The 69,926-nt window shown below is 39.9% G+C and overlaps 6 protein-coding genes across 13 annotated transcripts in view; 1 reads left to right on the forward strand and 5 right to left on the reverse strand.

The window, feature by feature from the left end:
• Nucleotides 1–5,874: 5,874 nt before the first annotated feature.
• Nucleotides 5,875–26,268, forward strand: tmtopsb (teleost multiple tissue opsin b). Of its 2 annotated transcripts, none has more exons than XM_026361107.1 (4): nt 5,875–6,454; nt 12,071–12,399; nt 21,021–21,254; nt 21,735–21,860. In XM_026361107.1, exons 1-4 carry the CDS (start codon nt 6,067–6,069, stop codon nt 21,756–21,758), a joined length of 975 nt encoding a protein of 324 aa, XP_026216892.1. In that variant the 5' UTR covers nt 5,875–6,066; the 3' UTR covers nt 21,759–21,860. The 2 variants fall into 2 exon arrangements, with proteins under 2 accessions (XP_026216892.1, XP_026216891.1); XM_026361106.1 differs by lacking the exon at nt 21,735–21,860 and adding an exon at nt 25,265–26,268 and having other exon boundaries at nt 5,878–6,454.
• A 15,078-nt stretch (nt 26,269–41,346) lies between these two features.
• On the reverse strand, nt 41,347–47,472 carry and1 (actinodin1). The gene is made up of 6 exons (XM_026363858.1): nt 47,400–47,472; nt 45,010–45,054; nt 44,704–44,849; nt 43,056–43,463; nt 42,486–42,737; nt 41,347–42,354 (listed from the first exon to the last, which is right to left on the reverse strand). Exons 1-6 carry the CDS (start codon nt 47,470–47,472, stop codon nt 41,347–41,349), a joined length of 1,932 nt encoding a protein of 643 aa, XP_026219643.1.
• Nucleotides 47,473–50,147: 2,675 nt separating this feature from the next.
• Nucleotides 50,148–53,339, reverse strand: cops9 (COP9 signalosome subunit 9). Its single transcript, XM_026361400.1, has 3 exons — nt 53,163–53,339; nt 52,381–52,453; nt 50,148–50,678 (listed from the first exon to the last, which is right to left on the reverse strand). Exons 1-3 carry the CDS (start codon nt 53,223–53,225, stop codon nt 50,641–50,643), a joined length of 174 nt encoding a protein of 57 aa, XP_026217185.1. The 5' UTR covers nt 53,226–53,339; the 3' UTR covers nt 50,148–50,640.
• A 502-nt stretch (nt 53,340–53,841) lies between these two features.
• otos (otospiralin) lies at nt 53,842–55,557 on the reverse strand. 2 transcript variants are annotated; one of them, XM_026363630.1, is made up of 4 exons: nt 55,486–55,557; nt 55,250–55,316; nt 54,768–54,791; nt 53,842–54,339 (listed from the first exon to the last, which is right to left on the reverse strand). In XM_026363630.1, exons 2-4 carry the CDS (start codon nt 55,305–55,307, stop codon nt 54,152–54,154), a joined length of 270 nt encoding a protein of 89 aa, XP_026219415.1. In that variant the 5' UTR covers nt 55,308–55,316; nt 55,486–55,557; the 3' UTR covers nt 53,842–54,151. The 2 variants fall into 2 exon arrangements, with proteins under 2 accessions (XP_026219415.1, XP_026219416.1); XM_026363631.1 differs by having other exon boundaries at nt 55,250–55,313; nt 55,486–55,551.
• Nucleotides 55,558–56,003: 446 nt separating this feature from the next.
• On the reverse strand, nt 56,004–58,761 carry apodb (apolipoprotein Db). The gene is made up of 5 exons (XM_026363562.1): nt 58,682–58,761; nt 57,858–57,972; nt 57,644–57,765; nt 57,053–57,138; nt 56,004–56,657 (listed from the first exon to the last, which is right to left on the reverse strand). The coding sequence occupies exons 2-5, from the start codon at nt 57,966–57,968 to the stop codon at nt 56,425–56,427; spliced, it is 552 nt and encodes a 183-aa protein (XP_026219347.1). The 5' UTR covers nt 57,969–57,972; nt 58,682–58,761; the 3' UTR covers nt 56,004–56,424.
• A 773-nt stretch (nt 58,762–59,534) lies between these two features.
• The window catches only part of LOC113163140 (rho GTPase-activating protein 21), an 89,448-nt gene continuing 79,056 nt past the window's right edge, over nt 59,535–69,926 (reverse strand). For all 6 annotated transcript variants that reach the window (XM_026361501.2, XM_026361500.2, XM_026361499.2 and 3 more), the window contains 14 exons: nt 69,919–69,926; nt 69,482–69,781; nt 69,082–69,146; nt 68,540–68,682; nt 68,089–68,231; nt 67,844–68,002; nt 67,501–67,579; nt 67,311–67,384; nt 67,038–67,127; nt 66,831–66,956; nt 66,696–66,737; nt 66,369–66,474; nt 63,757–63,788; nt 59,535–62,345 (listed from right to left, as the gene is read on the reverse strand). The exon at nt 69,919–69,926 is cut by the window's right edge and continues 112 nt beyond it. In XM_026361501.2, the coding sequence (XP_026217286.1) occupies nt 60,678–62,345; nt 63,757–63,788; nt 66,369–66,474; nt 66,696–66,737; nt 66,831–66,956; nt 67,038–67,127; nt 67,311–67,384; nt 67,501–67,579; nt 67,844–68,002; nt 68,089–68,231; nt 68,540–68,682; nt 69,082–69,146; nt 69,482–69,781; nt 69,919–69,926 (3,035 nt within the window). In that variant the 3' untranslated portion in view covers nt 59,535–60,677. The remainder of the gene's footprint in view (nt 62,346–63,756; nt 63,789–66,368; nt 66,475–66,695; nt 66,738–66,830; nt 66,957–67,037; nt 67,128–67,310; nt 67,385–67,500; nt 67,580–67,843; nt 68,003–68,088; nt 68,232–68,539; nt 68,683–69,081; nt 69,147–69,481; nt 69,782–69,918) is intronic.

Below are 69,926 nucleotides of genomic sequence, written 5' to 3' on the forward strand. Positions count from 1 at the left end.
CAATTATACCGACCCAATAATAAATCAACATTCACAAAACACAGGACAGCAACAGGATTTGAGTTTGATTGGTCAAAGTTACTACTCTGATACTTTTGATTAATTGAAGTAATCTTCCTCTCAGAAAAATACTGAATATAGACATGACACAGAATTAAATGTAATCTGTTCTTTTTAGCTTAATGCAAGTTTAGCAGCTTTAACTCTGTAACAATGATTTATGTGGGTGAAGATCAGGATCCAGGACGTACAGTACAGGTCTTCACATACCACTTAAACAGTTCCTCAAGGAAGACAAAATTTTAGAAAAAACCCATCCAGACTGACCAGTATTCGGGTGTTTGGTTCTCACCACTCCTTTCAAGAAAAAACAGAAGTCATCAGGACTCTAATTAATAGGAAACAAACATCCCTACCTTCATGGAAGCCAAGAATAAGGACAGATGTGTCACTCTGAAGGCCTAGTACAGTACAGTCGTCATTATATTATTATATTTTGTGTTTTTGAAGTTCTAAAAATATTGGCAGTTTGTTGAAAATCTCTTTCAATATCAGAAATAATTCAAATCTGTGATAGAAAACTGAAATCTGTAAGACCCACTTTAAAGATTATGTTTTTCTGTGATAATTAATAGTTAGGACTTTCTCTCTTTGCTAAACATTGCACCACATTTCACCCGACACTGGACACTGGACAGCGGCTCTGTTTATTTCCTCCTCTGCCCTTTTGTAATCACATGCCAACACTTGCCTGAGGTCAAAGTGTCACCTTGTGGATCGCAGATTGGAGATTGGACCATGTGTGTCTCTGTGGTAGGAGATGTGGTTAATGGTGCGGATAAATGGATACTGATGCTTTTCCCAACTCAGCCACTCACTCGCGGCCAAACAAGTCCCCTGGTGGAGCAAAAGAAAGAACCCGAGAAAGACAGAAAGAAAGTCCAAATAAACAGAGGTCCCTTTCATCTCCTCCTGCTCTCTTCAATGGAAATTAATCAAAAACGCTTTGATTGAAGGATATTTTGTTCCCCTTTCGCTCTTTCCCTCACTACCCCTTCTGTTCTTTAGTGTTCAAACTTCAATTTGTTGGCCTGACAGAAAGAAAATCACCCAAACAGAAAACCTAAAGTGCGTCTTTTTGATCTCCTTGATGAAAATGTATTTGGTTTGATGCTGGGCTTGTTTGATGAAAGGGTGTGTGAGACGGCAGGATCCATACCCTACAGACGTGCTTTGTATACGTTTTGATTGCTGAATTTCCCATTAATGAGCAAGTGGTGAAATGTTTGTCATATGGGAATAAACATGGCATCATGAGGTCGGAGAACAACCTTTTAAAAATCATGGTTTAATGTTGTTTTCATGATGGCTCACACGTGTTAAAGATGGAACAAATATTCAGAAAAGCTCATTAAGTCATATCTCACTGCAGAATATTTTGTTTACTGTGCTTGAGACCACAAATATGCATTAAAAATATACCATAAAGATTATAGTACATGCAGACAGATGATAGTACATGGTTCTATCTGACCTACCGTAACTGAAAACTTACTTTATTCCTTCCCAGCAGTTCGTTCACATAGAAATTTAATATTTAGGAGACTGGGTTGATTCAGGAAGCCTTAAGGTGTGGTCAACCCAAAAGTCATCTGGCAAAATTGACCGGCATAGTTGTAGTTCAATGCAGGAAGTTACTGGAAATACCATGTAGGGTTGTAACAAAACCTGCAGGACCGAGCATGGGTAGCAGACTGATGACAGCAGTTAACACAGTGAATTAAACAACATTTTATTGAACATTTACCTAATCATTAACCACAGAATGATTTTCTGGGTCTAAGTTCAATCAGACTGAACTCTAGCGTGAAGTGACAGAGGCGGGTTAATTTGTGATGATAAATGAACCTGATTTCCTTATTTTCAAAACATCTCCCAATAACAGGAAGCAAATGTCGGTGGGATGTCGGTCATTTCTGCAATGAATTCAATCCAATGCATGCAAGTCAGTGAACAGCAGCTCCTCTGCCATTTTCACCTGTCCACCTATGCAGCAAATGCACATACACTATCTTTACAGCTGTAGAAACAGACACATTAATAGCTAAATAAAAACAATACTCATTGAACTGGAATCAGATCAAATGAAATTGCATATTAGTCAGAACGTAGCAGCTATTTCAATCCATCTCTCAACCTTCAGCCTACAGAAGTATTTTGCCGTGTTGAGGTATTAGTTTGTAAGTGATTCAGGAGATCAAAGTTAATGAATTCACATCACTTGATGTCACAACTTGACCTAGAAATGGCAGTGATGTGTCTCACGCAGCTGAAACCAGATTTCATCCCCCACTTCCATCGGTATGGAGCGCCCGTGTTTGCTTGTATTGCCACTCTGTGGCAATTTTATAAATTATGACTGTAAAACAGTTATTTTCACAGTCGATAGTGTAGAATAAAAACAATTAGTAGTGGGGTTACAGTCATGACAAATCCAATCTGTGGTGATAGAAAAAACAGCATGGTTAGGATTTATAAAAGAAAAATAAACAAAATGCTCAAAAAGGAATCAAGTATACAAGATAGACTGTGTCTCCTGACAAATGAGGTTCCTAGGCAACTAATTTTCAACTGTGATTATGTTTTTGGAGTGAACAGAATCATATGATAATCATGCAAAAGAAACAAGAAGGGATTTAGTCTTCATGTTCATGATGTCCATGCGGAAACTTAAAATCGAGTGTCTTCACACTTTATGTCATTTTGCTTTTATGCTTTTACAGGTTTTACACACGGCCTCCCATGATGCCGATGTCATCATGATGCCAGTATAGCTCTGTCTGATGTCTGGTTATTGGTCAAAAATGATTAAAAAAGTCAAACAGACATCCAAGCGGTCATTCTGTAATTCAGTCAACTCCATAAATTACTAAACCACCTTAAACAACCATTCAGTTAATTGGTCAGTGAGTCGGCCAACCACACAGCCGACCAGTCCACCAGTCAATGAATTATTCAGCCAGTCAATAAATGTCAATGAACCATTTATTTAGTCAGTTTACTTGTCAACCAGTCGTTTATGTAAACAGTTATTAACTCAGTCAGCATATCAACCTGTCAATCAAGCACTTAAACACAAAATCAGTGAATCAGCTACTTTGTGCACCAGCTGGTCATTAAAGGGAATCGAACTTCAAGCATACTAAAAAGACATAAAGGCCTGGATGTTCTCTGATGTTCTACTCTTAAAATCCGACAAGACAGAGGTTATTTTGTTTGGTCCTAAAAAACCTCAGAGACATGATGTCTAATCATATTCTTACCCTAGATGACATAACTTTGGCCTCAAGTAACACTGTGCGGAATCAGAGTTATCGTTCCACCCTAGCCCGGTTCTGCTAAAGAGAGTTGTTGGGTTTTCTATTTCATTCTGTATACAAGGTTTTAAATCTTAAACACTGTAAAGTGCCTGGAGATGGTTTCTTTTGGGATTTGGTGCTATACAAATACAATTGAATTGAAATTGGTTTGGTTCCTGCGTCCTCCTGGCGTGGCTAAGGCGAAACCTGTAGTGCCATCATCTATGTGCAGATGATGGCACTACAGAGGATCAATAAAATATGTCATGATTATCAGACAGAAACCCTGTTTTGACACAATCAAGCCTCCTGTTAATTTTATATTCACTATGAGTGAGTAACCATTTACCCTTCTGTTACCTCGACCCATAACCACTTTGAAAATTGAATCAAAACTTGTTTACCTGACTGTGTGCATGTCTATAAATCCATATTTCAGTTTTCAAAAGGAGAGGAGTGTGAGGCTCAACTTATTCGTGTACTCTCAGGTTAAGAAGCAGCTGAGAATTCAGGCTGGGAGGTGAAATGAGGTTGGGTGTCTACACTATGATTCTTCTGATTTCAACTTGCAACTTCAAGCTTTGATTATTTTCTTTGAATGTCAACAAAAACCTAACTAAATGCTTAATGCCTTTCTTGATTTAAATGCATTACAATAAATGAAATCAATGAACAGCTCTCATTCTCTTGAATTAATTTTTATTGGTGTGATGCTTTAAATAATGTGAACTATGTCCATCGGTAATAATTGATAGGTCACATAATGGCAGCTATTTAATTTGTGCCCGTAGCAGTAAAAACGTCATAAAAGTTCCGAAACTTTCATTTATCCATGAAGATCATCAGAACAAGAAACCCAGTTGTTGTCTCATTATGTCACAGGCTGTGCACAAAAGTGTGAAATGTTGTGAAGCCAGGACTTTGTGTTCATTTACTTATTCTGTGTCAGAGTAAGACGACTCAATGTGATGAAGGAAACACCGAATATTAGTACAAACTTGTGAGAGAATGACATTTTCAATGACAGAATATTTCCCCTGAGAGAAAAGTGCAGTAAGTGTCTTATTCGTACGTTTTTGATCAAGACTGCTGCATTTTTCATAAAGCAAATTTCATCGAATTACCACATTTTGTTTGATTAGTTATTCATTGCTCACTGGAAGTTCAAGAGAGCATCTGTTGGCAAGGTTACACTTGAAATCAAAGAAGGAGGAAGTGTGAAAGAGCAACGTGTGTGTGTGTGTGTGCATGTTTCAGCACATTACTTGCATAGCAAATATTAAAGCCAATACTTTTATCTCTCTGCCATCGCTCGGAAAATTATATCACCACTTTTTATTATGCTTAATTAATAATAAATAATGCATTGTGGTTATGCCAATAATGCAGTTCTCTCCTTAAATTATGTCCAGTACTAATTCAGGATGTCATGTGTACTGTACAATATGTATGGAGGTGCAAAGTTACACATCAGTCAGCCATGATATACACAATTTAATGGCGGTTTTAATGTTTTGATGAACAGGGACCATCACAGAAAAGTAATTAATATGAATCTTTTTATTAACTGTAACTGCAGCCAACCCTTAGCTACTGTACACACAGTACCTGTGTGCAGACATGGTTGAAAGAACTTATTTTAAAGTTATTTATTATTTAGTTTAATGTTGAGCATTTACACTTTCTAGACCAGCAATAGTTATTAGTTGCAGCAACCTGTGCTATGTCATGTAAAGAAAGCAAGTGCAGATGTAAACAATAATGTTTAAAGGAAAATGCCACAGCTAGGCTTACAAGTTCAGGAAAGACTCACACCTAAGTGTCAATCAAACAAGACAGCTCTGATTGGTCCATCAGATGAATTGATCCTTGAGGTTCACATACTTTTGCCAAACAAATACTTTTTGCCAACTTCTGCGATATTTTAGGTTTGACTTGGGTTAAAATAATAGGGGCTTCAGATTTAGAAAATAGTCTAAAGATAGTTTTTAGGGGAAAACGAAACTTTTCAGGCAGCTCGACAGTACAAATTAGTCTTTTATTTTAGTTACACCACTGCTGTATGACTAAAACTACATTAGTGTTTTTTTGATCCCTCACGATCGATCAAAACAAATGATGTTCACTGGTCGATGTTAAGAAGTCACGTCTCGCACCTGTCACGCAGCCTCTGAATTGCTTTAATTTGCTGCGTGTTTTATCCAACAAAGGATGGTGGTACAATGCTTCATTGACTGTGCGGGTCTCTCGGTGGTTTGTGCTATTACACACGTGCATGCTCTCAAACACGCACCACACACTGCGCTGAGGGTTTGTGTCTCCAGTGCGTAAAACGTGGGTGATAAAAACCCGAGCGCGCTTTGCGCTCGACCTGTGGCCGCGCTGGAAAAGAAGCGCACCTCCCCAGATCCGGAGCGCACATCGGGGTGTGTGTGTGTGTGTGTGGGGGGGGGGGGGGGCGGCTCTAACGTCTGATAACTCATTCGCCAATGAGCTCTGTTGGGACTGGACAAGCTTAGCGTTGACAAATTTCTCTTCTCTTCCCCGAAACGCGTCCACATGTGCGCTCTCAGCGGAGCAGCAGAGGGTTCCCTTTGCGCCTTCGCGTCTCCACATGGGTTGACTGCGTGAGAAAGCACCGAGACCGGATGGTTCCGTTCCACGGTGCAAACTTCTGCTTGGTCCGAACCCGGCGGCTCTGCTCGGTATGATCGTTTCAAACGTGAACCTCAGCTGTGCGCGCTGTCCCGGAGAGGGAGTCGTCGCCACGGCAGCGGCGTCGACGGACGCGTATGACGAGCTGTCCGGCTCTCTGCCTCCTCCGTCCCTGAGCCCGACGGGGCACCTGGTGGTGGCGGTGTGCCTGGGTTTCATCGGCACCTCCGGGTTCTTCAGTAACTTCCTCGTGCTCGCGTTGTTCTGCCGGTACCGAGCTCTGCGCACGCCCATGAACCTCCTGCTGGTGAGCATCTCGGCGAGCGACCTGATGGTGAGCGTGCTGGGCACCCCGTTCAGCTTCGCGGCCAGCACCCAGGGGCGGTGGCTGATCGGACGCACCGGGTGCGTTTGGTACGGGTTCGTTAACGCGTGTTTAGGTAAGCGAATGTTTTCATTTCATTTGTCGTAAGACACAGGACGCGGGGTGTCCAAGACCACGAAATACACGTCTTATCTTATCAACGAGCGGTTCACATTGTACCCTGTGTGTTTATCCGTCCTCTTGGGACTTCTTCTGTTTTGTTTCACCTCTGACAGCTACAACAAAGAGGACGATGAACACTGTCAGGCTGTGCATCTTGCACGCCGCCTTCTTCTTGTTTGTTTGAAACATATTCACATTTGAAAGCAGCATGTTTTATTTGCTTTGCGTGAAGGACATAAGTCCCTCATCTTCTTTCAGTCTAAATATGAAATGTGCTTTCATCGCCTGCAGCAAAGATCGAAATAAGACTCCAAACTCACTCAAAACAACAACTCCTGCTTACGCATCCCACTTTATTTCAATTTAAATCTCATTTTGTTCCGGAGGTGTAATGTGTTTGGGTTTATCCGCGCTAAAGATTGTAAACTGAAATTCTTCTAGGGACACAAACAATATGATCATAATTTAGATTTAGCCCCGGGATGTGGCTGCACTTTTAATGGAAGAATGCAAAAAAGATGAAGACTAAAAAAAAAAATAATGATAGAACAAGGAAAAAGCATTTTTCGATCGTATTACATAATAAATCAGCTCTCGTTAGGCTCTTATCTTGATCCTTAGAGGTTGTGTCTGATGCTCAGATGTGTGCACACAGTACTGTTGACAGAACTTTTCACCAGTGTTGGAATAAAAACCTGTGACCTTTCAGTTCAATCAGGCTGATCTTTGTCCAGGCTTGATAAATATCACTCCTCTGCTCAGCAACCATATGCAAATGTTGAAGAAAAGCAGAAGAGAGAGATGATCCCACTGCTAGTCAGCATTTTCATGCTTTCCCCTAATGAAGGCAGGTGTGATTGGGAGCAATTGAAGGTGATCAATCAGTCTGTTAATAGACTTCTTTCTTCTTTCTATTCATCATGTCATCATCTATCTCTCTGCTCTCTGGAGTGGTGCTCTTAAATCCGTTGTTTTCTATTTGGAGTCTGGGCTCGATGTAGGTGTTGCTCTTCAACTGTTTTTTTTTTCTCTATGGAGTCTCGACTACAGGAGTAGTAAAGTGCAGTAAGCTGTCCTTGCTCTTAAATCACTTGTTTTCTCTGTGGAGTCTGGACTACAGGAGTGGTAAAGTGCAGGAAGGTGTTCTTGCTTTTAAATCAGTTGTTTTCGCTTTGCAATCTGCACTTGCAGCAAAGCGCAATAAGGTGCAGCGATCTTAAGTAACTTTTCCCTTGTGGAGTCTAGACTTGCAATACGCTGCCGCTTTTAAATGTGTTGTTGTCTCTTGGGAGACTGGACCTGCAGTTGCAGGGGAATGTATGTCAGATTTATAGATAAATCTCCTCTTTTCTCAATGAAGTCTGGAGCCTATTGCCTGCTCCATTCAGAGCTTTTTTCCGTGTGGGGCCTGTCGTCTCTTCTTCATCTTTCTTTCATTAAACTGAATAATTCTGACAAAACTCCTCTATAACTCCATTAGCTGCTGACAGAGTCGACAGATTTCCAATACAGCCTGAAAGCCACAAGCAAGTCTTCCAACAAACTCACAAGTGCTCTGTAATGACATATAAACAATTTTTATCTAATGTGAATTTTTTTTTTTGTGGCCCATGTGTTCAGAAGTGGCTGCAGAATAAACAAGAAATAACTAATACTATCAAAACTGTAAGTGAAAGGATTAAAACGTCACTGCGGAAAAAGACCTAGATGATGAAGAATCATCTGCTTTAGAGATGGGATTCTGGACTCAGCTGGCCAGTGGCTCTGCACTGGAGTGGAGACACTTTAGCATAAAGGATTTATGTGAGCAGTGGGTGATAGATGGTGGTTCGGTGCAAATTGATCAGATAGTAGAAAAACAAAGATTAGCCCAGTTTGAAAATGGCTATAAATAACCTCTTCCGCCATATTCTGGTGGAAAAGGTAGAAATAGCAGAAATGATACACAGGTTAGTGAAGTATCACCCTTTGTGCAATGGGGTTACTATTTAGAAGAGAGAGCATTGTTGGATTAGATGAATTTGAACTTTGCAGAGTTCAAACTAGATTGTGTTTTAGGTGAAGAGAAATGTAGCCTGAGGATGAGATTTAACTTCAACTACACTGCACATTTAGCTTCAGCATCTTTGTGTTGAGAGCATTTCATTTGTGCAGTAACTGAGCCATTTCCGCATGCAAGTGGCTCTCCAATGTTCTTTTGTTGATACTGAAGTGCAAGAATTACAAAAGCTGTTACGCCAGGTTTCTTTTGGTTGGTGACTAGTCAAATTATTCAAATTGAAGTGATGACAACTACACAAAGCCAAAGACTCTTACAACCCCAGATTTCCATTCAGGGTTATAACCGAGTTTAAGTGCATCTACTTACAGGACTGAGATCTATTATTTCACGTACTAGAATAATCTGATTCATTTGTGTAATTCACTAATCACACATCATCCAGCTCTGACAACATCAGTGCTACTGTACCGTGCAATCAGGGGCCGTTAGGAAAGCTGTAATCAAGCCCCATCAGGTCACTCTCACTGGAATAAGATCTTGTTCATGAAGTCAGTGAGAACTTTCTCTCCCTTCTTCAGTCTTTCTCGGTTCAATCTCGGTCTCTGTTGTTCTCATGCATTCGTATAATACCTTACAGAAATGCTTAAGAGGTATTTTTTTAATGTGCTTTCTGGTGATCATGAACAAATGCACCAGACAGAAAATGTACTTCCCAAGGTGTTGGGAAGTACATTTATCTATAGCAACCTGTAGCTATAGTAGTATAGTAACTCTTCTTTATCAGTTGTAAATATTGCGCTGTGTAAACTGACTTATGTAGACTATAGTTAATAATTGGTGTCAGTTTCAGTCAACTAACAGTTCAGTTAGTTATGAATCGTGTATGTTTAGAGTTTAAAGTGTCAACTGATAATTCAGTCATATATTTTGATATCTTCTTCTAGTCTGTGTCAGTTTTCAAGCACATATTCTTGATTTGTCTCTCAGACTGTTCATTTGGACTGTAGAATATAATAACAGGCATTGTTTCGTCCTTTTTGGCATTTTATGATGATGATTTGACAAAACAATCAGCTGTGAGTTGCTAAATATTTTTTAGAGCTCAAACAAGACTAGAATAATCAACAGAAAGAAAATATTTACAACGGATTTCAATAAATAGCTTTGTATTCCTAAAAGAAACATAGTAAAAAAACGCTCCTTTCAAAAAACAGTTTCAACTGTTTTGCAAATGAGAAACAAATTATTTTTCATTTTTCCATCAAACATTTGAACCCGAAACATTTTTTAAGTGGAAAAAACTTTTTTCACATATTTCACAGATGGGAAAAATGAAGGAACTTAGAAAGATTAGCAAGACAAAAACTTTTTCCCCATCTGTTAAGTTGTAAACACAGAGGAGAAAAAAAAACCTAGACAATGGATTGCCAGATTTTCTTTACTCTTGTCTCTCAGAGCCAGCTAACAAGCAGCTGTGTTTCCTTTAATCTCATCACACTGTTGTTACAGTGATACTCTTCATGTCAAAACTTTATAAACTTAAAAACTCAATTATTTAACTTTTACATCATACAAATCATCCTCCAGCTGCAGAAATCTGATTTTACTAATCCGATTCTATGATTACAGAACTGGATTTGTAACATGCCGCTGAATTGGATTGGATCAGAATCAGGTTACTCCGGAAAACTGTCAGTAAAAGGGATTAAATGGATGCAAATACACTGCTAGTGCTCTGGAAGTTGTGCTGAGTGAGCAGCAAATGAGAAATTGCCTGGCTGGGAACAAGTGCTATTGCTTTACCATGAGCTGAATCGGGAGCAAGATGGAGAAGAAGAGTAGACAATAAAGAGGGGGGGGCAGAAGTGTGGTAAAGAAGAGAGAAATAGGGATTCAGGGAGAAAGAAATAAAAGAGAGACAATGGAGAAGAGTCACACAAGAGAAAGAGCAAAAGCAAAAGACAATGAAGGATGATTAGCTCCTGTGCTGACTCAGGCCTGGGACATCGGGTCATTCATTTTACCATAAATCTATTCTGCACCACTCCAGAGTTGGGTGAAGAAGAATCAGGCCTCAGGTGAAAAACCTATTAAAATGCATGCCGTAGAATGAAAGTGGGCCATGTTTGAATCAAAGCCAACGTTAGGGACTGATACGCTCCCCCCAAACCTCACCAGGCTCAGAGAAGAGAGTGTGCAATCATTGCAGCAAATGAATGGCAAAGTGGTCACAGAGGTAGGACGAAAATTCATATTCAAAGATTCGTCTATAGTGGACGGACTTAACACATTAAAGCTGCACTGATGAACAGTTTTTTTATTAATAATGCATCAAATATCGTTGCTTGTAATGACGAACTTACGGAGATTTATCATGCAAAGCTGTAGTTCTTGTTAGTTCTGTAAATCCTTTTAGCCCCTTTTAGCGTATTGTTTTGCTTTTCCAGCCACAATTTCAGTTTTGTCACAATTTTTCGTGCAGCAGCTTTTGATGGGAATAAAAAACTGCATTCATTCTGCTACGAACTGCAGAGAGTCACAGTTACTAAGCTGATGTGCGACGTATCACCTAAAAGCTTAACAGGTTTCCCAAAACTAAATGTGTATACTGGAAATACTTTATCTACTTTCCAAACTTCATTAACTAGCCAACTAAAAAAAATATCTGGGAAGTAACTTTGAACTTGCTCTTAAACCCTCTTTGTGTAAGACCTGCTGGTAGTGTTACAAATGCTGCTTCAGGCTTCAAACTATAACTTATTCAACCAGAATATTTTTAGATAAGCTATAATTACATAAAAGAATCCTACTCATATGGAGATTTATTGTGTTTTAGGCTTCATTTTTAATCTCAATATCCATTTATAACTCAGTTTTAAGTGTCATAATGCTGCATATGTATGCATATATGCTGATTTCATCGCGCTAATACGGTATGTTAATTACCTGCTTGACCCAAAAGGGCAGACTTGTGTGCTTTATCTAACTGCAGTTCATCAGTAATGAATACAGAACGCTCTTATTCCCTCCTCATCCCTCTGCAAACACACTAACACCCCACTGACACACAAGCACAAAATTATTTCCATTATCCTCAAGACTCTATTTGTTGTTCCTGTCAACACATTGTGCGCTCACAATCCCACCACAACGTCTGTACCAAACGTGCCCCGGTGTCAGCCAATCACAAGCCTTCATCATTGTAGTGCTGTGATTATCTGTAATCAAAGTCTCAGTCCCCGGGATCTAATGGAGGTAAATTACCCCAGGACCAATACTTTTGTTCGAATGAGCTCATATAAGACTTAAACAACAATGTGCTCCAATAGAACACATTCATCAATTAACTATTTGTGCGTTGCAACAGATTTCACATAAATGTATCTGCCAATGTAACCACCAATGTAAAATCAGTGTCTGTTTATTCGGTGTAAGCAGGTTATGATGTGATAATTAAAACTAGATCCAGTCTATTGGGTCCTGAGGAAATGTATACATCTCTGCTCCTTGTTGTATATTTATGCCACAGTATTTTACTGATCACTTGTTGTGTACATCCATCCTCAGGCATTGTCTCCCTGATTTCTCTGGCTGTTCTCTCCTATGAGCGCTACTGCACCATGATGTTGCCCACTATGGCTGACGGCAGAGACTTCCGCCCAGCGCTGGGAGGGATCTGCTTTTCTTGGTTCTACTCTGTGGCCTGGACTGTACCTCCGCTGCTGGGTTGGAGCAAATATGGGCCCGAGGGTCCCGGCACCACCTGCTCAGTTGACTGGAGGACCCAGACAGTGAATAATATCTCCTACATCATCTGCCTGTTCACTTTCTGTCTGGTCCTGCCCTTCGGCGTCATCCTCTACTCCTACGGCAGGCTCCTGCATGCCATCAGACAGGTATGATTCTGCAAATGTTTATGTTATATATGAAAGTTGTTAAACAGTGATACAATAAGCTTTTGGGGAAAATATGATCCGTCCCTCGGATGTTTGGGTTAAAAACATCTGTCCGACACAGACGCAGCAAAAAGTACCTCAAGGTAAATTAGAGACATGGCATCAGAAAGAAAGTGCACGAATCAGCTTCATGCCAAACCCGTTTCCATGACCTTAACTGATCCGCTACGGTTCTCAAAGCCGTCCGTCAGTCTGAATGTTCAATCTGTGACAGCGAAGTTGATGAGAGAGGAGAGAAAATAAGGTCAGATATTCAAAGACTCGAGTTTGAAAGCTGCATCAAGTGATCTCAACAACGTAGTCTATTAAAGCTGCCAAAGTCAGTTTGTACTCTTGTCTTCTGCTTTACACAATTGCTGCTGCTGGAGAAGTTAAGGCCAAACAGCCTCTGTGAGTGTCTGAAGCCGTATCCTATCCTCTTGCACGAACATAATTTACACCTTGATGCAGGAACAATGGACGCAAGAGAAGGTTACGAAATGACCCAATTTCTGGATGACAGACATCATTTGCATCCAGATATTGCTGATATCAATAGTGTACTGTGTCTGCTCCTGTCACATCACATCTGTCCTTACTGACACTTAGTTCAGGAGAAGTAGTGGTGGAAGTTTCAACCTGGATTTGAAGAGGAGTTTGCTCAGTCTCATACTGGTCTTCCATGAGCTATGCAGATTAATGTTGGGGAGCACTGTCTAAATCAGTAACACCACATCTGTAAGTTGCTGTAGCTCACTGGCATCAGGTGATTCAGTCATGCTTCACTCCCAGTGGCTCATTATTCAGCTGTGCGGCTGTGCTGGTTACTAACGTCCAATCATTTGACTACAAGCGTAACAGGAAGGCCTATAACGTCTGGTTGCTGCCACAGCTCCCTCCATCAGAACCTCCTCCTTACAGTGTGTGCTGAATCTTTGCTGACCTTATTAAGAAATGATCTTTTTATATGTGTCTTTTAAGGGTGGTCATCGTTGCTACCTTAAGGACTTCTTCAAAGAGCAAATGCTATTCCACAAATCTAAGTGTATATCTGACTTTGCAATTCAATTTGGACCTTAAAAAAAGCTAATCGATGAAGGTCAGGCTCTGGTAGGTTTTGAATATAGGTGTTTAACCACCTGCAGGAGTCTGCTAATATAATGAGCAGTTTTTCTATAAGAAAATCTTTACAAACTCTGAAATAACAAGTAATGTGGAGGCAGAGTGACTCAGAGAGAACCAGGTAAAGGTATGAGCAAAGTTGAGTGTAGTACTATTGGGTGAGATCTGAGAAAATGTCTGTGGAAATTCTCTGGAAAGCTAAAAATAGTCATTAGGATCAGGAGTGGAGAGCAGTGCAAGGGTTCTTTCTGCAGGCGGGTGTTAATGACAGGATTAGAGATGACTGTCTTCGTTACACTCTGCTCAGGCGCTTCATTAAACCTCCAGACTACAGACCTCCGCACCCACTGCCAGCTAATCACAGGAGACAAAAAGTCTTCATGTAGCTATGTGTGTGTGTCTGTCTGTGTGTGTGTGTGTGAGGAGAACCAGGGCTGTAGTAACCCCCGATGACACGACGAGCATGGCCACACATTGCTTCTGTGAATTCTGAGGTTCAAGTGACTTGAGGACGAGTTTAAATTGTACAGTTACACACAAATGATGTGTCAGTATGATATTTTTAGACTCTTGAATCTCGTGGCCTGTGTGTGTGTGAGGGCAGCAAACACTTAATTGATCAGAAATTTAAATATCCAAATATGAAGAGTTATTATTTAAAGTGTAAATAGTACTTTCAACATTAACTAACAACCCCTCACACACCTGTTCTCAGTTTTCTTGGCAGAGCTCTCGGTGCTCATACCAGCCTGTTCCAATAGCATCCCTGCCAGGTCATTATGTTTCAGCAGCAGGTTTTCGTGTGGGCTGCTGTTATTTCGCCTGAAATCTGCGCCTGACGCCTGTTACCTGCCTGCACGCCTGGTCCACTTCATTAGCTCGGTTCAAATACTACTTCTCATGTGCACACGTGGGTTTCTTTACACCAGCCGTGACATTTGTAACCATCACATTTCTGCCCTACTTACACTAAGCACCTTTAAAAGCCTGAGAGTGTAAAGTTCACAGATGACACAGTCGTGAGTGCCTTCACCCAAGTCTGCATATCTACGGCAGGTTGAACACCTGGCCCCTCTGTTGCAGTCGAAACAACCTGGACATGAACAAGCTCCAAACTCCCACTGTTAAACTTGTTTACTGATTTCAGAGATCGGGACATTTCTACTCAGTTTTGTGAACAAAACTTTGATTGATGCTGTTTGTGCTGCTAAACAAGTTTGGGGGCTCTGGGCTGCAACATTCAAGTGAGCACACATGATAGAGGAAATATTAAAAATGGAATAAAATAATAATAATAATAATATAAAGATGCTCTGGCGTGAAGAACCATACCTGAATGGCAGATGTCCCCTTGCATTTCCTTTTAGTCTGATGGTGTGTTTTCAGTGACTCTGTTGTACCTCAGTGTTTAGTTGCTCTTCATGTTTTCCTCTAACTTCGTTTGAGATGGCTAAACGTGTTTGTTCACAGCCATTTCTGTGAGCCCTGGGTGTTGATGTGTTAATGCTCTTTGCACAAGAATTTAATTTACCACACCATTTGCTGGTCCATGTACCATGCCTCTGTGGGTTTCTGCTGTTCCTACTTGCTCGGATCCTTTTTCCTTTTTTTCTTTCTTGTTCTTTCTGCTATTTGAAGTTAAAGTGTGATTATATGACATTATATGAATTGACCGGAATGTGTGAGATTGATTGAACTTTCCTCGCAGGCGAGCAAGGCTCTTCTCCATTACAGCAAGAATTTAACCTTTAAATTAATAATATTGGTGCCCGTTTTGGAGCAGTAGAGGAAATAGGAGAGAAAGAAGTGATGCTTCAGACTCGCTTGTTTAGCTGATGACACCTTCTGAATTAATTAAAGTGAGGAAAACAAACCAGGTGTAGTGAGACGTGTCGGATTCCTGCTTCCTGACTGCGTTAGATTAAGATGGGTGGCAGGTACGCTGATGCATCCAGGTAGGCATAGAGTGGAGAAGTAAACAGAGGGGAATATTGAGAAAGATGATGACCACGGAGGATTATGGCTGGGAGTAGGACATTTTTATTCCTCTGTTGAAGCACACCAGCCCTTTCTATTCTCTAAAAACATATTCCAGGGGTAGGGTTAATGTGGATACATGTGCTTGTTTGTGGAATTGATCACTTTTTCTCCAGGTCCTCACATAGATAGATGTGTAGATAATTACAGTGTATAAATACCATTACAAGTTTTAACCTCTTCTGTCTTCTTTCACTAAACTGCAGACAAACCTTGTCTGTAACCAGCCAGTGCATGTGTCATTGGTTTTGACAATGTTTTTGTGGAGCATCTGCAAATATTGTTGTTTTCATTTTTTTCACTTCTTCACATGGTTCAGTTAAATGCACCAAGCAAAAGAGCAGTTTGTCTGTTCTTGTTGCTGCTGCCAGAGTTGCAATCAGGTTTTGTATGGAGCATGTGTGGAACACACCTGTGTCTCTGCCCTTATCCCCAAAATCTGTGTGTTTGTTTATTTCACTTTGCAGTTTGTGTTATGTGGTTAAAAGATGAATTTGATCAGTTTGATATTGATCCAACACCATAGCTCTGAAGCTCTTTGTCTTACATTTTCAGTTTGCACTTGGAAATGTTTCACTTCGCATTAAGCTAAATGTAATGCTTAACAATGCAGTGAACTGATTGAAATCTGTAATTCATAACTGGAGGTGGAGGTGATTCACTTCAGGTTATTAAAATATCATCCAGATTACCACGCTGACAAGTGGTTTATTAAAAAGAATCATACAGATAGCCGCTTCAGTTAATGAACTGCTAACATCCTAATCATTTTCACAGCTTTGTTTTGAGAGGATGATTGTGTAATCTAATGTTGTGGAAAGTTCTTTGGCAAATTTGTTAATTAACCTCAACAAAATATAACATTATTGTATGTAGTGGAAGACAAGAGAAAAAGCTCGGGGTGATAGAGACCGGCATCAAGTAGGGATAGTGTTTAGTTCTGCTGTCTGCATACTCAGTTTGTGCTAGTGTGGGTAAATTTGATGTTGAAATCATCTTTGTGAAAACACTTTTTGGCAATATGAGGAAAATTTGAATGGCCTTCCCCACTGCGAAGTATTGTTAAGAGTTGGTTTTAACACTGAGGACATTAGGTTTAGGGTTAGGGATTTACCTGAATGAATGAATGATGTCAAGCAGTGTCCTGACATAGCTGTACTGATGTTTGTTCTGGCTTTTATGTATTGTTGTGTATCTGCGGCCCAAGTGTGGAGAAAGAAAATCCTTTGCCTACACAGCAGGTATTTTCTCACTTGTAGTGCAAACACACCTACAGTGAAACTCATTCCCAGAGTTTTGCAGAATTCAATTAAATCCTGTGTGCGTACTGTGTGTTGAACCCTGACGTTGTACACAACAAAGAAACCAGAGAGGCTGGGGGAGTTGGTCTTCACATTGCAAGCTTTATTGTGTTCTTATTTGGTATTGTAATCATCCATCATCCTAACCGCATGTACTCTTAAGGGTCGCGAGGGTGCTGGACCCTGTCCCAGCAGGAATTGGGGCAGAGGAGGAGTATACATCGGACAGGTCACCAGTCCATCACAGGGCTAAAACGTATAGACAGACAAACAGTCACTCACAGTAACACGTACTAAAAATTTAGAGTCACCAATGTAAACATGTCTTTGGACAGTGGGAGGAAGCCAGAGAGGACCCACCTCTTTCCTACTGTTAGGCAGACATGCTAACCACTACACCACCATGCTGCCCACTAATCAAAATCATTGTATTAAAATTCTTACAGCACTTTGTGAAATATATTTTTGCACTTATGCACATTATATGTTGCAATTGTTCACCTAGTTGCACATTTCTGAATCTGAATATGATTTAAATATAATTTCTATTTCATATCATGGATATTAGAGTAACAGCTGTCATTTGCAAGAGCGATTTTTATCTGTGTCAACACAGCAGCTGCTTTGTTTCCATCGCTCCATAATAACTTTTTTATTGTGGCTGATTAGGACGAAATGAACCTCAGCATCAACTATTTGAAAAGTACAGATTCTAGTAGTTAAATATTTATTTCTAAAGCCAATCTTGGCTAAAAGACACAAATGTTCAATGAGAAAAATAGAACCAAGTAGTATTAATCAAGTAGCTTCTGACAAATCCAGCATGGCAGATTTGATAAAACATGAAGTATTTAACATTTAAATATATAATGTCATTTGACTTTACTGCTGGACACCATCAATAAGGTTTCTCAGTGCAGAGTGCGCAGTGACAACCATAAGTTACCATCAGCTCACTAAGCATCACTTGATTATTTTAATGAATTACGGTGTTCGTCAGCTCTGAATCCAGATAAAACGGCGACTGTCTCACACGTGGCATTCAACTTTGATTGAGCTTCCAATTTAATGAATCCAATTAACCCTTTCCTGACACTCTTAGTATCCAAAATAAAGCATTTGAAGTACATTTGCTATGAAAATGTGTTGTCTCCTCATGTAAGAGCTTTTAAGCTCCAGGGGTTGCGGGGTCTAAAACAATAAATATCGTTAATCTCTATGTTTCTGGACCTCTGTGCAGCCTCTGTCTCCTCCCTCTGCTCGGTTAATTTAAGGTGTAGATTTAAGATTCAGGGTGCACTTTCAGCCTTTGCTTGTGCACAGAAGTTTGTCTCCTTTGTCCTTCCCTTCAGCATGATGAACAATCAGGCTGTACACTGCACCCCTATTCAGGTCTTACAGCTGATGCATAGGCCGTGTTTGTAAATTGGTTTTGTTTGCACATGGAGACTGAGTTAGGAATTTGCCCTTGGTATAGTCGGACAAAAAGTTATTAGTATAAAGAAGTGACCACAAAGGATATTTAAAAGGAGAGTATGTTGTATTATAGCTTAATATAAAAACAGGAGGCCTTTAAAACTCACAGTCAAAAATCGTCTTTATAAAATATTCAGAAAATATTCTGCAAACCAGCAAGATGATGCATGTCCTCGACCATGAGACACCATGTGGTCCACTGCTGACCTGAAGGTGTCACAAGCTGCGATATTATAGCTTTTAATCCCATCCTGTGTTCAGTCTTAATAAGAATTGCCTCAGGTGGAAAGCAGACACCTGCGATAGACACAGCACCTGTCACCAGGATTGAGAGGGTGCAGTTTGCTCAGAGTAACATTCAGACGATGATTTAGTTCTTTATCCTTTGAAATCACTATTCAAATGGTGGCAGCTCATAAAGCTTACGGAAAAGCAGGCTGTCCCAACATTAGCACATTCAACCTCCTCTGTGCTTTTGGCAGGACCAACAAATACAGTTTGGGCCAGGGTTTTCAAATCACATTTGTCACAGTTGATCCATTTCTTAGTAAATAAAAATATAAAAACAAGTTTTAGCTCCACAGAATACAGTATTTTTTCAAAACATAATTTATTTGGTTTCCGTTCGTTTTGTTGTGGGATGAAAAAGTAGCTGTATGGAGCAAACAGTAATCCATCACTGCAAACATTTTTGTCACGTTTCATTTGTTGCAGTCAGGTGCTGTAGTTTTTGGGAAAACCTTTCCTCTTTCAATTAGCTCAGGTACGTGAGAGGTGCAAACAAACTGCTAAACAAGAAAGAGTTAATGCTACGATTTCGCTCAGTTCTCCAGAGGTTGATGTTTACTCGTTTGAACGCTATTACTTTCCAGCTCTTTTCTAACACAGCTCGCTGATTAAATACTTAGTCGCATATAAGTATCCACTCTTGAGAATGAGAGCATGTTTGAATTCATCACCAATCGAGAGAGTTTTCAGAGTGAAAACTTTGTTCCAGCTTGTAACTGCAGGATTGGAGTTGGTTACTGAGTCAAATCAGTAATATGAGTTTCGATGCTGTTACTGATCCAATGTTATCACATCTGTTTCCCCAATCAAGATAATGCACATGAACATTCACTCATTACTTTGCCACTCAGGCTCACAGAAGAGAAAATTGCCCGAGCATGCATATTTTTCTTCAAGAACTAACTTTCTCATAACGCTGCAGAGTTTTGTTTGCGGTTAAGACACAACTTAAATCAGACGAGGCTGACGTGAGACGTATCCGAGACTAATTTTAATGTAAAAATACATCACATACGGGGGCTTCAAGAGAAACAGAACTTCATGGTCTAAAATCTTTCACCTGAACCTTTCTAACTCTGCCCCGCACTCTGTAATCTGCTTACTTTGGATTGGTAAATTATTTAGAAGTTTCTAAATGCAGTATTTATGTTGGCAGAGAGGATGATCGAGTGGGGTTTTTAATCAGTTCTGCTTTCGCAGCGATAAATATTTAGCTGCAGTTCAGTTGTCTGGGGGTCTATCAGTGGGTTCACTAATCAAGTACAGTATTTATCGTGCTCTCACTCAGGTGCTCGGTGCAAATCAAATCTAAAGAAATTAATTACAAAAGCACTTTTTATTCCAACAACACAGGAACGTCTCCCTTCGTTGTTGAGCACTACAGATTCTGTGATCAGCTCTAAACTCACCAGTTTGAGGAAGATCAAGCAAAGGTTTCTGTAGAAAAACATTTTCCCCATTTGAGGTTAATACAGCGTTGCTTGGCGTGCACTGCGGATGCTGAATGGATTGTCCTGCTGGACACAGAATAAAATGACAAACTGAAGGTAATTTTATCTCCTGTTACACCGCATTTGTTTTATCAGGCGATCTTCAGCCTGATTTGTCTTAGTCTGATTCCAGTGTAAGTCACCAGTGCAGAGCCTGCTGTCAGAGGGATTTATTGTCCATTTCTATTATCCACTTACCGACTGTGGGACAGCCTGAAATATGGCAAACCCTCCAGGTGAGTGTGAAGATGAAGGCAGTGTAGATATAGGGCGATGGTATTGGGGCCAGGATGGGAAGAGCCTTGATTTTTAACTGAAGAGTTATGAGATTTTGTGTTGTCCCTTACAGTCGAGGATTATTTGGCTCTATTGGCTATAATACTTTTCTTGGAAAAGCAATAAAAGAAAAATGTAAAAGTAATTTTATGGGAACAGAGTGTATCTTCAGGGGTAAAAGTAGTTTTTGTCCAGCACTCTTTAGCGTTTACTATAGACCACAGATATTGTGTATGTAATGTTTATTGTGTATGTTACAAAATATATCAGCAGTTCTAGGTTATATTACTGGATTTAACATGGCATTAAAATGTGTGATTTTTGTCTGACTGAAGTTTAAACAGGTGTAAGTACTTAAATTATTTTGTCTTCGAGCTCGAGTTGAACCATAACATCAGTGTATGGTGTTGAAATGTAGCTCCCAGAACTCCTGAGCTAAATGATAAAGTAAGATTGGCTCCTCATTTGTGGAATATTCAGACTAAATGTACCAAGTTGTGATGACCTTGTTCTTTCACTCCCTCTTGAACTGGTTTTTCTAATATATGTTATATTATGATAAAGAACCAGTGAAGTTTTTTCTCTCTCTCAGGTGAGCAGTGTGAGTTCAGTGGTGACCCGCCGCAGAGAGAAGCGGGTGCTGGTGATGGTCATCACCATGGTGGTGTGTTACCTGGTCTGCTGGCTGCCATATGGAGTGGCAGCTCTGCTCGCAACCTTTGGCCCTAGCGACCTTATAACCCCGGAGGCAAGCATCACCCCCTCACTGCTGGCCAAGTTCTCCACTGTGGTCAACCCCTTTATCTACATCTTCATGAACAAACAGGTGAAGTGTTTCTCTCAGACATTCTCACTTCATTTGTCTGCATATGTTAATTCATGTATTTATGCTCCTTCTACATCTGATAACAAGACGTAGAAAGAACATGAATGTAACAGTGTATATCTGTTTTACTTATGACTTCGGTTCAGTTGCTGCCAGTAGTTCTCACTCCCATTATTTTAACCGTGTTTCATTTTTAGGTTCAAGTTGGGCCTAAACAGGGGAAACAATGGTACCAAAGCTGCAAGGTGCCAAGAGTATTAGTTCATTTTCCAGTTCATCAGAAGAGCCGTAGTGCACACTGATGCTGTTTACTAACTTTCATCTCTCATTTGCAGATTTTACTGTTTCATATTTATCCATCTCCCATTTCACCACCTCTTATTGATTGATGCCTCTTTTTTGTTTTTTTATGTTCCAGTGCTGTTAAAGTAGTAGTGCTCTGTTTCTTTGGGTTAAACCATCTCTTTTCTTTCCTTTCAGCTTGTCACTTTTAGCTGCAGCTGAACTCTGCTGGTTCCCGTGCAATCCAAAGATGCCAAAAGCTAAATTGTCCAGTTATTGTGGTTCCTTCAAATACATGAATTAAAACTATGCTGTACATTAAATAAGGCTTTAATATCTGTTTAAAACAACATAATAGTGTGTTTACAATTAAAATGTACCATTTTGTGCTATCTGAATGTAAACTGTTATAGATCAGAGTCTGCTGTTCTGTGTGTCTAATGACAGGTGGGGTCTAATAATGTCCCCTCCCATTTTTGAGGGAAAGACACGTGATACAGTCACTCGAGGCAATAACTGAAATGAGTTAAATGAGATTCACACCCAGGGGTTAATGCAAATAGACCTCCCCTCTCCATATGATGGCTAATTTACACCTTCGGCCTGAACGCACATGCAAACACATGACAACACGCACACACACAAATGCACAGATAAAACACAGAGGTGCAACATTATTATCATGGTGTCAAAGCCGTAACAGAGGATAACACCTCCCACCCGCTGTCAGGACGTGAAACTGACATTCAAGGACACAGAAGACGAAAAACACTGATGAAGAAGAAAGAGAAAATAAGCTGGTGGAAGCCACAGGCCTTCCTAAGTGAGAGCAGAGCAGACCTCAAGGTTCTTTATGCTGCATTTCACAATCAATAAATCATTACGGCAGTTATTAGTAGATTAGTATTAATCACTGTAAACCAGCTTCAGAGAGAACAGCTCACGCGTGACGCCACTCTGCTTTCCACAGTCTGACTAGTAGGAACGTTGTTTTTCCATCTGAAAGTAAAATACAAGCTTTCCCCACTTGTAAAGCTTTAACCTGGCTTTGGTCAAAATAAACACCAGCTCCTATTCTGGTTCATGCAAACAAGAGCAAGCAGAGAGTCGCCAAAGTAATTAGACCCACAGCCATGCCATCACCAAAACATGTCCACTGACAGGAACCATTTGAACAGATAAAAACCTAATAATATAAAGACCTCTTTTACTGTTAACTCTGTTTGTCCAGTTTTCTAGTTGTGACTCATACTTTATATTGTATTTGTTATATATAATATACACTTTTATATATTCATACATATAAATAGACTCAATGTTTTTTTTCTTTGTGCAGTTGTTGTGGCTCGAAAGTTTTAATAGATTTCAAATGAGCTAAACACTGAAGTAAATTTTTAATCTTAGCAGCAATATTGTAATGAGCGGAACAGAAAATAGAAGAGTGAATTTAAAAAAAAAAAACAGACTGAAGGTAGGACACGGATGAAACACAGGTAGGCAAAAGAAAGGTGACGGGCAGGAGACGCACAGGAAGTTCTTTTTATCTCTGAAAGGTAATGCAGCGTTGATCTTGATTAGCATGTGATGTTAGTATCAGGCGGCGACACACTGTGGTGGTGACCTTTCCTTTTAGCCCCCGCACACACTCTTTTATCCGTCTGTGTCTCTGTGTGTCTGTTTCTGTTGGACTAGCTGTCTCTTTGAGCTTATGAGACATTTCACTTTGTTTGATGACTGACTTGTGACAGCGGCGCGTTGTCTGCCAAAGTGAAGTTCGTCCTGTGTACACGTGTGATGATTCAGTTCCCTATTAAACTCTTCAGGGTCACAGATAAACACTCGGGAGGCTGCGCTGTGTGGCGCTTTCAGTCTTCAGTTCCTCCCAGCCCATAAGTATGGCAGCCGTGTGTTGAGGCGAGTTGAAGACTTCAAGCGCTGCACAGGTTCACGCCCTGGACGCCATCAAACAAACTCCTCCTGCGTTGGCACTTTTCTGAGAAAGGTGCCGTTAACGCTGTTCATACGGTGAATGAAGTCAAATGTAGATTATTGCACATAATCTCTTGTTCACTTTCCTTGTAAATGACTGTTTTAAGTTTTGAAGTAAAATGTGAATCAGTGCATGTTTCATTCATATGTGCAGCGTATTCAACATTGGCAAAGAATTTCAAGTACATTTTTGTGACCCAGGTATCTTCTGTTTATGCTACTTTGTACTACTTGTTCTTACGTTATCCTGTAGTTAGGTGTGATGCAAAAATGATTTCATTGAATATGCATAACTGATGAGTACTTTCACTTGGTTCTTACGGATTTTAAAAAGTGATTGTGACGTGATTTGGAACAACTGTCACCCTGGACTCTGTGTCAAACTGATTGTATTTTGAAGGTCAAAGTCAAGGTCACAGTGACCTCATGTTCATCCAGTTCTTGAAATGTGATGTCTTGAATGATCACGTGTGGTCAAAGATGAACTGATTAGATCTTGTTGGCCACAGGTCAGTATGACTTCATGTATGTGAGTTCTCTTTAGTGCATCTCGAAAAACACCTGGAAGGAATTTTATTATCTGACACAAACATCTACTTGGACTCTAATCTTACTAGAATAGGAGTCTGGTCAGACGTGCATGTGAACACTGGTTCTAGTTATATGATACAGATACAAATGATTGAAAAGTCTATAAAATATTGTTCAGATATTTTTCAAATTTAAAGTTTGTAATGTATGTAATAAAAAGTATGCTTTTAATATTTCTCTCCTGTTAATCATCTAACAAAACTTCAGATTTATCTAGTGTGCTAAAAAAAATAAGAAATCTGTAATATCTGTGTTTAACTTGAAATATTGGCAAGTTATCATCATGGATAAAGTTGCTTTGTCACAGTGCTGCAGAGTGGCAGATAAGGATTTGGTCACTTCTCAGTCTTAAGGTGTCAATCTGTGCCTGAATCTATAATCCCTCACGATGTCAACTTGTCCTGTTTTTCCTCAGACATCCCTTTCTCCTTCACACTTCCCACCCCCACTTCACACATCTATCCAATTTGTTTCTTCTGGGGTTTTTGCTGTTAAGCAAACAGATTTTTTTTTTTTTTTTGCGCCCAGGCACAGCTCTCCAGCAGATTAATAAATTGGGATTTGAACAGAGAGCTAATTTTGAAAGCGCTATAATTTCCTCGGGGTAGCAGAAATTAATTGGTTCATATATGATGAATTTTTAACCAACTGCTCAAGTATCTTCGTTAAAAGGGGCCACAAACTGGTCTCATTTGCCCCGTCAATCACTGCGTGTCGGATTTTTCAGAGTGAAAACCTGCTAGGGGAAACTGCTCAGTGAGTTTCAAAAAGAAATTGTCGTGTCTCACGTAACATGCCAGTTTGATCTGCGGCGCCCTGGGGAAATGTAGTTGACTTTAAGTATACGTGTGGAACTGGAGAGTATACTAAGTACACTACGTTTATCCAGGGGAGTGCGCTGCCAGCTGGACTACAAACATGGAGGAGGGACGAAGGATGACTGATCTGGAACTACGTGATAAACACCTATATTTTCATTTGTCTGTGTTTTACATGTCTGACATTTACTGCCATCAGAACCTTTACCTGATAGTAATGAAGTAATGATAATGATGTGTGCATGTGGATAAATGTGAGTGTTTAGTACTAAACAGAGCAGAAATTATCCAAACCACTTCCTTATAATGATTCCAATCCTGTGTTTGCAGTTCTACAGGTGTTTCAGGGCGTTCCTCAGCTGCACCGCCCCTGAGCGAGGCTCCACTTTAAAGACATTTTCACGGATGACAAAGACACTCCGCACCGTCCGTCAGGACAAGGAGCACCACGTGTCCGCTCCGGCCCCTTCCTCAGTCGTGCCCACGCACAAATCCATCCACGGGTCATCGCAGGGAGCCAATCGTGTGGCTCCATCTCCATCAAATCCAGAGTTTGCCGCTTGCTACACCCCTGCTGCTATCACCCTCAAGCCTAAACTGATTCTGGTGGCTCACTACAGGGAATAATAACAGAAAACCACAACATGGGGAGCTGAACATTTACAGAAAATAGTAGAGAAGAGCGAGAAAAGTAAGCCCGGTGGGAGATTGAAAATACAAGCTGGGTTGTTTTAATCCTGAAACAGGTTGTTGCTGTGTGCAGCAGGAAAACAGGGTTACACACAAAACGCCAGTTTAATCCTGCTCAGTAGCAATTCATACAAAGCAGCAGGTAGATATGAAGAGCAGGTGTGAGCAGTCTCAAGAGCTTCTTTGTTAAGATTACAGACTTCTGCCATTAGACTGTAATTGCTGTGATCACATTTATTGTACAAAAGAGCACAAAGGTTGCATTAAATCTCACTTGCCTCTGCCTAGAGTTTTGCTAAAAATGACCTTCAGGGATAAATCCGAGATTAAAATTTGACTTGTGTTTGTGTGTTTTTGAAAGGGTGGCCGGTCCCTTCATTCTGCAGGACGATTCACTTTAGTTTATTTTGTGGAAAAGGTCAGGACTTCAGGGTGAGCCCACGCAGGGCCAACATAAAGAGTTGGCTGATTACAAAAGCAGATGTCCGCTGTTTGGAACCAGTCATACCTGCTTTTATAAAAAAATGCCTGAAAGCAAAATCAGGTTGTGGTCTAGAGCCTGAGATGATTATTCATGCTGGGAGAGCGCTGCTTGGAAAACAAATGTTTGAGAATAGAATTAGGTTTAAAGAAGATTCTTTTGATGTTGTTTTAGGAAATGATTTGTTGTTGAAATAAAAACACTTATTGTGAATTCAGGTGTGTTTTTCTTCATGAATGTGCAGCAGGTATTTACATGTTTACAGACCAATGTACATGGAGAGGACGATGAGGAGGAGCTGCACTGAAGTAGTTCAATTTGATAAAAGAAAACACAAACATATCCGTTTATTTCTACTATTTAAGAGATAATTCTGTTATGTGACTTAATAATTTCTAAATCTGCGAAACAATTCAACAACATCTCAGAGAAACGCTGCGTTCTGTGGTGGAGATTTGGTGTCTAGCTACAGTTTACAGGATTATTCCTTTTTCTCTCCCTGTGCTAATTCGGTTGAAGATGATAGAAGCATTTTCTCTTGACCCCATTTCCATGCCTGAAATTTGAAGATTTGACACAGTAATAAAGATTTGTTGAACATTTTTATGCAATTTAGAACTGGGAATATTTTTATTATGACATTATTTACACTTTGCTGCTTACAGAACATCTATTATCAATACTGAGGCTGTTATGAAAGCAATTAAAGGCATATTCGATCATGCCGCGGGGGATGTATTTCGAGTTGCTACTGTTTCTCTTTCATTAGTAGAAGAAGTGGCTGTGTGTTGTCTGTTAATATATTTTCTTTGCCGCAAATACAGAAAAGCAAATTGGCTCCACAACACCTGCCATGTTGAGAATAATGAAGCGTGCAATTGCTGATCCAGTTTCCATTGTTATGGGTGCTACTTGCACGGTTTCTGTTTTTTGTTATGTTAAATGCTGCACATGCATTGTCAAATTGGTAACATTTGTTTGTGTGTGTGTGTGTGTGTGTGTGTGTGTGTGTGTGTGTGTGTGTGTGTGTGTGTGTGTGTGTGTGTGTGTGTGTGTGCGTGCTGAGGCCTTTGGGCCACCGTCATTTACGAAAGTTATGTCTGAATCATTTCCTGTTTTCTTCACCCAAAGCGTCTGGAGTTCAGTGTCACTTTCGTTCTCATCTCTTTTAGTCATTTTCACATGTTGATTAATCCGTGAATTATTAACAGCGACAATATTTACAGGGAGGGAAGAAGATTAATGCTCCAAATTACAGCCGTCGTCTTGTGAGAAAACTGCGTTTGGAGCACTCAAGTGGAATATTACAAATGACAACCACGAGGGCAGCAAAACACACACACACACACACACACACTCACTCAAGCAAAACATTTCAATGCACATCTGGGCAGCTACTCTGAGTAACCTTAGTTTGTGCGAGGAATTAATTACAATCACCTTTAGGGTGTTAAAGTCTGAAGCAATTTAGAAGTTTTAGTAGCAGAAAAAGTTTGAAAATAAAAACTTATTTGAAACTACTCCTGCCTCACAATGCACACCTCTTCAAATATGATGACAAAAAAGAAGCACAGTCCTAATTTAGATGAGATAGCACTGAAATAACAGTTTAAAAACCTCCATAAAAACATATGTGTCTGTGTACATGCATGTTTATTGTACATGCGTGCAGTTAATATGTGCATGTGTCTGTCTAGATTGCCCTCGTAAACATCAGGGACTAAACCGTGGCCTTTTCACTTGCACAGACACAGATTGCGTAATCAAACAGATTAAACATGAGCTGATTATCAGGTCCAGACATCTGAAACTACTGCAATGCCCTTTCGTCATGTATTTCATCATGTATAATAAAATGTTACCGTTGTGACAGATTGCCAGCACAACACAATGTTCACATTTTAATCAAATGATCCTGAGAAGCTTCAGGCAATAAATGCTACAAATTGGAGCGGCAGACGTAACGCTGCTCAGCTCAAAACTGCTTATGTAATGCTTTGTATTTAGGTGCGGATCATTCGTGTCTAACTAATGAACACACGCGCTGGACTTATGCTTTAGGATCCAAGCTGAAATTTAGAGATGTTCCAACTAATTAAATGTTAGCCTATCAAATTTGATCCCACAGCACTACACAAGACGAGCTCCTATGATCTAGTGACATACATGCACCAAACACGCTGCTGGCTGGGTTAATACCCTCAAAGACAACACTTGACATGTATACCGTACATTCAGTGTTTTTTCCACAGAGTGTGTGAATGCAGCCACAGACTGGACAATCAATGCTTGGTGTGAAGACGTTTCTGTCACGATCCCTGCCTGGCCTTGCCCCTGCTGGTTGATTATCCTGTCCCTGCCCTCTCAGTCTGTCTCACCATGATCAGCTCCTGTGCTCTCCCTCTCCTCACTCAGCCTAATCACCGGATCACCTGTGGACCAGCCTCCCTTCATATGCTGCCCTCAGTCAGCACCATGCTGCCAGATTGTTGTTTTGGATTCTGTCTCTATCCTCCAGCCCTGTTTCTTGTTTTGTTTCTGACCTACATTTGGACCCGGACCTTGCCCTTTTTAAAGACTGTGTGCTGTGTTCCCTCCTGTATTTCCCTGCTCTCCCTAACACTGTGAGTTTTTGGCGTCAGGTTTAGCATTTGTTTTCAGTTGTGACTTTCTGGTTATTAAGTCTTTTGACTTTTGTGTTTTGTTTGCTACTTCATCCTTGTTTCTGTTAATTCCCTTTTTATGGACATTCTAGTTTAGTTTTTACTTTATATCTCTAAACCCCGCTGTGTTTTCTGGTTGTTTACTGTTGCTACTTTGTGCCTTGTCACACGTTCTCTTGTTTCTTGATCCCCGTGCCTAATTCCTGCATTAAATTATCTATTTCATTACTATAAACTCCTTTACTTATTCTCTGTGTGTCTGGCATTTTAATCGGGTCCTTTAAAACTCACAATCCTCAGTTTTATGTGTCCAATTTGTTATAACTCATAAAATATGATTTGAGATATTTGTGACACCTGGATGGACATGTGTTTTCAGCATTGGTTTAAAAGGTAAACACACACAAACTTGTAGCGTATCTACATCTAACTCACTCTACTAGTGGTGAACTTAGGCGTTAGGGTGCATCCCAATTAAAAATCTGTTAATTTTGTCCATGAGGATCTGTCTAAATAAATCATGTTTCCCTCAGGTCATGTGCACTCAGCATACATACATAGGAAAACCATATGTTTGACGGTTTATCAGATGTCAAACAGTTCATGGGTAAGTCAGGAGTCATGATACAGTAAAGTTTTGTTTGGTAGTAGAATGAAGTGCATTTTAACTGTCAGTTCAACAAATGTCATCAGCTTTTTTCTCAGGAAAGACACTATGACTGAAAACAAAATACACTAAAACTATAATTCAATGAGAAAGCTAAAAAAAAAAAGACAAGAATGAACGTATTGCTTCTTCAAGTCTACTCTTGAGGCATCGAAGTTATGAAGAGGCACAGATTTTAATGTTCCCTGTAAATGATTTTAAATTAGAGGGACCAGTCCTTGACTCACAAATACTCAACAGACTATTTGTTTTAGTGCAGCCATTACAGCAGCTGTAGATAAACACTGGTCTGCGCAAACACACACTGAACAGGAGTCACGAAAGATAAATGAGCTAATTTGCAGTGTCCTTTTGTTGCCAGAAAACACTTAGCAAAGCAGAAACAATAGTAAAAACACCTACATTTTTAACAATTCATTGTTTGACACGTCCTTAGCGTGTCCCTCATCTGACTCAGTTATAATTGGAAAATTGAGCGTATATCTCTGCTAAATTGCTCCATGCATCCTCATCTGCAGCTTGGCAAATAGAGGAGAGAGAGATCCAGATAAGTTTAATAATCGGAACAATAATCTTCATATTGTCAGTTTAGAGATAAGAAGCCAAATAATGGCCACTGTTTACAGAAACACACTTTAAGAATAAGTTAAATGGATTGGATCTTCATCAATTGGGTCACCTTGACTCTGGTTTTGACTGATTTTCAACAAGAAATCTCAGCATTTTTAATGTTAATGTATTTAAAATAGGTTTCAAGTACAGCACTGTATATGTGCAATGAATGAATCTATCACAACATCACAACAATGAACAAACAAAAAAATTGCACCATTATTTACAGACTCAAACAGACACCTGAGTAACATCTGTTCAGTTTAACATCTGTTGTTCCCCTTTTTTAATCATTAGCTCAAATGATAGCGAATGTGTTTGTTGTTTTGTGGTTTAACCCACTTTTCAACCTCTTGCACAACAAGACATCTCCAGCAAACAAATGACACTCATTCAGCACAGTGCTCTTGTCAATTCCCAGTCAATGTGTTGACAATATTTAAGACAACCACAACACTTAGCACACACGCCTCCAGTGGCTTAATAAAATGTTAAACCACACCATTCAATGGGCCCCTCTGCTAATACGCTCAGTATGTCATATTTTGTGTTTAAACACCAACAGGAGGAGGACAGATGCAATAGAAGAAGACAGGTGGATAATACCAGGTGGGAAGAGCAGGGGATGAACAGTGCAAAACTATCTAAACAGCAAGCGACAAGGATAAAAGCAATGTCCAAATTTCAGGCAGAAAAAACAGGATAAATTCAGTAACATACAGGCATGACAAAAAAATGATAATGGCAAATGGCAGATGGAGCCCTGGGCAGAGGTAAGAAGAATAAATAGCGTCCAGTTGCGGCAGGCAGAGGAGGTGGGAAGAGGGCAAGCAAGTGGGAGGACCAGTAACAGAGGGACAATCTGGGGCTATCTGGTGGTAGGATGGGGGAACAGACCTGGACATCAGTTGTTGTTATCATGTGATATAATGCACCAGACCTTTGTAATAGTTATGACAATAAATGAGGAATAACAACATCTTGGTTTATGTTCAGCCACAAAAATGACTTGGTTAGGTTTAGGAAAAGATTGTGTTCAAGTGTGTATTTTATTTTCCAGTCATCCATCTAACTTACACCTCCAACTGCCACTCTTGCTTGTGTCAAATTCACTACGACCGCTAGACAAGTTCCTCCTTACGGACCTCCTTTAAGGCCAACACATTTTTTTTGTCTCACCTCATATAACCCCTCTCATCAGTGCTTGAGTTCGCAGTTTGTCTCCCTGTGTGATCATTAGCACGTAGCACGCTTCATTGCATCTCATGTTTTTACTTGCTTTTCCCTGCATCCGTCTCTCGTTCCGCACAAACATCCCTTTCAGTGCCTCTCTGTTTTATTTTCCTCCTGTCCCACAATACATTCATGGTAAGCTGGCAAGATCCAATAATGATATTTCCTGTGACAACAACGTGCATTTTAAGGATTTCATAAAGATATTCATACACTGAAAACACACAAATACTAAAATAAGAGTCGTAAAGAGTCGTTAAACATAAAGACAAGAAAGTTTTATATTTGCAAAGCTGTCAGAGAAAATTAAAGCAAAGGTGACATCATGTTATTAACTGAGTTCACTCACTGTGTAGAAATCCCAAAATATACATTTAGAAAAACTGTTTACTCACTTTGTACTGATGTTCATTTCTTAGTGTGTGTATGAATACCAGTGATTTGAAAACCAGTGAAATCAGCGACACACACCTGTTTTTGTTTTTGTTTGTTTATACTGTAAATTCCTGCTGACATTAAAAAACTAGATTAAAACGAAACGGCGAGGAAAACGATACTCCTTGTCGTGTGTTGCTAGTGTGCAGTCACAACTTTTGAGCCAACTGGAAAAAGTCTTCAAGCACACATGCACATATCCATTCATGCACATTGATTCAGTCATTCATTTGTGAATTAGCTCCCGAATGAAATGTTAAAGTTTGCATGCACACATACTGTGCACAACCACCCTCTGAACTATACCTGAGTATAAGATGCAACACAAGCACTGAGCCATGTGAGCTCTTTTATTGTTGTCTTTTTGTTCTTTCCTCTTCCTCTTCCGTGCACCTTTGTCTTGTGTGTTAACCATATGTAAGAGCTGTAACATAATATGATGCTTGGATCACAGAATTATAACAAAGTGAGAAGATGATAAACAAGTAAAACAGACAAAAGAAAAGCAGCAATACATCAGAAAACTAAACAAAAAGTCATTAAAAATTAGCAAAGATCCTTCAAGGAATAAAAATCTAAACATTTACTTTTCTCTCCCTGTTTTCTAAACTTTTGCTCCTGGTGTCTTCACAACGATACGTCTGTGTTTTATCCTTTATATGCGTGTAACTCTCAAATGTTTGTTGCTTCCCAGTTACTGTTTATATTTTTGCATAATTTAGGGGCGCTGAGAGTGCCACTGCATGCATTTTACAGAAACAACACACCTAGGAGTGAGGTTCTCATGCTCACCATGCTCACCGGAGAACATCTCGGCAAACAAAAACAATGAACACGACGAGGCAAGCTGTGCTCAGCTGGACTGTGATGGATCCTGTGGGGAAACTTGTCAGAGACTAATTGTGCCTCTACTCACCTAGGTTATAGAAGATTCCTTCCCACTTTTCAAAGTGAGATGTTCACGGTGTAGAACAATGTGTGCCACCCTAAAACAGCAGGTGTTTTTCTTTTTCTTTGGACTGGGGTGCTCTTAACTGTGGTAGACTTTGTGCAATCATGTCCAAAAGAAAAGCCCCTTTTACAGTCTGCAGAGGATGCAGCACATCCACTGAGAAATAGCTGAAGAGTTTACAAACCTGCTCAAAAGTTTGGTTTCACTTTACACCAATAAATCGCACATTTCAGAGACACAGTATAGACATCGATAAGTTCAAGTTTATCAACTTAAAGGCTGATATGTGAATGAATTTGCAGTTACGTTTTTCGTGTTTTCATGGAAAACAAGGACATTCCTCAGTGGCACATGCTAAGTTTTTTCATGCAGCAATGGGAGAACAGCAGTGACAGCGTGTCTTAAGTTATGTGCAAAGCAGTTAATTATTAAAATCTTTTAAAAACAACAACAACAAAAAAATATTTTCTTGAAATCCAGGCCCTGCTCATTTCTTTCACAATCTCGACAGTCATTCACACGGCTGGTAGCATCATGCGGCTGTGACAGGGGTGAAAACGTACTCTTTAACAGGGTGTTTGGATTTATAGTTCAACACGATAGTGACTTGATGCATGCAGCCTAAATAGTGATGGTTTAACCAGGGCTTAAGCCTTTTAAAAAAACTTTTTGACATGTGAGCAGAGCTTGAGGGAATCAGACTGGAGGACAGGAGAAACTGAAAATTCACATGTGCAAAGCTGGTAGAGGCAGACCGATGGCAATCGCAAGCAATAATAATAAAGGTAATGAGATTTTTAACAGTTAATATACTTTTTAATAAATTAGGAAACAGCTGTTCTGCCCCTTTCAGGTTTTATATTAAATGTAGATCTATGACTAAAGAATCTTGAAAATGTGGAAAAAACAAAGAGACGAATACTAACAAGGCCAATTCTTCATTTCCACAGAGGATCATTCATCAGCCTGAATACAAGGGGACCATTTGTCATGCACTCCAGCCTCCTGTTCAATACACTCCTGAGCGTGAAGCGTGCATGCCTGAGTGAAACTCACAGTGGACATAATAATGGTGTAAAACAACCGCAACACATCTGATTGACGTTATACTGACGTGACATGAAAAGGTTCATTTTAAAACATACAGCAAATGTTTTTGTATATTTTATTCAGGAGCAACAATCTAATAAATGCCTCTCACATCAGCAAATACAGAAAATACATCTTTTCCTATTTGGACGTTGTTGATACTGTTTTTATGCTGAAGAGAATCAAGGTTCAATGTTGCATTACTCAGTTTTTGTAACTCAACTCACAGTGTTAATAAAATTGGACTTGTACCCCACACCATTAAATATTGCATTTAGAAAACATGTCATCTGGTTTTGACCTTTTTATTATTTAACTGCATTTTGACTTATAGCTTTGAAAAAGCAGAGTTTAGCTTTGTTAAAAAGATCAGTTTCAGAGAAAAACATCATTTCAGCCTGGACACAGAGCCAAATCTGTTCAAGGATTTATCTGGCTTAATGTAATCTCAATGATCAAAAGACAATTACACTCACTCACAACAGTTCAACCATGTGCCACAAAAAACATCACAAAAATTTACTTTGCTATGTTAGCAAATCAATTTTTCCTTTTTAAAGTTCCGGTGGTAAACAGTAAACTGATTTTCATCACTTTGTGTACTGCCAGTTAGTTCATCCATAATAATAATAATAATATATATCACTTACTATAATACTGCTATTATACTATTGCATTTAAGTACACTTGAGTAAATATACTTGGTATCAAACCGAACCATTGTGTGAGTATTTTCATCAGTGTAAATCTAATTGCATTTTATGTAGTAACTGGATTAAGCTGCACTAATAAAAACTGATCCTTCTACTGCACTCAAACTAAGTCTACTTGACTTCGGCCTCATCTACCTTCTCCCTCCATCGAGGGTTAAATGTGAAGGGCCGCAGGAGACAGAAGGAGGAGCCATCTGTTGCTGTTTTAAACAGATGCTGTCTGCTTCAGATGTGCACACACACACACACACACACACACACACACATACACACACTCACACGTGTGCACACTCAAACCTGAGGCACCGTGGCTCCAGATGGCATCGCCTCACGGACAAACACGAAAAGTTTGAAAAACATGCACAGAGAGAGACACAGTGACATTTCTCTGAGAAACATGCATTTGCAGACAAATTGTATTAGGATACTTCACTTTCATGACCCTTCAGAGTTAATTTTCAGAGCGTTCCCTTACTTTGCTTTAATTAACCGTGGACAAGGAGAAACACACACACAAAGAGAAAAGTGGAGCTGGAAGCAAGTTTGGATAACAATTATTTCCAAACTCCACAAACACACACTTTGGCACATAAACACAAACGCCTGGCAGTGTTTTAACAAGTGATTAATATTTAATCAGATGTACTGTTAGCGAGGGATGGGCCCCCTATGAGCAGCAGGATGATGAATGAGGACTCACGGTGAAGGATAGCAAGATAAACACCCGAGCATCGCCAACACGACAGCGGGAAGTGTGAACATCTATCACACCAAGGTTGCCGCCACAACCTGTCGCCGGTTGTCGCCAGGCGACCACTCTGTGCCGCTCGCCTCTGAGAACCATGGCCCTCAGGTGACACATGGCACAGGACTGAACTAATCACTAAGTTGTACAATGAGGAGGAAACAAAAGGGGGGAAACTTTTGAATTGGGACAATACAGGAACACACAGGCACACACAGAAGTGTGTGTGTGTGTTTGTGTGGATATGAGTGTATACTTATAGATATTCTTGGGACACAAGTTTGTTTACACAGTTACAGTGGAGGAACTCATGTTCTTGTTATTTTAGGGTGAAGATTCGGGTTAAGGTGATGGTGAGGTCAGGTTTAGGTCGAAGCTGGGTCCAGTAAATTTGTGTATACCAGTATGATAAACGTGTAAACATGCGTGTGTGTGTGTGTGTGTGTTTGTCATCTAGCTTCTAAAAACAAATTTTCTTGGTTTGTTTTTTCAAGTGCCAATAAACAAATGAGCTATATATGCCTCACATGAGGAACAGAAACAAAATTACATTTACATAATAATATCTGTGTGGGGATTGAATAATTGTTTCCAACGTACATATTATTTCGATGTGATTAACAGTAATTTTCATGTAAATTTGGTATGAAATTAGTTCATGGCTTTTTGTCTCTGGGCAACCCTGCTTCACAATGATAAGACATCCTCTCATCAACTCTGTCTGCACATGGCAGTCTCTCGTTCTCTTTAGTTTTCTCTCTCCTGTCCTTGTTAGTAACAATTTCTGTTTCCTCGGGGAGAAAGAAGAACCTGATTGATTGAAGGGGAAATTGAAAAGATCCAGCGTCTTTAGTTAAAAAAAATAAAAAAACACGCTACAAAAACACCCCCTTTTACATGTTGTGCAAAAAAACTTTGCAATAATTAAAGGACTTAACTGGGACAACCAATCAAAAACAAAAGCGTGCACGAGTGTACAGGTCTCTACTGACCTTGATGAGACCAAAAACAAAGTCAGAGTGGCAGAAAGTCAACAAAGGGGGTTAAGAAATGCATAAAATGCTGAAAAACAAGGAAGAACGTGATATGATAAAAACATTACTGATATTATGGATTATCAGGCAGATATAGATTCGGTGTAAATCTGCTGACTCTGCGTTCCTTTGTCCTTTTTGTCTGTACAGTGGTGACCCAAGCATGAGATTCACACATATCCATATCTAACACTACAAACGAGACTATTATTACTGAAAATGTGTCTTTTTGCTATTAAGTGGTTATGTGAGTCATAACATTTACTGACAAAACATGAAAAAATTAATCTCAACTTAGCAGATGTTTTTCATCTTCAAATTCAATTTAAGTAAAATGTTTCAACTTTGAAACTCTGCATTGTGATATTGTGAGGGTCCTTCTTTTCTTCCTGCTTTCGAAATGACAAGATGATATATACATATTTGTAAAGGGCAAAAACAACAACAACAAGTATAACTCTCAATGCACATGTGTACTTCCACATCATAGAGGCAAACCAGGAACTGGAAAAGTTTCTTGGTTCACACACCTGGACGAACAGATTTCATTTAAGTGCCTGCTCACCAACTAATTATATGTTTTTTTTCCTCTCCAACATTATTTACCATTCTAAAACTGCACAATCTGTGTAATGAGTTGGTCTTTTCAAACCAATGATTGTTCCGACTAATGAGGAACTTCAAGGAATGTGACTTTTTGACTTTGGCGACTTTTATACCGCTGACCACAACAAGCAGGAACTTCTCACACACAGCTGATACAGTACATCCATCCAGTACAAGGAGAAAGGGACAGGCGCTAATTTCAGCCTGAATCTTTACAATGCGCCGTCTTGTAATGAGTGGCGTGCTCTGGAATATTCCTGCATATCAGGAACAGTGCGAATTCAGCCTTTCAGCGAGTCACCTGCTGTGTGTCTCCCTCCTCCCCCTCTTCCCCTCTCCTCATCATCGACTCACATTCTTTTGTTTTGTTTCGCTGCTTCTTGCTCTTTTTAGGATCAGTAATTGGAAATAAGAGCAGAGTTGGACCTCCTGCGGCTTTTCTACCATCTGGTATCAGTTGACAGCTCTGAGCACAAGGTGACAGAAGCAACACCTTTTATTTTAGATCATGCATCATGCTGACATATTGTACCATTAGGATTTGTGAGTCATTTCTAGCTGCCCTTCATGTTGATGGTCATTGTTTTGATTTTTTTTTAATTATGTGGCAATTCAGTCAGCAGACTTAGTTTTTATTTTTCTATATCTATTTTAAAATAAATGATACATTTTAATTAATTTATGTTATATACCTATAAACAACAACTAAATACTGCTATACCTCATAAAGAAATATAGATAGTAGTGATGAACATCATCACCCAATTAGATTTCATGCTGGAAAGTTTAATATTCTGCCCTTTAAGTACTGTATATGTCAATATACTCAGCTTCATTGAACACAGTGCTGAAAGGTTTGAGTTGATAGACATGTGTCATGATGTGAAAGCATGCAATAAGCCAAGCTAGACAAATGTACTGTAACTGGTTCAATAATGTTAAATGTCTTGTAAATAATTCAATGCAACAGCTAATGACAGGACAGGAGGTGTAAAGGATGTGCAGTAATTAGTTTGACAGCAGGAGCTATTGTTAGACTTAACAAATAATCAGCTTTGACTGTTGCTGACAGCATCCGCAGTGACTGGCGTCCACCTCGTCCTCTCCTGAACTTCGGCAGCCACAAGAGGGAGTCCCGTCATGAATCCTGTGTGTTGGTGTGTCACAGTGCAGGGGGTATGACTTTGTTAACAGCTGGAGGCTGACTGACTCAGATATATTTAGGAGCAAGCCTCACTGTCTCTGTCATACACACAAACAGATGAGACACATGCCATTATTCACTTCTTCACTCACACACTTATGAAGTTTGTCTCATGCTGTCTTCTATTTGATTTGTTTCATTTTGTTGTTTTTTTTTTAAATCAGCAGGATCGGATGAAAGAGAGTAAAGAGCACAGACAATAACCAGCCTTGTGAATAGAGCAGACCCTGATCAAATGGGTAATATGTAGTCATAGGTTCACAAGCAGGTGAAACTTTGTCAGAGAAAACCTCCCTTAAAATCAAGGGGTCTGAGTTGGTCTTCCTAAAGTTTCATCCAAAGTGGATATTTGGAGTCTTCAACATGGCACTCACAGTAGTAACCACATGATACCATGGGTCTTTAGAAGTGGAAAACATCACATATTTGGTTACAGTTGTAGATGAACCTTTTATTTTGTAAAAACAAGCAAACACACCAAAAAAAAAACAAAAAAAAAAAACTTGTGTGCAGCTGATGCAAATCACTTTATTATATGTTTATTTTGACACAATATTCAGACCTTACTCCATATAACAAACAAACAAAATTAACAAAACATATTTTAATACAGTGTCATATTATATTTAGATTATATGGTAAAAAAAAAAAACAAACTTTAGCATTTTCAAGAATATAGCTGTATAGTTGTTTTGATGAACACTGTAATTTTTATTATAACTAAAATATGAACAGAATTTAGCGAGAAAGTCACATTAGAGATGTAGTCACAGCTTTCTCAAGTCTCGATTTCATTGGCTACAGTATTTGTCAGTCTTCAGAAATCAAAGCATATGATTGGTTGGCATGAAGACGGTAGCGATTGCTATGATTGGCCTAGTCGCTCGCTGATTGGTCAATTATTGAGGGAGACAATTAAACGCTTGATTACAAAATGGCGACAACAATGTTTTGTTACCTTTGCGTTGAGTGTAGCTACTTATCTAACCAGCAAAACTGAAGTGAGTAGTAAACAACTGTGGATTTATAAACGTCAACATTGTAGGACTAATGTGAACGGCTTGAATCCATTTGCGTCGTTGGCCTGTTGCTGTGTCTCCACAGACAGAGGAAAGGTAAGAAACAGCTGTTTCTCTGTCTGTGCTCTCTTGTTGAAACATAACCATCTGATATCGCTGTCATATTAGTGTCTTAAAGTATCTTAAAGTGTTTTACAACCTTGCAATCGGTTGTTTATATTTTAAAGGCTTGTTTATACTTTAAAAGTAGATTGTGAATGAATGAATGAAAAACAACAACAAAAAACGTTTAACAAACAAATGAAAACATCAGATCTTTAGGAACCTGTGAGGACTGTAGTGTCAATGAGAACAAAATGACTTGATAAAACTGATCATTAGGCCTTGGGTAGAACAACAGTTATTGCACATCCCCCAAACAGTTAACCCTATTATTGAAAACACTTATTTTTCTCCTGTTCGCTAACACATCTATTTAATTTCCTTTTAAAACATTTACCCATTTCAATCAGGTTTCTAAGCACTAGAATGTCCCCGTCATGTAAGAAGCTGTCAAAACCTTTGAATCTTTAGTTGCTTGGACTTTGTTTTTGTTTTTTTGTTTTTTTCTTTGTCTTTATCTCAACTGCCTTAAAGGTTGGCCTGGCATTTTTGCACCCACTCTGTCAGATAATGAAATACATGAATTTCTTCCTAAAAGATGTTATTTACTTCCTCTTACTTGTAGTCTAGACTTAATCTCTAGTGAATAGAAAGCTGGCATTGAGGACAGTCCTTTGGCCTGCACATGGTCCTTGGTAAAGAGTCCATTCACACCCTCACTTAGAGACTGGTCCTTTTCAGTGTGGCTACTACTTGCTCCTAACACTTCGCTACAATTTAAGTAAAAGTTGATCTAATGTATTCCTAACAATTCATATTCACAGAGGCCATGAATTAAAAAAACAAAGAGCATATGATCTCTTTACCCTCAACCTCATCTTCACCCTTAAACCATACCTCTTGCAATCAGTATTTTTGTTTCCCAGTTACATCTTGAGACAATATAGCAAGATAACTGTTGTGGATTCTTTCGAAAGTCAGAAGTTTTCCATCTGTGTTAACACAGAAAGAGCTTCCCCCTGGACTTGTGAATGACTACTGCTGTTAATGTGTTTGAGAGCTGTTGGATCAATATAGCAAGTCCATTACTCTTTGTTGCCCTCCCCATGTTGCGTCTGTTTGGAGGAAGCCAATAGAACCAGTGAGATCAAGTCAGAGGTGAGCACAGGGTCAAGGAAACACCTTTTAAAAAACCAAGCTATGAGCTCATTGATGAGCGGAGTTGAAGTGTTGTTTCCCTTTGCTAACAAAGAAGCCAACAGCCTTCTTCTTTTTGGGAATTACAGTTTCATCTAAATCACAGGTAGTCCAACATTTTTTTGCAGGGGGCAAATATTTTACATATACTTGTCATGGCTGAGAGTGAAATCACACAGGCACAATGGTTAGGGTTAGGCTAAATATTTGCACGTCATATAATTTCAGGACAGGCTGTGAAGCTGGGTTTGTGTTTAAATTGTATTCAGAATAAACATTAAAAGCAGCAGCAGCATCCCCCAGCCCCCCCATGGAGCTTTGCTGTTGTCAGGAAGGTGTGAGGCAGTGCTTGTGCTTGGACCAATGCATGGGAACTCCAGTGGAGTCTCAAGCTCAGAAGAACCACTTGAGTGGCGGGGGGAAACGTATTTGTCTGTGTGTGACACAGCTTTAGTTTTGGATGTGGGTGAGAGACTGGTAGAGTTTAGTGCAAAAATGTAAATAAAAGAAAAATAAAAAAATAAAATGCTAAAACAGCTTTCTAGAGCTTTTTATTAAGACATTCATTGGAGAAAAAATGACATAATCCATCACTATCAAAAAGCAACAAACAATTTTAAAATGCATAGATACAGAAGCGAAGCTGAGCAAAGAGTTGTCATTACACATTCGAGTGGACTGAGGAGGGTTGAGGTGGAAAAAGCAATAGGCCAAAGCAGAAGACATCTGAAGCAGCTAAAAAGATGAAAACATTTGCTGGAGCACCCTTGAATTTCTGAGCGTCCTGCTACAGCTGGAAGCTATGTGTGCATGTACATGATGTATTTGCTCATTGGGTCCATAGACTTCTCATGTCCCATATCTGGTCCAGTTTGGACTAGTTGTGCATGGCGTGAGGCAATCAAGGGCTAAACTACAAGAACGCATGGGACTGTGTATTCATGTCCATCTGTATGCATGTGTATTATGCTTATTTCTTGCGGTAGTCATCTGCATAAGCTCTGTGATCATCCTGACCCGAATACTGATCGCCATAGCGCCTCAGTATGTCCTGCAGGCTGGGCATACCTTGTGAGAGTGGCTGGTAAGACATATGAGGCTCCTCCTGGCCACTCTGGTAGGGCTCTGCCTCATACTGATCCTGTTCCTGCTGTTCTTGCTGCTGTTCGCTCTCTGTTGCCTCCTGGTTGTGGTCCTCCCTGGCATGATGCCCAGGCTGGGCCTCGGTGTGGGCCTGCTGAGGCTCAAAGCGACGTAAACGGCAGTCACGGTCGTACTCTGGGTCACAGTGTGGGTTGGATGGCTCCAGGACTCCGTTTCGTGTGCCATCAGCATTCAGGTGGGGTTCGTAGGCCTCGGCAGGGAAGGGTACGCGACGGTGAACCCCAGAGCGGGGCTCGTTGGGTTTTACAGGGTAGCATTCACGATCATAACCAATAAAGCAATCATAGCCCTCTTTGGTTTTACCTGGGGGGCCCAGAGGATGGTGTTCCTCCCGGGCAGGCTCCTCATAGCTGGGATAGGAAAAAGGAAATTGTTGCCTGGGGGTGGGAGGACCACGGCGATTCATGGCAGCGGAGAAAGGATCATTAGGGTTGGATTCTGGAGTGGCCTCTGTGTGTGGAGCATATGGATCATTACCTTGAGCTTGGGCCATGTATTGGCGCAGAATGGCATGTAGGTCTTTAGCTGGAGGAGAAGCTGGGGCACTAGCCTGGCGGTACATTGCATAAGGATCAGTGACTCTGTTAGCATTAGCATTAGCATAAGCATCCCTAAACATGGCATAGGGGTCGTTGTACTGCTCAGCAGCAGGAGGAGGAGCACGAATGGCAGCAGCCCCATCCATCTCCTCATTTTTGTATGCCTCTGGAGGAGTGGCAAATTTTGTGGCAGTTAGAGGATTGCAGCCTTCTTCAAAAATAGGGTTGCAGGATCCAGGGCCAGCAGGGGCAGGGGGGTTAGGGGCACGGGTTGCCTGTTTGAACACATCACAGTAGAACCAAATTAGTGTGTGTAAATTAATGCTTAGGTGAAATAAAAAATATACAAAAACAAAAGGCAATTGGTGAAGTCTGCTTGAGTGTATACATTTATATTAAAACGTACCGCGAGAGAGGCAGCATATGCACAGAAGGGGTCCCGTGGATCACAGTTAGGGTACTGCAGGTAGAGACCAGAGGGGGCTTTCTGTACTAGCTTGGCTTTGCAGGAGGGGTCTTTCTTGGGGTCACAGCCGAGGTGGGCATAGGAAGGCAGGGGCCCAGCAGAAGGAGAATACCCATAGGCTGCTCTCAGGTGGTACTGCAGACACGCGACATCATCACTAGAGCAGATACGCAGCAGCTCAGACTTCTGCTCCTAAAGCATCAAAAACAAAGGCAGAGATGCTAACAGGATGTCAATGAGGCTAGAGCAACTACTTCATAATTTAGTTTAAATCGAATATCTTTCAACATATTTATTTAATCTAACTTTTGTATTTTTATAGAAAAAAAGAAATCCACTTAAAAATGTGTGCAGTCAGAGGTTCACCCTATATGAAGTAAGGCTGAAATTTCTCAAATATTGTATGACTCTGTAAGTACAAGTACAACCTTTACTTCCAGAATGAGTTTACTGTACATGTTTTAGTAATTTCAAGTATTTTGTTATAAACCTAACTGTCTGAAAGCATACCTTGGAAAGGAAAGGCACTACAGAAGGAGAGAAGTAGTGGTATCCAGACTGTGCCTCTTTTGCTGGGGCAGAAGAGCGGACGTACAGAGGGGCTGGGGCTTTGGCTGGTGCTGGAGCAGGAGTGGCAGCAGGGAGCACCAGGGGCAAGTAGGGGCTTTTACCTTGGACTAAAGCAGCATACAGACAGTAAGCATCCTTGGTGGGATCACAGGTTTTTATTGGTGCTGCTTTGGGGGCCTCAGGTTTGGGCCTGTTCGTATAGGAAGCCACACAATTAGGGTCGTCAGAATCAGCACAGGACTTGTAGATGTCCCCCAGGTGGCTCAGGTAGGCTTTGTATGAGCGTCGTCCCTCAGCGCGGTTCTTGTTCTGGAGGTAGGCCAGATAAATGCGGTCCATCTCCTGAACCTGAGAAGTGTGGAAGGGAGGGTTTAATAGGGAGTTGATTTAGTTCTAGTTTTTGCAAATATGAACACATCGGCATATTGCTTTGACACTAAGTTATGACTTGAGTCAGTTTGCGTAACCATTAGCCTGAATCTCTGCTCGTCAAAAGTTGTCAGATTGGCCTCAGAATACCACCACCTGTGTCAGTTCGTTCCAGCGATTACTTTTTTCTGAAGATCTGACCAAAGACAGATCTTTGGTCTAGTTGGGCAACGGAGCTGTACTTTAGTTATACTGTGCATTTTCTTACTAAAGACTTTGAACTGAAAACTCAATGACAAAGTCAGGCAGTAGTAATGAGAGCCATTTCAGTTAACGAACTGTTAATGCACAAAACTGTAAGGTTTTGCAACTGCAAATGCAATATTTTTTTTCCAATAAAATTTGTTTGTTACAATTTAAATATAGCTTTTTATTCTTATTTTCAATGTTCATTGACTATTCACTGTCTGGAGTCTGTCAGACAGAGCAAACCTAAAACAGAAACACATTTACATTAACATTTACATTTAGTCATTTAGCAGACGCTTTTATCCAAAGCGACTTACAAGCTATCGAAAAAGTGTTTCTGTTTCAAGAGATGTGAGAACGAAAGAGTAGAAAACTTTTTATTATTATTATTTCTTTTTAATTTAAGTGCAAAGGAAGATGCGGAAGAGTTCTGTTTTCAGCAGTTTTTTAAAGATTGCAAGAGAGGTGGCTGAGCGTGCAGAGATGGGCAGCTCATTCCACCATCGTGGGATCACTGAGCTGAACAGTTTTCCTTCGTGTCGACTGTGTGGTGCTGGTACCACCAGACGACGTTCCCTGGTTGAGCGCAGTGGACTTCAACATTTGTTTATATATAATATTCAAATTTGTTATCAGATGTTGCAAGTTTACCTGATATCATGCAGCCCTACTATTATTTTGCCTTATTTCGTATTCCCTAATCTTTTGAGTGTTGTGTAGAGTAGGCAGCGGTGGAAGAAGTACTCGGATCCTTAACCGCATTAAAGTACTGAATTAAAGGCAGTACATCCCATATAATCATCTGACCCACTGTTAATAATAAAATCTGAATTAAAGAAGCTTTAGAATTTTATTGGACACCTCTGAAATTGGAAACTATTAAAACCTTCATGGGTAAATTATTATTATTATTATTATTATTAATAAATAAATAAATAAATAAATAAATAAATAAATAAATAAAACTTACTGCCTCTTGGTTGCCATTGTCAGTGAAGAACTTATACCATCCCCAGAAGTCAGAGTGCTGTTTGTACCAGCTGATGTTCCTGCGGTTGCGGATCAGTTTCCTTTGTAATGCTGCAGCAGCTGCCCTCTCCTGGATACTTTCACCTGCTGTGGGCCAGGAAAGCAAAAGGAGAAGCCTTGCTGATCCTGGATTTTATACCCACTTGGACACCAAATTCAAGGACTTTCAAATGACTTCTAAAGTTTACAGCATGACACTCCTACATATATACTACATATGCTAAGAGGGAAAAAAAAGCATGTTTACCATCTCTTTTGGCCTTTTGAACAATTGGTCCAGCAGACAGAAATGCTGCAAAGACGAACAGAGAAACAAAAACATGTAAAATTAGCTGAAGTCAAGATTAAGTTCTGGAAATTTCTTACTTTATGTATTCTAATGTTTAAAATGTGTAATCCATATTTGATAATATAAAGTTAAACCACAAACGCAGGCAGCACACACAGGTAATTGGCTCTGCCTGAAGCAATGGTGACTGCAGCTCTTTGTAGATTTTATAGGTGGGCCTGTAACAGCAAACTCCATGCTGCGTTTTCAAAGAGCTTTGTGTGCCTGTGTGAGTCTGTGCGCGATCACATGCACTGTGTGTATGTACATTCGTGCACTGTTTGAACCCATGCTGCTTAGGGAACAGCGGATTCAGGTTGGCTCCAGGTTTCTTTCCATCTCCACAGGAAAAAGGTGTTAATGCCTTACAGACAGAGGATAAAGAAGAGCTGAGCAGACGACAGCTTTAAAAGAGACCCAGAGGGCATAATTTAGGGATACATGGCGCATGTCACAACTGGGGGAAAAACATCAATCTCCTGATTAAAATAGAGTTTTGATTAGCTTTGGTGAAGTAATCAAGTAGATGTGATGTGCACTGTAGCATGTAAGGACCCAGAAGAAGGGCAACAGGCAAAGAAAAAAGTGAAGGTGGCTCAAGGTGATGGAGCGATGTGGTAGTGGAGGAGGGCGGTGGGCTAAAAGATGCTGCCTCAGTCATTGCATCCGGTGTACTGTTTTTTTACGAGCCTGTAAAATAGTGACTGGCACATCTGGAAACACCATAGCTTTAAGAGGGCAGAGGAGGAGGTGATGCTGACAGGTACTAATTTTTTACAGGCCCAGAAATGATGAAAGAAACTCCTTCTACTACTGTTTTTCTTTTAACCATTAGACAGTGCAATTTAAAAAAAATATATATCAAAGGGAAAGCAAAAAGCAAAGTGAAAACAGGTGGTGAAGGAGCAACCTGTAATATAGATGATAAATAACCAGACTGTTACAGGGCAAGAATAAAACACACAAAGACAGTTTGAGTTGCAGCCACTACTATCAAATGTTAACATGATGTGAGACCTTTAGTGTTCAGACTGAGGGTAGCTTTCACAATCTCTGCCTTGACAGCTTTACCGTGTACAGTAGATTATGAAGCTGTATCATCATTGAGAACATTCAGTGCCAACTTGAGAAGAGACAACCAAAAACATGATGACAAAATAGTGTGTAGAGTATGTCAAACAAGTAGGTTTGAGAATGATAAAAGTAATTTGCATATTTTGAAGAACAAACTCGTTTTACTTCATTACTTTTATGAAGAGCTACTAGTTATATAATAACTAATAGTTGCTAGTTACTGTAAAGATCAATGTCTTACATGCAATGTATAATCTACTGATTATATGTTTTAACATTTGATGTACTTCTACTACATGAAATAGTCGAGCAGATTTACGTTTTACAAAAGATTTTCTAAATAGTGTAGCATGCACAGCTGACACTGAGGTGGTTGTACTGTCTTAGTACAGTATTTTTATTACTGATATTTTACCTTTTACTTTTAGTAAGATTCTGGAGGAAAAACATTTGAACATGTCTGCCAGTTCTCAATGTAGGAACTCAGAAATTAGTTTTCCTATAGTTTGTATTGGGTAATTTGAGTGTATTAGTCATTTTGGGATCTTATTAAATTGCAGTGATTTTGACTGGAATTAAAAGCCCCACTAGATGTAAAAAGGAAAAAAAAACATTATGGCTGTGTCTGTGCTAACATTAACAGATTCATCCATTTTCTTAACCACGTGTCCTCTTGAGGGTTGCGGGAGACAGACAGACAAACATTCACACCTATTGGCAATTTAGAGTTACCAATTACCTTAACATTCATGTCTTTGGTCAGTGTGAGGAAGCTGGAGTACCCAGAGAAAACCCCACGCAGACACGGGCAGAACATGCACACAGAAACAGAACTCCACATAGAAAGACACACGGTGGGTGTCTGACCTTCTGCATTCGAACCTGGGTCCTTCATGCTGTGATGCAACAGTTCTAACCACTGTGCTACCCCCACCTTAACAGATAATACTTTTATAATCATTTTTCATCAATGCATCACCATTAGAATCACTAATGATTTGTACAGTGACCTAATAAAGAAAAATAAAGCTTTACGAACATGAAACTTTAGTTGGGTATTTGGGGGTTTGGACTCTTCTAGTCATTATGTACAATAAATAAAGACAAGGAAAATCATTAGTTATAGTCATAATCATTAGTTGCAGCCTGAAATTTATTTATCAGATGGTATAAAAAATATTTAAAATTAACTCCAATGTATTTTTTCCATTTTATTGTTCCCACGGTGTACTCACCAGGTAGCAGCATCAGCGCCAGCAGAGCAGTGATGAACACACCAGAGAAACTATTTCTCCTTTGTCCCTCCATGACTTGATCTCTTCTTCTCCAGCTTTTACCAAACACACACGTTTCCAGTGAACAGAGTGTACATGTTTTTGATTAGTTACAGTAATTTCAACTAGAAAAAAAAATCTACAACATGGAAGTAATTTCACTGCAGATTAATTGGCTTAAATGTTTTTTTCTTTTTACCTGCAAATCTAATAAATCACTGCTAGAAGATGTTAGGTTTCCACCTTTAGTGATAACCTGAGACCTTAGACCAAAGACCCAGTGCTAGATTTCTCATAGAGAACTGGTGATGGCTTTAAGCAAGCATGCTGCCACAAGGCTGCTGGGCTGGGACAAAGCGACAGAGCCAGGTATTTCTTAGCAGTCAAACTTGACTTCCACTTGAACTTGAAACCCGGTAAGAACCTACGTCTACCAAAGTAAACATATTCAGTAGAAGTGCTGTGTTTAACGCCTTACCTGTAGTTATCTTGTCGCCGTGTCTGTCTGTAGATCCAGATGTGGACTTAAATGAGGCCGAATGGCCAGATGACTCCGTCCACCTGGGCTCAAACACAAAGTGTGTGTGAGAGATGGAGATTCCTGGTTCACCCTGTCCCTGCTGCCCTTCAGACAAACTGCCCCAACAAAGGGATCCGCCAAGGTTTTAAATGGAGTCTGTCATCTCTGACACGCAAACACACACAAGTATTTATTAACACACACACACACACACAGGGCAGCTTAGGGGGTCGAGGGCCACCTCAACAAAGGGGCTGATTGGCCAGATCTTTCAGGAAGTTTCAGCCAATCAGAGATACTGTAATTAAAGACTGGAGAAAAGAGAAGGTGGGAGGGCTTGAAGTAGAGATTGAGATGTGGAGAAATGGGGTAATAGGTTGCCTAGCTGATGTGGCGTTATGTTTTTAAAGTTTTCTAGCACTTTATATTTGGAGTTACATTTAGGGCTATAATCAGTCTCTGGACCTGCTTTTAGGATCTAAAGGTACTTTCCAAGCAACAAACAAAGGAATAGAAGGGAAAAAACATCAGGAAATAATGAAGGGAGCTGAGGTGCCACATAAGCACTTTCAGAGACCACAATGAGGGCCAAACCACAACTTCTGTCTAAACCTGAACACACACATACGACAGCTGGTCTACACATGAGGAATTTGATAATCTACAGTTTCCTCCTCAGTTTAACTGTGTTCAGGCATGCCAGCCTAGTAAGACACACACGCATGAACATACAGCAATTTTAGTGGGTCATATAGCTGTGATGTATGATGCAGTATCAGCACATCTGACTGGATACGCCTGTAATTTAATTATGACGCTCAGTAGTCTTATGAGGATTGTGCCCAGGCCAGCCTCTGAGGAGATTTTATTAGTTTATGGAGAAATTTAGATTTTTACTTTAAAAGAAAAACATAGCAAAAGTAATTTAACCCAAAGAAAATCATGTTTTATGAGGACTAAATTTGATTTTGAACAATATTTCATTGTACTTTAGAGAAAGGATGCATTTATTCTATTATTTTAGTCTTCTGGAAGGTGGCTGTTGCATGAACATTGATACTTCTGCTAGTGTTTATTAAAGCATAGCGACGTAACCTCTTTATGTTCATATTTTATGTGCATTGTAGCACATTATTATACTAGAGTCCAAATACATGGTGCACTTCTAAAATAGTCATTATTTAGAGTAGTTTTTACTGACAGCAACATCTTTTTATGAAGACTCCATCTCCTGTGTTAGGATTAGGCATAAACATTCATACGTGGAAGCTGGCTAGTCTGACCACAGTGTGTACTTACTAGCTCCACTTGACTAGTTGGGGTTAAAGGCTTTGCAGAAGATGTTGACAGGGGAAGGTGTGTGTGTGTGTGTGCGTGTGTGCGCAATATAAGCTCCTGAAATGTTGTTTGTTGAAAAAAATGACTCATGACTAAGAAACTCAGAAACCAAGCTAATCGGTGACTTGATTACATTTATCAACCAACTGCAATCAAATTTTGATTTAATATTGCTTAAATTAGAATTTGTACACACATATATTGTTGATCTCCAGCTGAGCCCTGCTTACTGTAAACCAGTCTAATGCAACAGAAAATGTGAAATAAGTTACGTTTTTTTCAGATACTACACTACCACACAGTGTTTGTGGTAGCAGTTTGGGGTGACTGTTTCATTACAGTGCCCCATTAAACACCCGATAGCATTGTAAAAGTGTAAGAAAGGCTGAAATGGCATTTAGCATGTGATTTTATGCCAGATCTGGGCTCGGGACTGGCATGAGGGTCCGCCTTTGGTGGCTGGGTGGAGCCGCACCTGGTGGGGTGGGATGTGAACCCTATTGTATCTCAACACAATGCGCTACCACTGAGCCACCAGGCCTCCTCATTTATGGATGTAATTTCTTTTTTATATTAATTATTAATATAAATTCTTTGGATGGTAACCACTGACTCTAAACCGACTTTTCTGTTTCTTATAATTTCTCCTTTCATTTATCTTTTATCATTGAGCTCTTATATCTTGGGTGCACCTCCATCAGCTCAGGGAAAAGTCACAAATTAAGACATTAAAGTTTAATCTGTTGTTAAAGCTTCACAATTCTTCTGGCAAAATATTAGAAGACAGCTGAGGCAGATAAAACATTGCAGTATCCCCTTTTTATATCTGATTATAGATTTTTTTTTTTTTCCCCTACTATTGCTATTCTGATGGAAAACTATTTTACCACCACAATCTGTACCTTCGCACTTTATTTGTTTTTTTTGTTTTTTTTCCAGCATTTGCACATTTTTTACAGCCCCTTTCCTGTCCCATCATGCCCCAACTCAACATTTAGTGGCCATGTTAACACTGTACCTCGTATATAATTACGTTTGCTAACAGGTGTTTCACCGAGCTCACAAACCTACAATCCGGCCCAGAAGCAGATTTAAACATGACAAGAGCAAAACCATACTCATAATTTTCTCTAAAGCTGGAATGTAAGGGATTCTCAGAATTCACAGACATCTGGTTCACCTTGATAGCTTCTTTTGTAAAAACAAAGACTTTATTTCAATATCATGTTCAGTAACACGTAGGAGGGGGCTGTACAACTGAGAGAGAACCTGTAGTCAGAATAAGCCCATTTTCAAGATTCCCTTTTCTATATACATGTTTACAGAATCCTGCTGATGCTGTGGTCACTGCAGGTCATCGTCATCAAACAGGTCTTCAAAGTCTGCACACAAAAGAGAGAAAGATGCAAGGTTAAAAGAAAAGAAACAAAGGCAGAGCTGGAGAGAGCACTGTTACAGTTAGTTCAGCTGTTACCCCAAACCAGCACATGTACATCAGTGAGTGGCTAAGACTATAGAGGACTTTGTCTCTTTTCACTGAAATAGAGTAAAAACTTGGTTAAGTTTGGCTCAGTCACTGTTAAATTTAAAGTTTTTCTGTTGTGTGGTTCATGCATTTACTGCAGCGGGACTCTGTATAAAGATAAATGGGGCAAAGGCACATTATCCTGTCTATAACACCACGGTACGACTGTGTGATTAAGCAGTTCAACAGAGACCATAAGTGCGACAGAGAGCGAGCAGAGAAATAATCCTTCTGATCACCTCACATAGTAGCTATATTCATTTCAAAATTTGGCCTGTGGGCAAAGAAGGTTTGGACCCTGCCATTCAAGGGGTTGTAGGCGCCAACTGATTTGAAGTATTTTATGTGGTCATCTTTTTAGACCATGTGTATGTGCATCCTTTTCCAAATGAGGCATGGCGTTAAAGAACTTTAAGGGGATACATGATTAACATGAAGTACGCTTATGGGGCTCAAATCCCTGTTAGCACTGCAAGCTAGGACGTGCCAGTGTTCAATGACTGTCAGTTTTACCAGTGCTAACAAGGAGTGTGTGTAAAGCAGCTGACTGGCGAGGTGTCCTGCTGAGTTGCAGTCTGACAGCATCTATAAACTCACTTTAGCATCCTCCTCCTCTCCCTTTTCTTCTCTTTTTCCTTTCATTCCCTGCTTTTTAACAGTCACCTCTTTTCTTTCTAGGTCATGTGTTACTGAGCCTAAATTGTTTTGCCTGCAGCGAACACCGCAAAACAGAAAACAGATTAGCTTCATTTTTTTGTGAACACTCTCTGTGTGTATATGCGCTTGTGTGTAAAGTGGTTTTTACAGGGGAACAACAGGATTTTTGAGGGTACATTTTGTTCAACAGAAAATCCATGAATGTGTTTACACCAAAATTAGTGTGTCAGTATTGTGGTTTCTCCCCTACAACTTATATTAATGAAACAATATTGGAATTTTTTTTTAATATATTTAAGTTGGTAGAGACAACTTTTTAGTGATATGTTGGTGTCATCTTTTTTTTTTTTTTTTAACTAGTTGGGGATTGACTTAAGTATACCTACATGTATTTGAGCAGCTTTGTTTAGAGCAACTTTAGATGAAGGGTAGCTATTTAAGTTTCTCTTTCAGTGGAGTGTTGTTGTTGTTTTAGTTGTCCCCACGTGTAACTAGATACTGTGTTAGAGGCATTTACTTCTTAAGTTCCCATTTCTCAAATAGTCAAATCCAATTTTTTTTATAAAAGGTAACACAAATTCAGGTCACAAGTTAAAACAAAAAAGGATCATTAAAGGGACAAAGGAATGTAGCTTTGATCATTTTAAGTTCAGTTATTATACAAATTAGGCAATTCATGCTCATAATTGAGACTAGTTGTCCAACTAAATTAAAGGTAACTTAAAAATATTTCTATAAAGAGAAACTTCTTGTCATTTCTTTAATATTTTCTTGAGCTGTGGACAGTACTTTTTCTAGTATAGTCAAGTGCTGCTGGCATTATCTAAAAAACGATGACTAAAATCACACATAGTAGAATGTTTCCAGAAAAGAGGTTGATGATGTAGGAAACAGTCTCCTACCATTGAAGAAATCTGAGTGCACTGCTTTTTCGTTGGCTGCCAGGTCCATTAGCAGGCCACTGCTGCCTCCTGCCTGTTAACACAAAACAGTACAACTAGTTTCATTGAAGCGCACACACACACACACACACACTACATTATACTGAATTTAAGTAATAAGTAATGAACAAGCTACAGCTGTGGATTGATTTGGAATAATAATAATGATCAATTAGTTAGTTTTCAAGCCCACATTAACATTTATAAACGTGCTAGTTCCACATTTTGAAATGAAAGTATTTTATTTGGTTTCACCCAGATGCCCAGACTCTGTGCAGTGTGTAGCAGATGTAGTATAACCAGACAGTATACTTAGATGTTCTCACTAAAGGTAAATATAGTTCACGTTACCTCAGTTTTTCTTGTTTTTCTTTACTCTTCAAATCTATTTCATAATGCTGTTTCACCAAGACAAAATCTTGTCTTTTTGGCAATCAGAGTTTCTGATTAGGCCGATTGAAGTGTATAGTATAGTTGTGAATTAAGACGGCGTTTCTCTATCTACTATAACATTTTAATCTATCACTAAACCAAATGAGGTGAAGGGGCACTGTAAACCTTTTTAGATAATCCTTCGACACGGTTTAATGCAGCAGTAGTTACTTTAATTAGTATATTATTCCGATTTTGCTACTTAACATTTTCAACCTGACGTTAACGACTGGTTAGCTGTGTTGTAACGCTACGGAGCTAACTCACATTAGCCAGTGATTGAGTGATTATGTTGTTTTAACCACACTAACCTCGTCTAAATCCACGTACGGACCCGCTCCTTCAGGAAACATCTCATCCACTGCAGGCTTCATCCTGTTTAAGTGCAGTTCAACAGTTGCTTAGTTTCTAAGATGTTGAACCTTTGTTTGCGGTAGTTAGCCAGGTTAGCTTGTCGGCACTCGTAAACAAAACCACTGTGTGCAACATGAAATTGGGCTCGGCTCACTCTGTCGCCTTATCACCTTTGTTCCGCTCTGTATTGGAACGCAGTTTTCACCACAACTGTTAAGGAAATCAGTTTTAGTAAACATAATAAAAGATTGGAATATTTTTTAACATTATTCATTAGGTCAGTGAAATGTCAGTGTCAGAGTAAATCCACTCTTTCTATAATAATGTAAATGATACATAATTCACAACATTGATAGTTACACTATTTAAAACACATCACCAGCAAACTACAGTAAATATAGTCACAAAATATACGTGATAGAATTATTGGAAGTTAAAATAACTTTGACAATGCCTGTACATTTTGATGATATTATTTGATGTTTTTTTTTTTTTTTTGTAGTATTAAGATTATTTTAGAAAGACAGTGTAGGCTAAGTTGAGACATTTCTATGAACCATTTAACTAACAAGAGAATCGATAAATTCAAGTACATTAAGAATGGTTAAAAAAACAAAACATAGGCTATATACATCATTACACTTTTGTGATACGTTTTATTTGTGGCACATTGCATGAAGACATTAGACATCCTGCTACAGGGTTAGTTACTCTAAGTTTATATTCTGTATTTATGCCAATACTAGATACTGAGATAAACATGCCAAAAAAAATAGGGAAACAAGGATGTTTGCTGTCCCCCCCTATTTTTATTGATTTATTTTTTTTAAATCTAATGTTCTATTCTGATATATTCTCCCTACTGTTAAACTAAATGCATTTTTTATTTATTCTTATATCTTAATAGCTTCCTTCCTGCCCTTGTCCTTCCCTTTCTGCCTCCCTCTCAGTGTTCATGTCCCTCATTGGTCTCATATCCCAGGGTGTCTCCGATGGGCTGGTGGGCGTAGAAGGCCCTGGCTAACTCATTGATGTGGTTGTAGGCACCAATTGATTTGAAGTATTCAACGTAGTTCCAGAAGTCGGAGGTGGAGTAGGGCCAGTAGGGAACAGCCGGTGGTTCGTCGTATGGTACTATAACACACACAGCAAGTTAGAGAGGAACAGAGGACAAGTAGTAAAGTCATTTAGACCAGTGCTCCTGCCCTCTCTAAAGCTGCGAAATGTTCAGGTTCATTAGTTCAATCAGTCAATTGCACATTCCTCAGATTTCATTTCTCTTCGGGGAGGAGTTCTCCACTCAGCAGAATATAAACAATACATTTAATTTAAAATATGCAGCATGTGCTGTGACAGTAAAACATCTGGGTCTACTGTGGATCCTGCTGTAATAAGCCTTTATGATTAATTTCTAAATCGTACGATCGTACAGTTCAGAAATTCCAAATTTAAAAAGTCCGTAGGTCTGTTATACAGGCTACAAAATGTGATTGTCACCCATTTATCAAAATGTTTACTGTGAGCATACTTTATGCAATAGAGAACAAAGCTTATTTGCGTACCTCCTTCTGGGATGACCCTAGCATCTGTGAAGAAGAGACAGGAAGAGAAAAAAAATTAACAAAATATTCTAAGACTTTCCACTCACAAAGAGAGGATTCAGGGCCGGAAAACTGCAAACTGAGCTTTCTCCCAGAGGACGGCAGGATACCTGCTCCCTCCTCAAATATTATTGCTGACCATTCACACTCACATACTAAATCATGAGGAATTCAGTCACACAGAGGCGTCTTTGTACACATGCAGTCACCTAAAACAAAAGCTTCCCTATCAGCACTGCAACATCTGGGAGAGTCACACATCACTCAACTATTTTCATCAACATGCTCGTAGCAAACTTGGTCTATACTTGATCATAACTTAATCCCAACATGATTGCACTGTGTAAATAAACTAAACCTCAAGTACAGCACGTTAACTACTTGTAAAAAAAAAAGATTTGTATACAGACGTATGAGTTACAGACTCAAAAAGAGAAACTTACCACTGAGATGACAGACAAATAGGCAGAGGAGAACACTGAGCAAAACCAGCTGTTTCATCTTGGCCTACTAAATGAACAAAAATACCCGTCACACCATATACAGCAACATAACTATGCTCTTCACCGTTTCTTCAACTGAAATAAATGTATATCAGCTCTGATATGTAGTAGCAGCCTTTTCCTTTTTAGCTTTTCACAAAGCTCTGAGAATAAAATCAAGTTCTGCAGATGTTTACCTGTAAATGGTTTGGGAAGCCGTGCCGAGAGAAGCTGCTGTTCCTCTGCTGGTTCACTGTGGTGTGTGTGTGGGGCTCAGTGGAGGTAAAGCCAGTGGACCTCCACTTGTGCACACACAGCCAAGCCTTGCCCAGATTATACTCTATTTAGCAAAGCGTTTGGTATTTCCAGGTGGAAAAATCTGTCCCTACACATGGTTTTTGTCTGTAGGTGCACTTGAGCTAGAAGAAATGTACATGTATTAAGAAGCCATTAATTAGGGGTGACATTGAAAGGATGCATTTCTGCTACAAACTGAATATTTCTCTCTTCTTTCTGCTTTTCCACTTGTGTAGACAAGGAAAACATTTTGAATGTAATGGTGGCGTAATTGTTAGTTATAGTTTAATACATTTTCACCGAAACACTGAAATAAAGAAGAATCTTCTTAATGCATACATCTTTAATATACAAGTGAACCAAAGTTGCTTCCATTGACAAGAGCTTTCCAGTTTTTGTTTATTTGACTGTTCTTTCATTAGGCAATACACTGTTACTGCAAAAGTAGAATAAACAACATATAGTCATACTGTACGGGCACTGGTGTTGATGGCAGTTTTACAAAATCCATTTCTTCCTGAGCAGCTAAATCAAAATTAAAATAGAAAAATATATTTTAAGAGCATAATCACTGCAGATTGAACAGGATTTTGTTGCTATACAGAAAAAAGAGCAGTTACACAATGACAATGATGTAGTGATGATACTGGAAACAATAGGAATCAACGCGAATCATACAGAGATTTGGTTGGTATCCATTAAATACAAAGAGTTTCATTTATTGATAAAACATAATTGATACACTTATTTGGCTAAAACCATCCTGCTCTGACCATTTACTGAGGACAGGAGTTCCACATCTGCTGCCAGTAGTTACTGTGCATTGAAGTCAGGAGCCCTTAGATATCCTTGCAGCCCGTCTGATCTGTGACCGCCATCCTAAACAGGTCAACTCCTTCGTCGATCAGCACGTTCTGGGCGTACCGCACAGTGTCTGGAGGCAGAAATCGCGACCGTCCGAGAATCCAGGCGTAGTCAACATGGAATAGGCGGAAATAGTCCTGGCAGGAATACACGACGGACAAGCTGGTGTAGTCGGTTGTCAGAACCCAGTATGGACTGTAGGGAGTAACTGGGAGCAAGGATCACACAAAAGGAGGAGAATGAGATAAATTGATTCACAAACGTGATGCAGTGTAGAACACTACAGATACAGTAAAATGGATGTAACCAAGCAAAAAAAAAAAAAAAAAAAATTAAACTGGACCAATGACTAAGGGAGCCAGCAGAGTTTAAAGATGTAAAGAGCTGTGCAAGTGATGTAATGCTCAAAAAATGATTTGTAATTTTGTTCAATTTACCAAGGAGCTAGACTGTGTATTTATATTAGTATTACAATGATTGGTAGTATTATTCCCAAAACCTACAAAAGATGCTGATGCCTTAAAAACAAGAGACAGGAAAAAAAGGACAAAAAGCAAACTAGAATGAAAGATGAAGAGGATCAGGTTGATGAAGAATACTTACAAAATGAGTAGCTGACTCCTAGTTTGCCTGGATCTCTGATGTCTGAAATGACTGCTGTCCCCTCTGCCCACCTCACCTTGTCTTTACTGAGATGGGAGAGACAATTAACCAACACGAGGGGCATCTCGACTAAAATAGGTGTATTAGCAAAATGTACAAACTTTCAGCTGCAAACAGGAACATATTACTAATAATGACTTCTTACAGACTCTGTTATTCATGAATTAAGTTTGAATCTATTGAGCAACTGCACATGCTAAATGTTGGAAACCAACTTGACAAAAATAGCGTAATCCAACTGATGACACAGCGATGGAAGAAATCAACATCACCTGTCCACAGACAGAGACTTCTGTATACACATAAGACAATGTTCCTCAGCTGTTTCCTTTGTCTTACTCCACCCTGTGCTACTGATAGGCCTCAAGCCATTCGTTCGGTGGGGTAGGCTGGATTTGAAAATATCTACAAATTCAACGCAAATTGATTCAGACGTTGTCATCTTTACCAGATCTCAGGCAGGAGAGGGAACCGGGAGTTACAGAGAAACAGTTTAGTGAAAATCTGTATCAAAAATCCCCCCATACTTACTAGAATCGAGCATTCCGCACCTGGATCGTACCATCTTTTCTTATGGCAAAGTTTGCCTCAATGCACTTTCCTTTCTGGGTAGAAACCGGCAGCTTTGCAATCTCATACCACCTACCCAGATACTGTTGGTGACAAGTCATTAGTTCTGTGTAGGACCGTAAACAGTATGTACTGTATATACTGTGTACATAAGTATATGTGTTATAGGTTTTACCTGTTGGAGGTTGAAGTTGGGTTGTGTTTTTGGAGTAGGACAGGGACCCCAGTGATAGGTCTGAGCAGACACCAGGGGGAGCAGCAGGAGGACGAGGTAGCCAGCAGACATTGCTCTTTCGGGAGTAGAGGGAACATTTAAAGGGGAATTCCACCAATTTGGCAAACTAATGTGCCTTTACAGGTGGGGTAGAGTACATTTATGTACATGAAAAAAGTTGTATAAAGTGTTTAGTGGCTTTTTTTAATGCACAAAATCTGAATCTATATGTCACTTGAGGTTTGAAAATCGGGGGGGGGAACTGTTCCAGTAAAATACATTTTAAAGGGTTCTGGTTCGTACTATTTAGGGTTTTATGTAATATTAGAGTCCAGAGTCAGTTCAAGTGTAGCTGAGCAGATGTTAGGTTCTTAATTGTTGTTAATTCATGGAGCTACATTTGTGTACCTGAAATTAATCATATTTTGCTTCTGTTGTTCTCTATAGTGAGTTAAATTTACCATATCTCTGTCTCATGTGGTTAGTGAAAACTTCTTTACACGAGCACTTTACCACTCCTATTCTTACCAGTATACCACAGGCAGTAACAGATTATAAGTTTTTATGATTGTGTAAATACAATTATAAACAAAGTATTTCAGTTCAAGGAAAAACTAGCTGTGACACATTAGAGTGAAATACTTTTTAGTACCATAGAAGACGAATTCAAGTCTGGTAAAATTAAAAAATAACTGAGTATAGTTTGGAAAAAGTTACCATTTTGCAATTTAGTTTAATTTAATTTAATTTTGTATAGTATCATACGTTAAATAAATCCTTCTTACCTCAGGTGTGTGAGGGTTAAAGATGTCAGGGGAAAGATTGAGACTGCAGCTCACTTTGTCCGAAGCACTAGAGACTCAGATAGTTTATATCAGCAGCTGGGACAAACACTGGGGACGAGTGTGTTCACATTACATCACTCCACAGCATGAGGCAGCTCATTAAATTGTAATTGTCATCATGCGCACATTCCCACTCACACAATAGTGAGAACATGGACACGCTATATGTTTATTAATGTCATCAAATAACTTTTCATACTAAGGCATAGTTTATTTTATTACAGCTGTGTTTTAGAATATTGTCAAGTATTGGCTGTTTTTTTATTTTTTATTCCTGATTTAATGAAATTACTTACTTATTATAAATTACTTTTATATTTTGAAGCGAGTGCAAAAAACCTGTCCTGAAGAAGAAATGGGGTTTTAGTCCAACCATTGTAGCCTCACACTGATTAAAAACAGAAAGCTGAGCTCAAAAATCTTCTAAATCTGTCAGAATGCTGTTTCCTCTCAGTAGCTGATTGTCACATCCACTAATGTACATTAATATTGGTGTCACCATAATATTTGTTATATCTGTCTACATCTACATCTTCATTAATGTCCATGTTTACTGTTCTGTTATATTGGGAAATTGATGGAAAAGTACTAAATCAGAATAGGTCTTTTTATTCAAGTAGGATGGACGTAATTTATATTATATTTTGGCAAAGCTTAAGAAGAAATCATATTAATGTTTTTATACCGAGTTATTTACTGAGTGTATATAAAAAGAATGAGGCCAAACAGACACAATAATCAAATAATAAGATTATTTATTTCCAGTGTTTGTTGAGGGAGAGTGTTTCGCCCATGTTCTGTTGTACACAGGCAAGATATTCACCTTTGGGGAAAACATGGTTTTCATGCAATTTTAAAGATAAGTTGTTGTTTTGTTTTGTTTTTTTCTCCCAGATTTTAAGCGCCCATGCATTTTACTGCATTTGAAAAATACAGAGGGGGGGAAAAAAAATAACTCAAATGACTCAATAGACATGGACATGAATTTGAATGCTGCTTGTTGCTATAAATGTAACTAACCGGGAAAACAATATGTGGAATGCCTGTGAAATGATTCTTATTAAATTCCTTTTGACAAATGTTGGTAAAAACAGTTAAAAAAAGAAAGGAAAAGAAAAAGGCACTTTTTCCTTTTTGAGATAAAAACATATGTAAAAACTCACTTTTTGGACTATAACTCGACAAGTTTGGAAATAAAAACTACTGTACCAAGCATTACATACTACAGTATCAGCAATTAATTACTGTTTTTCAGTCTTTATTTGATAAAACTATAATAATCCCCCAGCCCCTCAAGCTAATATCTGGCTGTTGTGACTGTACTGTGAAAACCAAACTTCCCACAGCACCCAGCTCAGAAAGCAGCCCTCAATTATATCTGTATTCTTCAAGTACAGGCAAAAACCACATACATATTGTTTTGAAAATGACAATATTGTCACAAGCAATTAGTGTTAGTCCAAAAGAGAAGAGAGTAATACATTCTTCATACCATGTATACCAGGAAGAACTGAACCAGGATTCCTGATTAACAAGGTTCCCTCCTGTTTTCTTCAGTACTAGTCAAGTTTTTTTACTTTTCATTAGTGCTGTATAATCCTTAAGAGTCCATTTCTGTCCTATTATAAACAGCAAAGTCACATTCTTGCATTAGTAAGGTTTAATCTTGCAGGAGGAAGTCTGTGTTTTTTCCATGTCTGTTCCAGTATGGCAAACAAGTCAGTGGAATTACACACATAAACTCTCTTCAGCAATATTCCAGTAACAATCACGTAACTATGTAAGCCTATACACAGTATGTACAGTAGATACATAAAGTACTCTTTGTAGAAAAAATATTGTGCAGTAACCTCAGCTAAAATAACCACATTCATACAGTTACTCATTCATTCGGTTTTTCTTCACGCACACGCTAGACAAGATCACTCTTGTGGTTTCACAGATACTGGTAGAACCGTGAGCGGACAACTTGTACTCCGGAGAGTTTGTGTGGGTGAGCGTCCGCCCCAAGGGCAGCTTTGTTTTTGCTTTGCAGCTCACTATTGTTCACGTGTTCCTCTGTTAATCGCTGTGCACTTGAAGATGCAGAAGAAGGAGGTCCGTCAGGAGCCACATCCTGAGCGTCCTCGGGAACGGCTTTGGGTGCAACCTCAACGTTTGATTCGGAGCCTTTACATCGCTCTCTGGTGATCCAGTCCCGGATGGAGAAGTCCTGAGAGGAGCATCTGGGCTTGAGGCGATCCAGAGCAGACAGTTCAGCCGCCTGGTCCACCCCACCCTGCTCCCTCCAGTCATTGATGACTGCCAGCTCCGCAAAGTCTCTCTGCCCGCCCATGGTGTGTCTCCGCCGGATGTTTTTCTTCTTCCCACTGACGTCCGCGGCCCGGTTCTTCTGGGTGAACATATCATCTGCAGATGTGCGTAACCTGAACTTGAGCCGCTCTGTGATCTTAAGGTGCCAGGCTGGTTCAGGACGCTCCGACTCGCTGCGTGACGATGAGCTCAGGCTGCTTGTCGATCGTCCTTTCTTCATCACCTCCAGAACTCGAGACAGTCGAGTTGAAGACTCCGCCTTGCCTTCACTACGCTCTCCACTCCCCGTCATCCCCTCCACTGATGAGTCACTGTCTGTTTTCTGTCTTAGAGACCACCTTCTAGAGAGGGTGTCGCACTCAATCATCTTGTGTGATGGAAAAAGGCGCCGTGCTTCCAGTTTAGGTGTAGTGCCCCCTTCAACAACACCACCTCTTGCTTCTTTTTTTTCCTTACTCTGCTCTGGGCAAGGTGTAGACTGGCTGCTGCCACCCCCTGGAGCAAAAACCGGGAACTCACTTTCGCTATCTGTCTCCATGGGCCGTCCCTCACTAATGAGCTCACTGCGTTCGTCATCTGCCTCCTCCCCACCCTGCAGCTCTGGACTGAGTGTGCTGGACTCTGCTCCAGTCAAGAACGTGATGGAAGAAGTGGTGGAGTAGTCTGAGGTGATGGAGCTCACCTCTGCACCGGCAGACGCTCCTGTGCCTGCTCCCAGTCCCATGTATGTTCCCGCTGGAAGATCACAGGACATTCCTCCAGTCCACTTTTTCGGCCGTGACCGTGGCACTGAGGCCCCAGAGCTCATGGTCCCGAGGTCTGAGGTGTTTTCATCCAGCTGCGACGGGGGATCTGAAAGAGAGGATTTTCCCTGAGGACCAGTTATGTAGCTGATGGTGGGAGAGCCAGAGACATTTAGGGAAGGTGAAGGATGTCTAGAGGGCGTCTTCTCCTTGAGGAATATAGAGTTTCTATGCTCTCTCTTGGTTTTAGGTGTCAGCTCCACAGTTCTCCCGTTTTCCTTCCTCTCATCAACTCGTACTTGCTGCTTTGTGTTGTGTTTTGCATTGGTGCTGGGACGAGTCTCACTCTGCACCTCAGTGTGGGGGCTGTGGTGGTTCGGCTTCTGGCCAGGGATTTCCTTCTTGGGGAACACAGAATCCAGATCATCATCTGAGCTGCTAGGCTGCGGCTTCTCCTTTGACTTCTTTCTTTTGCGACTGGCTGCAGCAAAGATGGAGGAGACCAGGAGCTCTCGGCTGCACTGGTCCTTCCCCGAACCCCAGGAACCCTGCAGGAAGGGAAACGTGGAAGGAGAAACAAAGAACCGCAAAATGAGTATCTTTGATGCTGAGCATAACAAGGAGCGCAACAGAGTCAACAAACCATTCATCCCTGCCTGGGAACTCAAATTTGTACTCCACCTGCTCCCATGAAGCACCACAAACCAGAGAAGTGGACAAAGAGATGAACATTAACAGGCGTCATACACAGGGAGCACAGTATTGTTTCCATGCCAGCCATGAAGCAGAAGCAGTAGCACAGCGTGAACTAAAGCATCCTTGCAGGAGCCTGAGGTCTGGCATGACTGGTGTTAAAGCTGAAGAGAAGCAGCCTTTGTAACAGAAGTGCAATGATGAAAAGCAGCTGCTTTTGCAGACACATGAATTATTTTTTTGTTTTGTCACAATTAACTAGATAATCCTGAGCTCTGAAGAGTGTCATTAACGTTTCCCTACACAGGAATAATTTTAGACTTTTAATGGTACTGGTTGGCATAAAAGGTTGTGGGACTGGGTGTATAGGTTGCTTTGTCTCAGTACAAAAGACCAATTGTAGCATAAACTTAAAGGGTTGTTTTCCCCTAATTATTCCACTAATTAAAAAAAAAATGTCCTTACTTGTCCATGCAGATAGTTGTTATGCTTTCATCTCAATACAGTGGAGCTGAATGGAACTGTGCGTTATAGTTATAGTTATTTAAAAAGTCTAATTTTAAGAAATCTACATTAACGTCCACGTTATTTTAGGTAATGACGACTTCACTTTCTACTGTTTTCATTTGGCCTATTTCTTAGGGTGACAACAATACAGCAGCCTGCCCTTAAACTTACTTTTACAAGGTTAAAATTTGTCAGCTTTTAATTTGAAACTGACAGAAAAGTTAGCATTTGTCCTTTATGCTTATTATTGAGACATATTGGGTGGTGGAGTCGTTCGGTAGTGCATTATATTAAGAGGAGATTTTAATGATTTGGTCCCCTCAGTCTTTAAAAAAAAAAAATTAGAATATACCCGTGAATGTGAGGTTTTCCAGTATGACTCCAACACCAACAATGACTCTAATAATAGTGGAATTGTCATGTTTCCAACATGTTTTCCTGGCAGAGCTGCTGTATTGGATGGCTCTAAATCAGACATCAGATTTCACAGTATCTTCTTTTCTGATTGCCCGGTCGAAGACAGACCTACAGGTCTAATTTGGAGGATTGTTTTTAAAATTAGCTTTTCCATTTGAATGGCAAGATAACCCTAAACATGAGACGACATGAGAAACTGCCTTCAGTGAAACAACCTTTTAAGTTTTATCTGACGCTGAGCTTCATTTGAGGTGGAAACAGTCTTTCCTGCTCGTCACCTACCTCCCTTAATCCTACACTAGCAGAAGCTGGAGGAGGTGAACACTGGACGCACACACTCACCTTTGATTTAGCTGAGTCACTGGTCGGTGAATCTGTAGGTTACAAAAAAAAAAGGAAGAGAGGGACATGTTAATATCAAGACAGTGAAATGACTAAATCTAGAAAGTAGGAGACGGGAAAGTGAATCGAGGAGAAAAAAAAAGGAGAAGAACCAGGTGGAAAGTGAAAATACACAAGACTGATGAACAGTGAGTACATACAGTACATGAGCAGACAACAGGCCATGCTGCACACAGGGACAGTTGAGGTCTACGTTACACTCAGGTCACATCTATGTGGAATGTGACATTCTTTCCCAGCTCTAACACACACCTGCATCACTCCAAGTCAAGTCGATTTAAATCTTTCCTCGAGTTTCTTAGTGATACTGAGTGCAACTTCAACAACAAATACAACAAATGCACTAAGCAGCAGCAGCAGAGCAGTGAGGCAGATAATGTGCCATGCAACACAATGGATCAGATTATGTAGACATGAGTCGTGTGTTGGATAATGTTTGTGTATTGATAAAACTATCTGAAACCACAAACAGGCTTAGTATTGTAAATTGTTTTTTACATAACTATTCTTGTAACAAATATTAATATGGTTTATACCAGTGGTTACCAACAATTATGTTTTAAAGAAATATAGACGCAATGTAATCTGATGCTTATATTTCATTACATGACTTATCACTTGCTTTGCCTGTTGGCTTTGTTATGAAAGTATCATTATGTATAGATAACACGGCTCGAGCTGTCTGTCAGCTTTAGCTCTGGTGAGGCGTTCAGGGCCAGTACAGCGTGTAAACGTTTGTGATTCGAAAGCACTCACAGCTCAGTAGAGCTTAGCGTTACAAAGTATTAGTTAATTACATAAAACTCTGCACCAAAAAACAAAACGGCACAATGAAATAAACTGTGGCTGCATTTGAAGAATCATTAACTTGATTTAAACAAAGATCCTCATTCTCAGACGCTACGTTTGTTTGGATAGGATGATAAAAGAAACATAATGAAAGCATATTTATAGGTGGGAGGAAGTTTTTTTTTTTTTCTGGTTTCTAGTTATGGTAATCGTCTCATGAAACCTTATTATAGATTTCATCTTGTAAGACACAGGTTAGGAACCACTGGTGTAAACACAAGCAGCCTTACTTTGTCTACAGAAAATAGTCACAAATTGTCAAGTGCAGACTATTATAGAATATGTTACCAAGACAACACCCTGTATCTGTCTCTGTGCTACAGACAAATTTCTGTCAATACAATATCGTCTGTGAAGGTTTGACATCCAAACCCCACGTAGAGAGTATGCAACATTCATCATTTGATAATGTTCTCCACTGTTTAGCTGAACTGATGAAGCAGTGACAGTGACATGAGCTGCCATGACAACAGCGACACGACGATGAGGAGACGGCTATGGAAGAAACCAAAAAAGAGAAGTGACGGGGGTCACAGAGGGGCTAGCTATATGGAAAGAGAGGACACTACATGAAAGAGAGTGTGCCAGCAAGGAAAACCTATGATCAGTCCTCACCTGCTCCGTAATCACATGTACGTGTAACATCCTTAAGTTCTAGCTAAAATTTGGTTTTGTCTGTGTGACATAGCCGAGCCCCCCTATACACCCCTAACAATACAGATGATGGCACAATATGCAGGTGCACACTGACTGGTGACGAAGAAACCATACCATGCTATCTCTCCTGTTGGCAAGCTTGCAGGACAGTGAGGAGAGACAGCGGAGAGCCTTTCAGACAGTAGCACCGGCCTGTGTTAGGTATGATAGAAAACCTACAACGCCAGATGCTGTACAGTACCGTGTAGCCGCTTCGCTTCCCCTTTTCATCACGGTTTCTTTGTTTAACGCTTTCAGGGTTTTTTTCTCTTTGGTGTTTCTTGTGCTTAAAAGAACTGCGGGTTCCTGCAGACTAGGCAGCTACACTGGGGGCAACAATCGTCCTTCTTCCTACAGTTCCAGCTGTCCATCACGGACATTATAGAGTCCATCAGAGACATCATGGTGTGATAGACTCCTCCCACTTGGCCTGTGTCAAGATCAGTATGTGTGAATGCTGGGAAAGCCTTTAGGACACCCGACAGAGCCTCACTAGAGACAGAGGAATCAGAGGTCGCCTTTCACTGTAAAAACATCTTTTGTCTGATGTGGGAAAGAACATGCCTTATTAATGCAGGAGTTGGCAGGGTAAAGATGAGGAGAAAACACAGCCCAGAGGCAGAGGGATGGTTAAAAAAGGGAAAAGTCTATTAGGTATTTATTTTATTTTTCTTTAAGTCTAACAAATACTGAGGAGTGATACATCTCTTAAAGCAAATGAAAAAGCACAACAATTTATTGCATCTGTGGAGGGATGCACATAAATTGCCTACTGAAACCCACGCACGCATTTGGACTCATGATTAGCCACAGACATTTCTATCTAATGGCAACAGCCAAATAAGCAAAAGGGGAAGCTTGGCCTCGGCAAGAAGCGGTATCATCATCAACATTTGTCCCTAGTTTAACAACGGTGGTCAATCCCAACAGTGCTGAGGGGTTAAAGGGTAGAGAAAGGAGACAGGTTAACCCACCAAAGAGTTGTTCTGCCAAAGGCAGCGTGTTACCTGATACTTCACCCTGCGATGTGCCTGTACGGCCGATGTTGGTGAGGAGGTGGTCGATGTTGGGGACTGGCTGAGACTCCACTGCACTCTCCTCCTGAGACACAGTCTGCAGGGAGCAAAACATGCTGTAACTCAATAAGCACCAGCTTCACTTAGATGTTGTTAAGATGTGTGTAGTCCAGTAGTAGGAAGTAAAATGAAGTAAAAGGGGATGAATTAATTTGTAAATGACTGGAGATGGGTAAAATCAAGCCCAGGAAAAGTAAGTAGAAGATTATAGATAGATTGTAGAAAAGATTATATTTAGGTAGCAATACTTGTACCCACCACTGGGTCTCCATTTCCATCCTCAGTGAAGAACCAGTCGTACTAGAACAAGCAGAAAAAGCATAAGAAATCAAGACATTCTTGGGTTTTTCTGTAAAAATCAGTGACAAGAGCCCTAAAAGGTCTAATTCTCACATTTTGAATGAGCGTCTCTACTATCTTGTACTGGTCTGGCATGTGTGTCACCATATGGGTCATGTTGTCCTCGGTGGTGCGAACCAGAGTGGGACCGAACACGATGGCCAGGTTCCTCGGTTCCATCTAACAGAGGTAAAGGGGTTTATTGTACATTTGCAAACCTCCAATAGAATTCAAGTGAGTTCAAATGAAAAAGTAACACACCTTATTCTTCTCTGAGCTTTCAGCCACAGTTTTTAGATGAGCTGAGAGGAACTTGAGGGTTTCATAATGATGATCTGGCAACTCGTGGAGCTGTAAGGAAATCATAATGGGGTGTTTTGGTTTAATATTTTCTGTTGAACAGCTTAAAACTATCACACTCCCGAACATCCGTTAACAAAAGAAGAAAAAGAAAGAAATGCTTTTGAATTGTGCAAAATATTGCACATAAGATACAAATATTACAAAAGGGGGGTGAAACTGAAAGTCACTCACCAGCCTCTTGAGCACTTTGAGTCTCTCCACTGGATCCTCTATTCTGTTGGCTTCTATGAAGTCTGTGTATTTCTCTGCAAACAAAAATGTACATTAAGTTCAAAGGCTGGAAAGAAAATGCCATCCCTGTCATGCTTGGTTGTAATTCTCACTTGTGTCCACTAGATGGTGAACAAAGTCTTTGACTCACCATTGGTGAATAATGGCTCTGGAAGTTTGCGGAAGAAGGACTTAAGCAAACTGCTTATCACATTAAGGTCCCTCCATTTCTGTAAAACATGTGATAAAATGTGACGATCTAGAAATGAGTGCTGATATTTTGCCTAATTACAAAAAAAACATAACTTCAAAAATGCTAAAAATCATTTGCAACGTTCAGTATGAAGTATGAAGCTGGATCAAACTGCAGCTTTAAAAATCTCTCAGTCCTGCTTACAGTTATATTTATACCAAAAAGAGTAACGATAGATCCAACTAAAGTGAGACTCCAAGGAGAGTTTAATTTAAGCAACAGTGGATCAATAAACACTCACATCATCCTGGACATCGATATCATTCATGCCCTTGTTATTGAGCTCCTCCTGCATGTTTGAGATGGCAGCATTGTTTCCTGGGACTCTGTAGATGCCTGTGTACTCCAAGCCCCTCTCCTCCACCAAATTACAACAGACCTCCACAATCAGAGGCACAAACTAGAGAACACAAAGAAACATAATGTTTAGACTGAGGTGAAAACTGTATAAATCAACCAGGCATACAGCAATGAAGCAATAGTGACCTTGTTAGTTTGTGCAGGAGGACAGTCGTCCAGTCTCACTCCAAACGTGACTCCAGGAGACGGCTTCTTCTCGAAAGGTTTCCTCATCAGCCCCGGGATGCCTTTCCTCCATGTCCCTTTGTCCTTCGGAGGGCTGGTGTCATCTGCGTACACATATAACATACAGTGCTATGAGAATGTGTAAGCATCTGAATAAAAGGAAGTAGTGTAATTTAGTATTACCCTCCCCCCTGTATCATTAATGTGCAGTATGCTGACATATAATACAGTGTTTATATTATTACTATATAATATAGTTATAAGCCAGCTGAACTGTCTCATGTCTCAAAATCATGTATAAATGTTAAGAGGAAGTTACACCAAATTATTTGCTGTTCTTATTTTAGTATGTAATGTAGGTGTTTAGGTGTTTTTGTTTTTTCACTATCACATGAATGCTTTCTTTCCCAACCTTTGTGCATATTCTTCCTCTCCTGCTCAGGTTTGGGTGAGTGCGGACTTGTTGCTTTGGTCTCTCCTTTGCCTCCCAGCAGTGTTTGTCTCAGCGATTGGCGTGAGGGTTTGGGGGACGGCTCCATCTTGCTGCCAGTTGGACTGGGTAAGATACGGGCATGAGCACAAAATGAGCTTCACTGAAAAGATATCCAAATCAGTATACAGTGGTCTGACAGTCTTTCGACCCCCTTCACCTTTTTGGCACTTTATTGTGTTGTCAGTTTCGTTTTAAAAGGATAAAGCTCCCAGAATTGCTCATCAATCTACACTCTATAACACATAATGATTATATGATAATAATCTGCTGCCCAAACCCAGGTGTGCAAAGCTTGTAGAGACTTATCCAAGGAGACTGAAAGATCTGAGTGCTGCCAAAAGGAGCTTCTATAAAGTACTGAACTAAAGGTGGGAGAACCGTTGTGAATAAGACCTTACAGTTTTTTTTACATTAACATAAATTTCTAAAAACAAACTAAGTCTTTCTGACTTTGCTTTTACCTCATCAAGGTGTTGTACTCCCTGATCTTCCTGCTGATGAGGTCATGGCTAGTAAAGGCTGCGTTCTGGGGGAAAAAAGAAAGAAAAGAGGACGGAAGGAGTTGAAGCAGATCAGTTTCACTTTCTTAGCACAAACTAGTCATAAATCACTTTAATCAAATAAATGCTGCCTGTTTTCAAGTATTTTTAAATGTTGCAACATTTATTTTCAATATAGATTCATATTGTGTAGTTTAATGTCTTCTGTTAACTAAACTCTAATATTGGCTGTTCACTTAAAAGTATTAAAGTCCCTCTGTTCGGCTCCATTTGTGGGCAGGTTTCAGTTTTTTGTAGTTTTTTTTTTTCATTTTCTTTTTAACTAGAAAACCTGATCCCTGTTTGTTTGCATGATCCTTACCTCCTCATCCAGGTTACTGTTCTCCTGTATGACTCTGATCCACTCCAGCATGTCCTCTCGGTCCTCAGCCTGGAACAAGTACTCACAGTCCGATGTTGTCAGCCGCAGTACGTTCTTCCGCTTTGTGTCGCTGTAGGAGATGTCAATCAGACAGGCCTTGATGCTGATTAGCAAGGGCTCATCTACTGCCTGGCAGTTGGCCTGAACCTGCCCCTCTTTCTTTTCTTTGTAAAGGCAGAGGTAGTTTCCTCTTAACACGGCGTAATTCTGTTTCCATTGACGAATACCCCCTCCAACACGCTGAAAATAGATGACAAGGAAGAAGATGTTTTCCAAAGGAAAGAATTTCTTTTTACCCTTTGTCCTTTTATCTCTTATCTTCTTAATTGTGAGTTCAAACTAGTCAAACAGGTGAAACATACAGTGGAGATGCACACCTTGCCCT

Source organism: Anabas testudineus, chromosome 2, assembly GCF_900324465.2.
Source record: "Anabas testudineus chromosome 2, fAnaTes1.2, whole genome shotgun sequence".
Lineage (NCBI taxonomy): Eukaryota > Metazoa > Chordata > Actinopteri > Anabantiformes > Anabantidae > Anabas > Anabas testudineus.

Coding starts and splice junctions, on each gene's coding strand:
- tmtopsb (XM_026361106.1), top strand. CDS start 6,067: ATGATCGTTTCAAACGTGAACCTCAGCTGTGCGCGCTGTCCCGGAGAG. Junction 12,400..21,020: donor TCCTGCATGCCATCAGACAG/GTATGATTCTGC, acceptor TCTCTCTCTCAG/GTGAGCAGTGTGAGTTCAGT. Junction 21,255..25,264: donor ACATCTTCATGAACAAACAG/GTGAAGTGTTTC, acceptor CTGTGTTTGCAG/TTCTACAGGTGTTTCAGGGC.
- and1 (XM_026363858.1), bottom strand. CDS start 47,472: ATGGAGGGACAAAGGAGAAATAGTTTCTCTGGTGTGTTCATCACTGCT. Junction 45,055..47,399: donor GGCGCTGATGCTGCTACCTG/GTGAGTACACCG, acceptor TCGTCTTTGCAG/CATTTCTGTCTGCTGGACCA. Junction 43,464..44,703: donor ACAATGGCAACCAAGAGGCA/GTAAGTTTTATT, acceptor CACACTTCTCAG/GTTCAGGAGATGGACCGCAT.
- cops9 (XM_026361400.1), bottom strand. CDS start 53,225: ATGAAGCCTGCAGTGGATGAGATGTTTCCTGAAGGAGCGGGTCCGTAC. Junction 52,454..53,162: donor CGTACGTGGATTTAGACGAG/GTTAGTGTGGTT, acceptor TTGTGTTAACAG/GCAGGAGGCAGCAGTGGCCT. Junction 50,679..52,380: donor GCACTCAGATTTCTTCAATG/GTAGGAGACTGT, acceptor TTTTGTGTGCAG/ACTTTGAAGACCTGTTTGAT.
- otos (XM_026363630.1), bottom strand. CDS start 55,307: ATGAAACAGCTGGTTTTGCTCAGTGTTCTCCTCTGCCTATTTGTCTGT. Junction 54,792..55,249: donor ATTTGTCTGTCATCTCAGTG/GTAAGTTTCTCT, acceptor TCTTCTTCACAG/ATGCTAGGGTCATCCCAGAA. Junction 54,340..54,767: donor TAGGGTCATCCCAGAAGGAG/GTACGCAAATAA, acceptor TGTGTGTTATAG/TACCATACGACGAACCACCG.
- apodb (XM_026363562.1), bottom strand. CDS start 57,968: ATGTCTGCTGGCTACCTCGTCCTCCTGCTGCTCCCCCTGGTGTCTGCT. Junction 57,766..57,857: donor CCAACTTCAACCTCCAACAG/GTAAAACCTATA, acceptor TGTCACCAACAG/TATCTGGGTAGGTGGTATGA. Junction 57,139..57,643: donor GTGCGGAATGCTCGATTCTA/GTAAGTATGGGG, acceptor CTCCCATCTCAG/TAAAGACAAGGTGAGGTGGG.